At 42.3% G+C, this 60,948-nt stretch overlaps 3 protein-coding genes across 12 annotated transcripts in view; all 3 read right to left on the bottom strand.

The window, feature by feature from the left end:
* The window catches only part of LOC146258492 (uncharacterized), a 6,205-nt gene extending 1,614 nt beyond the window's left edge, over positions 1–4,591 (bottom strand). The window contains exons 1-11 of one of the 9 annotated variants that reach the window (XM_084671849.1): positions 4,291–4,591; positions 3,875–4,030; positions 3,453–3,656; positions 3,127–3,350; positions 2,798–2,932; positions 2,129–2,182; positions 1,654–1,851; positions 1,344–1,428; positions 1,002–1,249; positions 693–821; positions 44–184 (exon numbers count right to left, since the gene is read on the bottom strand). In XM_084671849.1, coding sequence (XP_084527975.1) covers positions 44–184; positions 693–821; positions 1,002–1,151 — 420 coding nt within the window. In that variant the 5' untranslated portion in view covers positions 1,152–1,249; positions 1,344–1,428; positions 1,654–1,851; ... (4 more) ...; positions 3,875–4,030; positions 4,291–4,591. Of the gene's footprint in view, positions 1–43; positions 185–692; positions 822–1,001; positions 1,250–1,343; positions 1,852–2,128; positions 2,765–2,797; positions 2,955–3,126; positions 3,351–3,452; positions 3,657–3,874; positions 4,031–4,290 lie in introns of those variants that run through there. The other 8 variants (XR_014729702.1, XM_084671846.1, XM_084671850.1 and 5 more) reach the window with 8 other exon arrangements.
* Positions 4,592–13,379: 8,788 nt separating this feature from the next.
* Positions 13,380–14,873, bottom strand: LOC146258493 (uncharacterized). The gene has a single exon (XM_084671793.1). It carries the CDS (start codon positions 14,871–14,873, stop codon positions 13,521–13,523), a length of 1,353 nt encoding a protein of 450 aa, XP_084527919.1. The 3' UTR covers positions 13,380–13,520.
* Positions 14,874–29,892: 15,019 nt separating this feature from the next.
* On the bottom strand, positions 29,893–60,618 carry fbxl22 (F-box and leucine-rich repeat protein 22). Of its 2 annotated transcripts, none has more exons than XM_084672640.1 (2): positions 60,284–60,618; positions 29,893–30,773 (listed from the first exon to the last, which is right to left on the bottom strand). In XM_084672640.1, the coding sequence occupies exons 1-2, from the start codon at positions 60,484–60,486 to the stop codon at positions 30,425–30,427; spliced, it is 552 nt and encodes a 183-aa protein (XP_084528766.1). In that variant the 5' UTR covers positions 60,487–60,618; the 3' UTR covers positions 29,893–30,424. The 2 variants fall into 2 exon arrangements, with proteins under 2 accessions (XP_084528766.1, XP_084528767.1); XM_084672641.1 differs by lacking the exon at positions 60,284–60,618 and adding an exon at positions 46,151–46,500.
* Between the last annotated feature and the right edge of the window lie 330 nt (positions 60,619–60,948).

Consider the following 60,948-nt stretch of genomic DNA (forward strand, 5'->3'; position numbering starts at 1 on the left):
AAAGTTACATCCTTCTTAACAATCATGCTTTCCTAGAACTTACTTGTGGTGTTATCTCCATGTCGATAGCCCTGGGAAAGAGAACTGGCACAGTGTCTGGCCTGGAACTCCAAAACTCCAAAACACCGGTGTCTTTTAGGCCTCTCCTCATTTGTTTTACCTGCTTGATCGTCCTTCCAAGAACCTTTAAAAAAAAAGCAAAGAAAATCAAGAACATTTAAAACATAATTTTCCCCATCAGTTATGTTTTTATTATTAATTCAATTATTATTTAATAATTTAAGACATAACTTTTGCAAGGGTGACCTGGCAATGTAGTTCCCACCTATATGAGTCATTGACCCGACCCCCTTTATCCCTCTCTCACCCCTGCCCCTTCTGCCCCCCCACACTCCCAATACACACAGGTTTTTAGTAATTAATTGGAATAATTACTAAAATCAGCTAAATTCTGTAAAAGCAAGATCGCATGACCATCATGAAATGAAAAAATGGCTTTGTCTACCTGTGGGAATAATTAACCATGACCACTAAGTAATAACCATCTTCTAACATTACAATACTGTTATCTTATATCTTATTCTGCCTTTCACATGATTTAAACTCTCAAATCAAAGGTGTACTCTGATATCCACAATACAGTATTGAAACATATGAGGCATTTGTATAATGACTAAGAAGAAAAAACGTACGGCATGGAGGAGGATTTTCTCTTTCAGCCAGACCCTGTTTTCCATTGTGACGCCAGGCAGGTCCCAAGGCAGTGCCACAGAGAGAACTTTAGTTTTAGCTTCCTCTGTAAGTTCCATGGTTCCTTCCAGCTGATCAAGGACAGACACAGCGCTAAGTTAAAACTAATAATAGATTATTTAGAATTTGGTCGAGCAACAACATTTAAATGCAAACAAAGTTTGATGAACACACACAAAGTTAGTTGCTTTAAAAGAAGATGAATTGTAACATGTTTTTTATACAATTATATACAGTATTTCACTACTAACCAATTCAATGACATCACGGAAATCCTGGTCCACGCAGTCAGATAGAGTTATTGTTGCCGTCTCTTGTTCTCCGCCAAACAGTACGTGCATGATAGCGGGGCTTAGACCAGTAAAATGTGGGCCACCATTTAAAAAACAGTGCCCAATCATACGGCCAGCTACAACAAATAAGTCACTTTCTAATAGTGTTTGAGATGTCGATGGAATTAGATGGTCTCTTTGTCCTTCAAAGAGCAAGGTCTTGATTTCTGAGAATAAGCAGAATTAATTGTTACTGGCTAGGTTGATTTATTTTTCAGTTACATAATCATACTCAGTCCATAAATCAATAATATGAAATACCTTTCTCTTCATCAAGAAGGAATCAATTTTGCAGTTGTTCCATGACAGTAGAGAGCACATACCTGGTGACCAATGGCAGAGTCACCTAGTAAAAAATATTGGAAATCAGGCTATGTTACACATGGATGCCTCAATGGAGAACCCTCGTTTTGAATTTTCTATCAAAATTCTATGTAGTATCTGGGACTGACATCTCAAAAACTGTACAACCACTGTACCACTAGGTGGAACTTCCCATTTCAAATTCACTCCCCCTCACCACCAAAATGTACTGGTTCAGTCTATTTTGACACATCATTTAGATTTTTACCAATCAATCTGCAGTGCAGTGGATTAGCCCACTCCACCCTTGGCCTTTTGTAAAAAAGCATGATGGCCCTGTTCCTTTCCACTATGGAATCCCTCAAGCTTAGTGTGAAGGCAAGGGGGTCTTTGTCCTTGTTGGAGTCAAGTGTCATGTGTGTGAACAATTCCGCTGCCTTTCCTGGGTTTGGTTCTGTGACCCAAGCTTAACAGAAACACAAAATGTTAAATACATCTCACTGCTACAGTAAATACGATATTATACTATATTATACTTATTTCTAAATAATATGGAAATCAATAAATCATTAAGTCACCTGCCACATCCCCAAAAGAATACTTTCTAGCTAAGCTGTCTAAATGAGGACAGACTATTCTGTGTAAACGTTATTTTCAGAAAGGTAAGTTGATACCAATGTTTATATTTATATAAACATAATTTATAATAGGTTCTTCTGAACTTTGTTTGTACATTTACTTACCATCAAGGATGTATACTGGCCCACTTGCTGCTGAAGTGCCAGATGAACTTGCTGCTGATATTGACAATATAAAATAATCAGTATTCATAATTATGTTCAAAGCATTATGTCACCAGGTGGGTGTGTGCATTTCATGCAAGTGTTTGTAATGAATGGAAACTGAGTACAAGTAAATGTACCCTCTTAAAGTAATACAACACCTGAAAATAGCCTAATTAATCATAAACCCTAAATTGCGCAAAATCTCTCATCCCTTAGAACCGATCTGTAATCTTGGTGAGTACAAACCCTCATCTGAACCTGTCTCCAGACTCTCCGCCATGAGCAAATTGATGCTGTAAATTGATGCTACAACTTGATGCTGTAAGGTGGTGTCACTTGTCGCACTTGCGCTAGGGGCAGCTGCACCATTCTCCCTGTCATTCTCTACCTCCCTTTCAACCTGTGATCGGCTTGAAAAGAGTTAAGTTGAGGAGATAGTTTGCCTTTTAGGTAGTATCAATTATTCAAACACAAACATTTCATAAAATACCTCTACATCGGTAACCAGGCTGATTGACAAATGGATAGTTATGATTACTGACTATTTTATAACTAACATACACCAACATTGAACCAAAGGGAAAAAGGAACACAATGTTAAAATACATTTTAAATGTAGAGCATTACCTTGAACAGGCATCACTGTGGGTTCTGATTTGTGCAAAAGGAAGTTGTTCTCCACAGTGAATGCAAGATGTCAGGGGTCCAGTTTGAGCAACTGAATTATCCACTTCCCAATTGGTGAGACAACAACATAAATAACTAAAACAACACATAAAAGACACTGTGGAAGGGTGAGCGATTTGACAGAAACATTTACATCTTTGGATTTCTAGATGACAGTAGATTAGAGTACCAATCCACATATTGACTTGACAGATCAGTTACTGCACTCAAATATTCAAGACAAATAACAGCAAAAATGTAGAACTTTGTCTTACAATCTCCATACTCACATTTCTTTGCAGTGGGCGAATGTAAAGAGTGGCATGATTTATCATGACTGAAGGGTCTCTTAGGTATTTGACACAGTAGCCCTGATTAGGGCAATGGATGGAAGCAAGATGACGGCTTTGTGTGGTTCCAGAAGTTTTCATCAATTCGAACCCGCCTGCTTCTCTCAATTTTGGATAGCTTGTCAAAATGAACTCCACAAAGTCTTCTGAGTTTTCTTGGTTACCTGTGAGATAATAAATACAAAAACAAAATAGCACCATGATTTTTGTTATTATAAAACAGCTGACAGGAACTTTATCTGCACTACATTTGCCAGGTGACATACCTGGAAAGTTCAGGCGCCTCTCACCCAACCCCACCCTCTGGAGGTGCTCTTTGCCAACTCTGCTTGGGATGATAGCTGTGTCTTTCCGCCCAAGACAGCAAAATGTGTGGGTGTAAGTGACAAGTTGGTTGGTCTGAGAGTGTCTTGGTTGGCGCCTTGACCTTGTTTGGTTGTTGTATGGGGAAAATAGCCTTGAAACTTCCGCTAGAAAAATAAATTCATTATATAGTGAATTAATACATTCTCAAACTACATTCAACCAATAGATCGCCCAAGCTTATGTCATGTTGTTTTACTGTAATAGTTAAGCTCAGGTAAATTAGGATCACAAAACAAAGTGATGTGTGTCTCGAGAAACAACTTTTTACTGTACACTTGTTGGTTATGATTACTTATATACACATATATGTATATTAGCTCACCATCAACAGGGTGTTGTAGGCCTCCGCGACCCCTTGGTGTAACAGACGATATGACAGAAGTGGCAGATGATATTGCAGAAGTGGCAGATGATATTGCAGAAGTGGCAGATGATGTGCCAGAAGTGACAGATGACAATGCTGTTCCAGGAGGACTTGCTGTTGATAATGACAAATGAATAGCAGCATGCACCAATACAAATACACAACAAAAACTATGACTAAACTGTATCGTTCAACTTAAAAATGTTACAGCACGTCTTCCTTTGCCATGTGCGACAGACACGTTGGTGCCAGCTAGCTAAATAGATCTGAATATGCTGGGTGCGCGATAGGCTACCCTTCAAATTATCGTCAAAACATACAAAGCAACAATTAGTTATACAATAGTAAACATTCGGATCATGTGCTAAACTTACACCGCTCCATCTCGTCGAGCCGATCAGCCGCCTCTCTTAGTAGCTCGGATACCCGTCTGGACATGTTGTGAAGCAATCGAAGAAATAGTTGAATTTCAAGAGGCAGTGTGGAAGCTGAACTGCATCAACAAAGCTATAAGAGCTTAAATTGCCTACAATGCGGGAGAAGCTGAAAGTTGAACTGTTAAACAGAAGAAGAAGTAGGCTATAGTTGTAACAAGAATATTATAGTTTTAACAGCTGAAATTATAGTTGAGATAGTAATATCAGAAGCAGATGTAGCCTATCATTGAGTGCGTTTACTCGTCTTTCTTAGTGGGATTCAATGTTTTGATTGAATGACACATACAGCAGTAGTAGGGCTGATACAGGAAGACACGGCGACACTTTGTTGCAGAAGGATGATGGTGCACGTTTTGTCCGTGGACCATACAAGGATTAATAAAAAGAATCATGTAGACGTGTTTGAGTAATCACATTACTAATTACACATGTAAACGTAGTAATTGTATTATTGGCATAATCTGACAATTGCTATCGGGTTTCTCATCTATGGAACGCCGAGTTAGTCAAAATTAAATCAATAAATAAATAGGTAAATAAATATGGCTATGGAATAAATTCTGAAATTAAAAAAAATGGCAATAAATATATAAATATAGCATTATATAATTACATAGCTGAATCCATTTACCAACATAAATAAATAAATACATTTATTTATTTCAAAATGACGTTTTTGTAAAGACAACATTTATTTATTTCATAGGACTTTTACACGCCACATTTATTTCCACGCCACATTTATTTCCACACTACATTTATTTCTGTGCTGTATTTATTTCAAATCTCACATGCAAACGAGAGGGGCGTGGTTATCGTCAGACCAACGCAGCAGATAGCTATGCTACCTGTATGGGGGTGACAGTGGAATCGCACTGCCGAACGGCATGGCTTGTCAGGATATATTATTTTGGCACAGATAGTAGATTTTGTAGAGGTACTTGGGCGGATAAGTGTTCTACAGAACATAGATATTGAAGTCTTAAATAGTTTGAGACTTATCGAGCACTGTTCGTGTGCAAGATGTACAGGTAGTGGGGGGTGATAAGTGCCAGGTAATGTTAGCTAACACAGCTAGCAACAAAGAAGACAATCACTGCCACCACCGCTACATCGCTCTGCTATTATGTGGATAACTATAGGTCGATAAGGCACCTGATTATAACGATCTAGCCTCACCATTATGCCATGCATTACCATTTAGTGAGACGAGACGTGAAGTGAAGCCAGACCATTCCAGACATTACCCATACCTTTGGATTTACAGTAGGCTACTGCTTCAAATTGAAATCAAGTTTCTTAACGCTTTGTTATTATTGGCAATTTAAAGTTGCAACTAACCAAGACGTGTCAAGACCAAGACCCATTCAACACGGTACACAATAACCAAACCCAGATATTAAGTACAGGTTTATGGAATTATTCAATATTAAATCAAACCACTACCACTGGACTCGTTTTAATGACCATTCAGTGACAAAACGGGTTTGGCTGTTCATATGTGCCAATACAGCACAACACTACTAGCTCTACAGTAGCTAGCTCTAGCTGAAATGGCCACACTGATGTCGTCCTTTTATTATTTTGTCAGCTAGCTAGCCGGATAGCCAGCCACTTGGCCTACAGTTGCCGACTTCGAGACCGGTGATAGCCAACATACCACCTAGGAAGACATAGTGTTGGCAGTGATTGTTTGCTTTGCAGGCGAGTTCCACGTCACACGAGCGAAAGCCATGTTTATAAAGGTAACTTCAGCGCAACCTCATAGCTATCAAAAATCAAGTCCCCACACGTAGGCTACTAAGTCACTGCCTTCACTCCCATACAAAGGCAGAGACGACACAGATATTATGGGCAAAGCTTGTCTACATTGTATGCTTTTCGGCAGTGCGATGCCACTGTCACCCCCATACAGGTAGCATAGCTATCTGCTGCGTTGGTCTGACGATAACCACGCCCCTCTCGTTTGCATGTGAGATGTGAAATAAATACAGCACTGAAATAAATGTGGAGTGGAAATAAATGTGGTGCGTAAAAGTCTCAAAAAATAAATAAATGTGGCATTAGGAAATAAAAGTCCCATGAATTAAATACATGTTGTCTTTACAAAAACGTCATTTTTAAATAAATAAATGTATTTATTTATTGATGTCGGTAAATGGATTCAGCTATATAATTATATAATGTTATATTTATATATTTATTAACATCTTTTTTTTATTTCAGAGTTTATTTCATAGCCGTATTTATTTATGTATGTATTTATCTACTCATTTACCTATTTATTGATTGATTTAATTTTGACTAACTCGGCGTTCCATACTCATCATGGTCAAGTGAACGCACTCAGTGGCGTAGTTGAACAAAACAGTAGCATTAGCATAGTAGTTAGCAAAAGAGATATTAGCAGCATCTTCAGAATTAGTAGTTGTAGTGTGGCATAAGATATAGCAGTATCAATAGTGGTAGTAGTTGTGTTGTGGTGCTCTTAGTCTTTTAATGAGACGAGTTGACTGAATCGCTTGTCTTGTGTCTCCACTAATCAGCTAATACCAATCACCTGTGTAAGAGACAGGCGCTTGTTTGTGTGGTTGCCACGGTGATGGTGCAGCTATGGCTGCTAATGCGGAGGGCAGAGAATACCAGAAATTTAGCAAGAATCCACACCTCAAACAAGTTAACGTAGACGCAAAACTATACGTCCAATCCAAATAATAAAGATATTTTCCGAGACCCAAGACTCTGCCGAAACCAGAGATGTCCTTTTTATATCTGTGCGTTCAGAAATACGACTATAACGGCAGTTTATAAATCTTGTTATTTTTTGTTTTCTGTGACGAATTTGTCACCACATTTGCATTGGACTCTATGGGGCGAGAGTTGGACTTTGTCTCGCTTTCGTGGGGCTCTGAACAAATGTGTAAGTCTTTTAGATTCCACATACAACTGTCTACAACCAGCACAAAATTAGCTATCTATTGATCCAAAAACGAAGCATGAAGAGCAAAAATTGTGGCAATGGTGGCAATCTTGAAATATGTTTTCAACGACATCCGAAGCTTCCCTCAGCTCTAAGCGATTCAGTCTGCACTGTGGGCTTTCTCGTAAACACCGATGTCAATCTCAGAAACGGTTTGAAAAAGTCAAGAAACATAATCAGTGATATAAAAAAAAGTTGAATAGATATCAAAAAGCTGAATTGTATAAAAATAGTTTAGGGTTTTGTCAACGTTTTAAAGTTTAAATGGTGGCTCTAGCTGAAAGATTGAGGAAGAAGAAGGATTTGGAAGTTGAAGAAGTTTGAAGAAGTTTGAAAGGATTTGAAAGAAAACTCCATTGGAAACCCATGTTAAAAATATTATGAATATTGATTTATATTAATTCAACCATAAGAGGTACAAAGCTGAAAAGTCATAGCCCCCATGGCCTGAAACTGCTGAATTGTTTGATAGTTGAATGGTTTAAATAGCTGAAGATTTGAAAGCGCTGAAAGGTGCCACGGAAGAAATAGAAGATAAATAATAACTAGAACATGCATTTCCTGCTGAAAATGCGTTGGAATGCTGAAATCTGAATATATTTTTTTTAAATGGCTGAAAATACAGAAATGAGAAAATACCCTCAAGCTGAAATTAATTTAACAAATGTATGACTTACACAAAAGAGGGAGTGTGGAAGCTGAACTGCATCATCTAACGAAGCTCAGTGCTTAAAAACTATGCGGGAGAATACGTTTGAACGTTGTGAAGCAATCGAAGAAATATTTCAATTTCAAGAAGCAGTGTGGAAGCTGAACTGCATCAACAAAGCTATAAGAGCTTAAATTACCTACAATGCGGGAGAAGCTGAAAGTTGAACTGTTAAACAGAAGAAGAAGTTTGCTATCGTTGTAACAAGAATATTATAGTTTTAACAGTTGAAATTATAGTTGGGATAGTAATATCAGTAGCAGATGTAGCCTATCATTGAGTGCGTTTACTCGGCTTTCTTAGTAGGATTCAATGTTTTGATTTAAAGGAAACATACAGCAGTAGGGCTGATACAGGAAGACACGGCGACACTTTGTTGCAGAAGAATGAGGGTGCAAGTTTTGTCTGTGGAGCACAACGATTCATAAAAAGAATCATGTAGGCGTAGACGTGTTTGAGTAATCGCATAACTAATTACACATGTAAACGGAGTAATCGTATTATTGGTATAAACTGACAATTGCTATCGGGTTTCTCATGGTCAAGTGAACGCAGTCCGTGGTGTAGTAGAACAAAACAGTAGCATTATCATAGTAGTTAGCAAAATAGATATTAGCAGCATGTTCAGAATTAGTAGTTGTAGTGTGGCATAAGATATAGCAGTATCAGTAGTGGTAGTGATGGGCTGCTCGGTACTACAGTGTCGATACTGTCCCGACACATTCAACACTCACTGCATCGGAACAACGTTTCGAGACGGGTTTTAAAAACACTTCCGGTCACGTGGCAAAATGTTTCGAAACGTTTTGTGACGTGATCTTGAACGAAACCTGTGCCAAACTTGCCAAAAGACTGATGTGTCGGGGTATAAAATGAGGCGGCAAAGCCAAAGGTTTTGAATGAGTGAGACCTTGGTTGAGAGATTTGTGAGAGTTTGAGAGAGTTTGAGAGAGATAGAGTTTGAGACAGTTTGAGAAATATAGAGAGAGTTTGAGACAGTTTGAGAGAGTTTGAGACAGTTTGAGACAGTTTGAGAGAGATTGAAAGAGTTTGAGACAGTTTGAAAGAGATTGAGAGAGTTTGAAACAGTTTGAAACAGTTTGAGAGAGTTTGAGACAGTTTGAGAGAGATTGAGACAGTTAGAGAACGTTAGAGAAAGTGAGTTACTTGTGTGCCATTAGCGAAATCCTGTTTGTTCATTTGTCTGTTTGTGTGCTGTTGTGTGTTTTTTTAAATTTTTTAAAATATATGTATAGATATTATCCGTATGAGCTTCAGTGTAGTTATTCATAGTTTAGTGCTGCCTTAGTTAGTTAATTGTGTGTTTCCATAGTTTGTTTATATTCAGTATTAGTTGATAGATAGTTTGATAGATAGTTCAGATAAATAATGTAGATAGTTTGTAGTATAGAGCCAACAAGAGACAAAGGTCCCATGTGTGGGAGCACTTTGATCTGGTCTCCCCTAACAAGATGCAGTGTTTGCAATGCCCTATGAATTCATGACACACATCCACCCGAAATCCATACTCGACTAACAATATATATTTTTGGCCTTCATTTTGGTTTGGAAACAATGCAAAAGATGTATAAATATATATATGAAAATGTATATTTTTAGTTTACCGTCTCAAACTGTTCAAAAAACATGCTTTGGGCCATTTATATTTTTGAATGAGAAAGATCTCTCTGATATTCGATTCCACACTGTCTGCATTGCAGAACGGCAATAATTCCACTCAACCACACAGCTCATTACACAATCAATGTGGAATTAGCTATAAAACTGTTCGTTATGCCATACTCGTAAATGCCAGCAGATGTCGCTGTTGGGTAAAGGTTTCGAGCGTTTCAAAAGCCCCGACTCAAATGTTTCAATTGTCTCGGTGTTTCGAAAAGCCTCGATTTGCCCATTACTAAGTAGTGGTAGTAGTTGTGTTGTGGTGCTCTTAGTCTTTTAATGAGACGAGTTGACTGAATCGCTTGTCTTGTGTCTCCACTAATCAGCTAATACCAATCACCTGTGTAAGAGACTGGCGCTTGTTTGTGTGGTTGCCACGGTGATGGTGCAGCTATGGCTGCTAATGCGCTGAGGGCAGAGACTACCAGAAATTTAGCAAGAATCCACACCTCAAACAAGTTAACATAGATGCAAAACTATACGTCCAATCCAAATAATAAAGATATTTTCCGAGACCCACGACTCTGCCGAAACCAGATATGTCCTTTATATGTCTGTGCGTTCAGAAATACGACTATAACGGCAGTTTATAAATCTTGTTATTTTTTGTTTTCTGTGACGAATTTGTCACCACATTTGCATTGGACTCTATGGGGCGAGAGTTGGACGTTGTCTCGCTTTCGTGGGGCTCTGAACAAATGTGTAAGTCTTTTGGATTCCACAGACAATTGTCTACAACTAGCACAAAATTAGCTACCTATTGATCCAAAAACGAAGCATGAAGAGCGAAAATTGTGGCAATGCTGGCAAACTAGAAATATGTTTTCAACGACATCCGAAGCTCTCCTCCGCTCTAAGCGATTGAGTCTGCACTCTGGGCTTTCTCGTAAACACCCATGTAAATCTCAGAAACGGTTTGAAAAAGTCATGAAACATAATCAGTGATATCAAAAAAAGTTGAATAGATATCAAAAAGCTGAATTATATAAAAATAGTTTAGGGTTTTGTCAACGTTTTAAAGTTTAAATGGTGGCTCTAACTGAAAGATTGAGGAAGAAGAAGGATTTGGAAGTTGAAGAAGTTTGAAGAAGTTTGAAAGGATTTGAAAGAAAACTCCATTGGAAACCCATGTTAAAAATATGATGAATATTGATTTATATTAATTCAACTATAAGAGGTACAAAGCTGAAAAGTCATAGCCCCCATGGCCTGAAACTGCTGAATATTTTGATGGTTTAAATAGCTGAAGATTTGAAGGCGCTGAAAGGTGCCACGGAAGAAATAGAAGATAAATAATAATAATAATAATAAGTTGAATAAAGATTCAAAGAACAATACTTGGAATGCTGAAGCAGCATTCCAACAATAAAGATTCAAAGAACAATACTTGGAATGCTGAAGCAGCATTCCAACAACTAGAAAAGGCATTTCCTGCTGAAAATGCGTTGGAATGCTGAAATCTGAAATTCTTTTTTTAAATGGCTGAAAATACAGAAATGAGAAAATACCTGCAAGCTGAAATTAATTTTGAAAATGTGTGACTCACTCTAAAGAGGCAGTGTGGTAGCTGAACTGCATCATCTCACAAAGCTAAGTGCTTAAATACAATGCGGGAGAATACATTTGAACGTTGTGAAGCAATCGAAGAAAAAGTTGAATTTCAAGAGGCACAATACATATCACAAATGTAAGGAATGAGACAGCTATATAAGCAGAGTGGTTGTGTAAGCTACCACTCTGTATCAGCAGTCATTTAATACTTCCATACACTTAATCATTCTACCGCCCTTATACTGTTTGCAGAACATTACAAAGTGTGGTGTAGACCATTACATCACAGTAAAACATATTTATTGTATGAAAATTACACAGTTCTCAAATAGTATAGTTAGCATAGTAGTTAGCAAAAGAGATATTAGCAGCATCTTCAGAATTAGTAGTTGTAGTGTGGCATAAGATATATCAGTATCAATAGTGGTAGTAGTTGTGTTGTGGTGCTCTTAGTCTTTTAATGACACAAGTTGACTGAATCGCTTGTCTTGTGTAGGGTTGCCACCTCCAATGTGGTCAAATAAGGGACACCTTGGCAGTGGCCAGTGTCGGGGGGAAATATTTTAGCGTGGTCTGGGGGTTGTCCCCCAGGAGATTTTGGGTGTTAAATACTTCATTTCCTGCATTCTGGTGATTGATTTCTTAACCAAATTGTGCTTTTTATGCAACTTAAATTCCTCTGCCACTCTAAACATAAAATTAATGCAGAGCTGCATCTATTATATTAAAGATGCTAAATAGATATTAAATATTCGCTAACAAATGTCAACATAAAATGCCGATGCAGTTTTAAATGAAAGTCATAAATATAAGTTATTGCAACAAACGTGCTCACGAACTTACCTTTAACTCCATCCTTAAAATAATTAGTGATTTGGTAGTTTTGACCCTCTGAATTTACCGTTGGACAGCTTGGGCATGAGACGGGAGGGCTTGAGACAGGAGCCTGCAGGCTGCAGCCATACCCATCTCCCCGAGTAAGTAAGGGGAAGTGCTTTGCCTAAGGACACAACGTCAATTTGCACGGCCTGGAATCGAACCAATGACCTTCTGAATAATAGCCCAACGCCCTAATCACTCAGCCATCTAAACTGGCATCTGTGCAGTTTGAAGAGTTTTCTTTCACAATCCTATACTGAATCCTATACTGGAAGTCTACTGTTGAACAAAATATGAAATATGAATATGAGTAAAGTATTTTGTAGATTTTTGTGGAGCTTTAAGGATTAAAACATCAGATCACGTGTCGAACCGTGCCACCAAAATCCTATTACGCTCTTAAGAAACTAGTTCTATATAAAACATAGACGCATTGACTGGAATTTCAGCGACAAACTTTTTTTTGGTAGGTTAGCATGACTCGTTCTTTTTTATGAGCTAAAGATTGTGTACATGCCAGACTGCGGAGCGGGAATCATTTTCTAAAAAACTTTTTGTGGTTCACCTTGTGGCCTAGTAAATGCCAAGTCATTATAATCATCATCGACCGTGCTACACGTGGTTTACCGTATTCAAATGTGTTCGTTTAGTTAAATGTTTGCGTGCCTCCAATCAGTAAGTTAAATGTTATGTAGGTTACGTTTTCTTAGTAGCTATATGTCACATTGAGTTAAAAAAATACTGTGTTGCATACTGTTGGAATTAATGGTTAGCTAGTTATCTGAATCATCAGACGGGGTTTGTAACTGCACTAGACGTTTACATTCGAGTTAAATATGGGTTTATATACGAATGCCAAGTTGTAATAGTGCAAGTATGTTTCGTTTTTTGTACAGAAACACAAGAATTTTGTACATTACATATCAGTAGGCTATGTAAGTATTGTAGTGTGCGGGGGAAACAGACAGAACTCAGGACAAAAGAGGCAAGGGATCACATTGTCAGTTTGATAACTCAAGAGCCCAGATATATTTCCTTGTGCGGACAGGACAGCTGCCCTGGGGTTGAGATGTCCGCCAAAACAAATAACCAGGTTGGTGAGACCCGTTCAGAACCAAACCCAACTGTCTGCCTACTCGTCAGGTTCAAAGGCCTGCATAGTTTAACCCTCCCCTCCCTTTCCTATCCCTTGGTCCCGCCCCTTTCAATCTTTCCACCTATTCCCAAACGAGGCTAGACATCTCCCCCAATTAACCAATAACACTCGAACTTCTGTAAATCATTCCCGTTCTACCCCCAACGTTTCTGTATCATTATGTTGGTGTAAATACTAGTTCTAACCATAATCTACCCTATCCCCCACCCTCTCTACCTTTTCTTCCATGCGTACTTCTTGTTGCTCCTTGCTGCCTGAAGCAATGCCTTGTCCTTTAAAACCACTGTGTGGAATTTGTTGCAGGACAGGTCGAAGTTCACTGAGACGAGTAGCTCACACTTCATGAGATCCACCGAGCACCGGTTCCGTGCGTCACTCCACTTGCTGTTCATCTTGGAAAATATTCTCTCCACAAACCCTGTGGAGGCTGGTATGCTCAGAACATATGAGACTATTTTGAGCATATTTGGGAGATCAGCTGCCTGAAATACAGCCATCCACTTGCCTACCAAACATTTATTGTTCCATTGATCCCCCTCAAGGAATTTCTCCACAACGATGTTCAGTGTGGTGCACTCATCGTAGAGGTCGTCCATGTTCACTCTGGCCAAGAGTCTAAGCTTCTCACAGATCTTCTCAAGGTCATTGAAGGTGAGCTTGCCATGGAGAGAGAGGGGTAGAAGATAGTGAAGCCAATTGCTGTCAGAGAAGTCAAACCATTTCTCGATGTAGCTGAGGGCAGTGTTGATGAATGCAGTGAACTCCTCCCTTGCCTTGCCTGCATCAACTGGAGAGAGACGTTGCATCTTTGTTTTAGTGAGGTAACCGTAGAACTGGTCATCCCGCCTCTGCCTTAGTTTGGCATTGAATGAATGCATGATTGGATACAGCTCTACACATGTAGTAGCACTGGTCTCAAGCTTCTTGACAACCTCTTCAAAGAGAGAGAGAATGTTGTTGCAGAAGAGGAGATATACCTCCACAACATCGCCATCATTCTCCTGTACTCCGGACTCAGTGGTGAGCTTCAACAAAGTCCTGATTTGTTTGGGGCACTCATCTCCAAGGCTTATGAAGAAGGACTTCAATGCCGACCAGCTTTGCAGGAGTCGTGAGATGGCAGGGTTGAGGGACAGCCATCTGGTAGTGACATGCCGCAGGACTTCTCTGAACTCAAGGTCACAGAACTCACAAAACTCCTTTAAAGTCTCCCTTCTTTTTGCAGATATGGAGAAGAAGCTGTAAACTTTAAGAACCACATTTTCTACATCTACACTTAGGTTGTCAAGAGCATGCTTGAGGGTATTGTGGACAATGTGTGCATGGCAGTTACCCTGGAGTAAGTGGTTATTTTGTTGTTTCAACATTGTATAGACAGAGTTGTGGACCCCAAAGTTCACATTTGCGTTGTCTGCACTGAAAGCAGAAACTTGCTCTATTTCCAACGAGTCCAGCAGACACCCCACGCTCCCCACTGCTGATTCATCTGGATTTTCTACAAAGTCGATCATCTTATTCACCACACCATATTCTGGTGTGAAGAATTGGACTGCCACTAGGAACATCTTTCTGTTGCCTTAGTTGGAGGCATCTGTCTGGATGGAGAAAGGTAGAGGTGTTTCATCCTTCTTCAACATCCTGACTATGTCTTCCACTGCCTTTGGTGCCAGCACATCCTTTACCAATGACTCTGCCTTGGTTCTCCCACAGAAGATTTTTTTGGCAACCTTTGAGTCTGGCAAAATCTTTGAGGTGAGCTTTTGTGCACAATCACTACTATTGTAGCTCAGGTTGTGCTTTACAGTGTGGTAAACCTGAGTCAGCTCTGCAGCTGTTACCTGGAAGGAAGGAAGTATGAAAGAAACAATTAAATATAAAATATATATTTTTTAATAATTGTTTGTACTTATATATGATCTAGTGCTGTCAAACGATTAAAATATTTAATCGCGATTAATCGCATTAATGTCATAGTTAACTCGCGATTAATCACAATTAATCGCACATTTTTATCTATTCTAAATGTCCCTGATTTCTTTTTGTCCCAATCTTTTTTCAAATTTTAATGCTCTTATCAACATAGAAAAGTGGTTCGGATTGCTTTGTGCAAATATTTTTTTTTATTGAAAACAACATTGCAATCGCCTGGCTTTGACGAGGGGGCAGAGAATTCGCATCAGCTGTGTGCTTGGCCATCAAGTGGTATTTCAGACTGGACGTGCTGCGTTGATAGCTCAGTTTACAACGACAAAACATACAGATCACTGGTCTTGTCAATAGAACCATTTGGCAACTTTTTAAAAGCAAACTTTCCATTCAGAATCTTATTGGCATCCATTTCGGTATCTCGCGCTCGTCATCCACTCAAAACGTAACGTTAGCCTACTACCAGAGAATGTCTAATATCCGTAAACGGGCTCTGCTACTACTCTTTAGCCAGCTCGCAAGCCAAACGAGTGTTTGGCGTGCCTGTTGTTTTGTTTCCGGTCTAGCTAGATCCGGTGTGGTGTTGTAGTTTTTCTAACGTCGGTAGTTGTTGCAACAGCATGTGAAAAAAACTACAAAGTTTGCTAGGCCAAAAAGAGCGTTAATCGCGCGATAAAATAATTGACGCCGTTAATTTGGGTTTGCGTTAACGCCGTTAATAACGCGTTAAACTGACAGCACTAATATGATCAAATTAAGGCACAGACTGGAAATTAGGCCATCCTATACCTTAAAATCCTCAAAGTTGACAGCATTAAAAAGTGAATGTACAAAAAATGTATGCTCATAATATTCAGAGATGTATGGCTATTGCTGTAACAATATAGGCTTTATTCTAAGACTTAAATATACAGCCAGTTTTAATAAATAGCTAATAATGGCCGGGTTTCCCAGATTTGTTAAGAAGCTCTTAACGCTAAGAGCTTCTTAAGAACGTTCTACGAGCGCTCTAGAACGCTCTTAGAACGTTCTTAAGAAGCTCTTAGCGTTAAGAGCTTCTTAACGAATCAGGGAAACCCGGACAATAACTGTTTGTGACTCCTCTCCATCGTCTGCTATCCTCTGCTTTCCTTGTTCTCTTGTTGCAGAATTGTGGGTAGAGGTGAGGAGGACGGTGTTACTCTAAGAGAGTGCTGGTCACAGACATCTGACAGACCCTTCTCCACACAACATGTTTTTAGTTGTTATGTTGCTGTACTTTCTTCAGTTGTGATTTAATAAATTATTTTTGTTAAGTGTTGACTCACCTCCTTCAAATATTAACAACTTTAGGTCCAGCTAGGTGCCCTCTGCTAGCTAGGCCAGTATACTAAAGTAATCTTGTTATTTGTATGCTAGCTTTACAAATTAAATAGAATTTAACTAATGTTATTACATGATGACTAACTAATGTATCTAATAACAGTACACACATTTGCCCACAACTTACCATATCCATCTCTGGGGAAGTCTGAGGTATCATAAATTGAGCGATTCCACTCTGCATCCTCCGTCCTTGCGCTGCCCTAACGTGATAGTCCCCTTCTGAGTGCTGTTTCAGGTCTGACAGGCCACCATGGGCGACAGAAAATATCCTGTGGCAAACTTTACAGTTTGCTTTGAATTATTTTCCCATGACGGGGCTCACCCACTCATTCTCCGTCTGCCATTCGCTTCTATATTTTGAAAGCCTCTTTTGTTTGACAGGCGGACATGGGCCGAAGGTAGGGTTATTACCTGACATTTTTAAAAGCCCCGCGTCCGAGTCTACGTAACCATGGTAACAATGACGTTGCGTGACTGACTGCCTGTCATTCTGATTCAAGAGTTTCACGAGACAGACGTATCAGAATGACAGGCAGTCACTGTCACTTAACGTCATTGTAAACATGTCTCGTGAAACTCATAGTTTTATTATTTCTCATGTAGGAGCATGTGAAAACGTAACGTAAGCCTTAGAGTAAGTTTAGCACGAAAATACGGGACATATTGTATTGTTCAATACGGGACGGTCCCGTATTATACGGGACGGGTGGCAACCCTAGTTGTGTCTCCACTAATCAGCTAATACCAATCACCTGTGTAAGAGACAAGCGCTTGTTTGTGTGGTTGCCACGGTGATGGTGCAGCTATGGCTGCTAATGCGCTGAGGGCAGAGAATACCAGAAATTTAGCAAGAATCCACACCTCAAACAAGTTAACTTAGACGCAAAACTATACGTCCAATCCAAAAAATAAAGATATTTTCCGAGACCCAAGACTCTGCCGAAACCAGAGATGTCCTTTTTATATCTGTGCGTTCAGAAATACGACTATAACGGCAGTTTATAAATCTTGTTATTTTTTGTTTTCTGTGACAAATTTGTCACCACATTTGCATTGGACTCTATGGGGCGAGAGTTGGACTTTGTCTCGCTTTCGTGGGGCTCTGAACAAATGTGTAAGTCTTTTAGATTCCACATACAACTGTCTACAACCAGCACAAAATTAGCTATCTATTGATCCAAAAACGAAGCATGAAGAGCAAAAATTGTGGCAATGGTGGCAAACTAGAAATATGTTTTCAATGACACCCGAAGCTTCCCTCCACTCTAAGCGATTCAGTCTGCACTGTGGGCTTTCTCGTAAACACCCATGTAAATCTCAGAAACTGTTTCTGAAGCAGCATTCCAACAATAAAGAGAAACAGAAAAACAATAGTGAGAATGCTTACCAGCCAATAAAATATACAATAAAGTAAAATATAAGTTGCCAATTTACAATATAAAATACAATATAAAATATTACAGGAATTGAATGTAGTGCGAAATGTAAATAGTTTTTAAGACATTCAGTCAGTGTGAGCTCTTGGCCTTGTTGAGGAGGCCAGCAGCGGAAGGGAAGAAACTGTTTGTGTGGTGTGAGGTTTTGGTCCTGATGGACCGCAGCCTTCTGCCGGAGGGGAGTGACTGAAACAGGGAATGTCCAGGGTGGGAGGAGTCAGCCACAATCTTCCTCGCCCGTCTCAGGGTCCTTGAGGTGTGCAGGTCCTCGAGGGAAGGCAGATTGCAGCCAATCACCTTCTCTGCAGTGCGGATGATACGCTGCAGCCTGCTCTTGTCCTTGGCAGTGGCAGCAGCGTACCAGGTGGTGATGGAGGAGGTGAGGATGGACTCAATGATGGCTGTGTAGAAGTGCACCATCATTGTCTTTGGCAAGTTGAATTTCTTCAGCTGCCGCAGGAAGTACATCCTCTGTTGTGCTTTCTTGGTGAGGGAGCTAATGTTCAGTTCCCACTTGAGGTCCTGGGAGAGGATAGTGCCCAGGAAGCGGAAGGACTCCACAGTGTTGACTGGGGAGTCACACAGGGTGATGGGGGTGAGTGGGGCTGTGTTCTTCCTGAAGTCCACAACCATCTCCACTGTCTTGAGAGCATTGACCTCTAGGTTGTTCTGGCTGCACCAGGTCACCAGGTTGTCTGCTTCCCACCTATAATCAGACTCGTCTCCGCCAGAGATGAGCCCAATGAGGATGGTGTCGTCCGCAAACTTCAGGAGTTTCAAGGACGGATGACTGGAGGTGCAGCTGTTGGTGTACAGGGAGAAGAGTAGAGGAGAAAGGACGCAGCCCTGGAGAGATCCAGTGCTGATGGACTGGGAATCAGAAACTTGTGTTCTCAGCTTAACGCACTGCTTCCTGTCAGACAGAAGGTATACCTTAAAAGTATACCTTGGAATACTCTAAAGTAACCTGTGTAGTGCACTTTCAGTTCATGAAGTATACTTCCTAAAAAGCCTCAAAGTATACTTTGCAATACTTTGAAGTGCACTTTCAATTAATATAAGTACCCCAAGAAGTAAATTTAATAAATGTAATTTCACTATGACTTACTAATAAATTTAAATGTTTAGGGGACCCTCAGACGCCTCAGATCAGATCTTGCGTCACATGGCGAGAATGGGGGCCCTCACAAAGTCACACTGCAGATTCTGAAGGAAGCTAATTACTGTGTAGGCATCAATGTATTATGAATCCAGCTTTTGTTATGAAACGTAACAGTCATTTAACTCATGGTTACAATGGTAAACCAGCACAACAATGACAATTACCACGCAACAAAACACTACATTCTAAGCAGACTCATTTAAAAAGTACAAGTTACATATGTATTTCGAACAAACGGCAAACTTGTCAGCAATTTTTTACACTATTTACCGCCTTGCATCATGGCAATTGACTAGCTAATGAGCCACACTATCTTCATTATTTCACGTTGTTATTTCGTTCTTCAGTCAGTTTGACAGTATAACCTTCAAATTCTCAAGTAGCATTTTCTTTTTTTTCCATTAATAGTCCAGTTGATAATTATTAGTATAAGAGTATAGGGCTTCTGAATGTTTTGGCAGTAATTAAGGTTATAGCTTCAGTAACAAAAAAAGATTCAATGTGCAATGCATAATAGATTTTCATAGACATGAATATTTAGAATGAGATGGATCTAAAAAATGTAACCTGTAATGTACTTTAAAATTATTTGGCTGTATAATAATGGAAAACGTACATCTTACTCCAGAAGAAATGTATACCATTTTCTGTTTCAAAGCACACTTAAAAGTACATCAAAAGTGAACTATTTTCTAAGTATACTCCTTAAAAGTATATCAAAAGTGAACCATTTTAAAAGCATACTGAAAAGTATATTAAAAGTGAACTATTTTCTAAGTATACTTCTTAAAAGTATATTAAAAGTGACCTATTTTCTGAGCATACTTCTTAAAAGTATATCAAAAGTGAACTAAAAGTGTACTATCCATATTTTAGTATACTTATAGTCTCGTCTCGTCATCTTCCGCTTGTCCGGGGATCGGGTCGCGGGGGCAACGACCTAAGCAGGGAGGCCCAGGCTTCCCTCTCCCCGGCCACTTCCACCACCTCTTCCTGGGGGACCCCGAGGCGTTCCCAGGCCAGCCGAGTGACATAGTCCCTCCAGCGTGTCCTGGGTCTTCCCCGGGGCCTCTTCCCAGTGGGACGTGCCCGGAACACCTCACCAGGGAGGCGTCCAGGAGGCATCCTAATCAGATGCCCGAGCCACCTCAGCTGGCTCCTCTCGACGCGGAGGAGCAGCGGTTCTACTCTGAGCCCCTCCCGGATGACCGAGCTTCTCACCCTATCTCTAAGGGAGAGCCCGGACACCCTGCGGAGAAAGCTCATTTCGGCCGCTTGTATTCGCGATCTCGTTCTTTCGGTCACTACCCATAGTTCGTGACCATAGGTGAGGGTAGGAACGTAGATCGACTGGTAAATAGAGAGCTTCGCCTTTCGACTCAGCTCCTTCTTCACCACGACGGACCGATGCAGAGCCCGCATCACTGAAGGACGCCGCACCGATCCGCCTGTCGACCTCGCGCTCCATTCTTCCCTCACTCGTGAACAAGACCCCGAGATACTTGAACTCCTCCACTTGGTTCAGGATCTCCTCCCCGACCCGGAAATGGCACTCCACCCTTTTCCGGTCGATAACCATGGCCTCAGATTTGGAGGTGCTGATTCGCATCCCAGCCGCTTCACATTCGGTTGCGAACCGCTCCAGTGAGAGCTGAAGGTCACGGCCCGATGAAGCCAACAGGACCACATAATCTGCAAAAAGCAGCGACCCGATCCTGAGGTCACCAAACCGGACCCCCTCAACACCCTGGCTGCGCCTAGAAATCCTGTCCATATAGGTAATGAACAGAATCGGTGACATAGGGCAGCCCTGGCGGAGTCCAACCCTCACCGGAAACAAGTTCGACTTACTACTGGCAATGCGGACCAAACTCTGGCACCGGTCGTACAGGGACCGGACAGCCCCGATCAGGGAATCCGGTACCCCGTACTCTCGGAGCACCCCCCACATGAGCCCCCGAGGGACACGGTCGAACGCCTTTTCCAAATCCACAAAACATGTGTAGACTGGTTGGGCGAACTCCCACGTACCCTCCAGGACTCCGCGGAGGGTATAGAGCTGGTCCACTGTTCCACGGCCAGGACGAAAACCACATTGCTCCTCCTGAATCCGAGGTTCGACAATCCGGCGGACCCTCCTCTCCAGGACCCCTGAATAGACTTTCCCAGGGAGGCTGAGGAGTGTGATCCCCCTAAAGTTGGAGCACACCCTCCGGTCCCCCTTTTTAAAGAGGGGAACCACCACCCCGGTCTGCCAGTCCAGAGGCACTGTCCCCGATGTCCACGCGATGTTGCAGAGTCGTGTCAACCAAGACAGCCCTACAACATCCAGAGCCTTAAGGAACTCCGGGCGGACCTCGTCCACCCCAGGGGCCCTGCCACCGCGGAGCTTTTCAACCACCTCGGCGACCTCGGCCCCAGAGATAGAAGGGCCCCCCCCGATGTCCCCAGACTCTGCCTCCACGTCGGAAAGCGTGTTGGTGGAATTAAGGAGGTCTTCAAAGTATTCCTTCCACCGATCCAGGACGTCCCCCGTCGAAGTCAGCAGCGCACCGTCCCCACCGTATACAGTGTTGACAGAGCACTGCTTCCCCCTCCTGAGTCGCCGGATGGTGGTCCAGAACCTTTTTGAAGCTGCTCGGAAGTCATTCTCCATGGCCTCGCCGAACTCCTCCCATGCCCGGGTTTTTGCCTCCGCGACCGCCAAAGCCGCGTTCCGCTTGGCCTGCCGGTACACATCAGCTGCCTCAGGAGTCCTACCAGCCAATAAAGCCCGATAGGCCTCCTTCTTCAGCTTGACGGCATCCCTCACCTCCGGAGTCCACCACCGGGTCCGAGGGTTACTGCCGCGACATGCACCGACCGCCTTGCGGCCGCAGCTCCGGTCAGCCGCTTCAACAATGGAGGCCCGGAACATGGCCCATTCGGACTCAATGTCCCCGGCCCCCCCCGAGACATGATCGAAGCTCTCCCGGAGGTGGGAGTTGAAGCTCCTTCTGACAGAGGGTTCCGCCAGCCGTTCCCAGCAGACCCTCACATTACGTTTGGGCCTGCCAGGCCTGACCGGCGTCCTCCCCCACCATCGGAGCCAACTCACCACCAGGTGGTGATCAGTTGACAGCTCCGCCCCTCTCCTCACCCGAGTGTCCAAGACATGCGGCCTCAAGTCCGACGACACGACTACGAAGTCGATCATCGAACTGAGACCTTGGGTGTCCTGGTGCCAGGTGCACATATGGACACCCTTATGCTTGAACATGGTGTTCGTTATGGACAAGCCATGTTTAGCACAGAAGTCCAACAACAGAACACCGCTCGGGTTCAGATCGGGGGGGCCGTTCCTCCCAATCATGCCCCTCCAGGTCTCACTGTCATTGCCCACATGAGCATTGAAGTCCCCCAGGAGGACGAGGGAATCCCCGGGAGGAGCGCTTTCCAGCACCCCCTCCAGAGACTCCAAAAAGGGTGGGTACTCTGAGCTGCCGTTTGGTGCATAAGCACAAACGACAGTGAGGACCCGTCCCCCCACCCGAAGGCGGAGGGAGGCTACCCTCTCATCCACCGGGGTGAACCCCAATGTATAGGCGCCGAACCGAGGGGAAACAAGTATTCCCACCCCAGCTCGACCTGCGTCGAGGCGAGGCCGACTATATCTAGCCGGAAACTCTCTACCTCGCGCACCAGCTCAGGCTCCTTTCCCGCCAGCGAGGTGACGTTCCACGTCCCTAAAGCTAGCTTCTGCAGCCGAGGATCGGACCGCCAAGGCCCCCGCCTTCGGCCGCCGCCCGTCTCACACTGCACCCGACCCCCATGACCCCTCCTGCAGATGGTGAGCCCACTGGAAGAGGGTCCCACGTTGTCTCTTAGGGCTGTGCCCGACCGGGCCCCATGGGAAAAGGCCCGGCCACCAGGCGCTCGCCATCGAGCCCCACCCCCGGGCCTGGCTGCCCGCTTCCGGGCAGGGGCAACTGAGAACCATTGTTGTATTTCTATGAATTACTAATAAATTAAAATGTTTAGGTGCCCCTCAGACACCTCAGATCTTGCATCACATGGCGAGAACGGGGCCCTCACAAGGTTACACTGCAGATTCTGAAAGAAGCTACTAACTGCACAGGCATCTATGCTTTACGAATCCAGCTCTTCTCATTAAACGTAACAGTAATTTAACTCATGGTTACAATGGTAAACCAGCACAACAATGACAATTACCACGCAACAAAACACTACATTCTAAGCAGACATTTAAAAAACGAAATTCATGAAGTTACATTTGTATTTCGAACAAACGGCAAACTTATCAGCAAATGTTAACACTTTATCGCTTTGAGTTGAGTGAACACAAAATCATTACGCGTTACATATTAAGCAACCATGCTATAGTACAGTTACTGGAAGAAATCAAAGATTACATTGAATCTCTGACTCAGCGTTCACATTCCATTCCAGCAGTTGTTAAAATCCTCGCTACATTATATGGCATCAACATCATTTCAAACAGTCATCGCTGTTTTGACTTTGGTGGCTGATTCATGATAGAAAGAGAGAAGGAGGCCCATTCAATTGCGCGTTTAAATGCTCGTAATGTACGGTATAGTGGGCGGAGAAAGGTGCTGTTTACCCGATGACCTGCAGGTTTTGTAAATACGACGTAAAATGAAATATCACAGCGTGCGCTATCTGCGGGTTGGCCATGGCGCTGATAACGCTACGTTTGCGAATGTATGTACATGAGGCCCTCATTGTGTAGCTTACCAAAGCACTAAAACGCGTGAAATGTTTTCAAACTTGTCTATAACTGTTCAGACACTCAGACACAACAATCAGAAAACCTTCATCATAGAAAATGTACTTTGGAAGGCAAAAAACATTTTTTTTACTTAAATATGCTTACCTCTCATTCAATGAGGCTCTCTTCTTTACGGGATGATTAAAATGACTGACTCTTCAAAAATGTGTGGTCAATTGACCAATTTCTTCTATGGTTCCCTAAAAACAGGGGGTTGCACAACTTCCCCGCTGGCACAAATCACCCCAGTCTCCCTTATTCTTACATTTTTCTCTCCAAAACATTTTTGGAATCGAAACCAAGATTAGAATATAGCTGCAAGCAGCGATCCGGGTTCCTCCACAAAATATTATAAAAATTTACATTGTAGAAGGTCAAGAGTTGGACAACAAGAGAGAAAAACTACTTCATGTTGAGCCAACTACAATAGGCTGAATGGGGATTTGAACTCATGAGTATAAGGTTACAAGGCAGACTCTCTATCCTCTCTGCTATACACCAACTGTTGTTAAAGCATGAATAGAAATGGCAGACAATTAGCTTTGGTCAGCTTTGGGACAAAGGTTAAGAAGCGGTTGACATTTCAAAGTGGAATTGCATGAAATTGCGCATGGTATTTCATAATGATGTCATCCTGTTTAACTAAACAGATATTCAAATTTAAGACAGGCTAAACGACTGCGGCTGGATTCAAACTTGCAACCTTATACTTTGCAGGTCACTGTCCCAGTCCATTGAGCTATTCTCAGTGTTTAATATTGACATGTTCAGTTACTGTATAAAAAAAAGTATGCCGTTTCTTCTGTGGTAAGCGTTGTCAGATTCAGCCAAAGTTTAAACTACTCAAATTCAATCATATTTTGACATGCCAACGTGAAATTGTTGATGGTACTTCAGAGTGATGTAATCTTGAACCCAATAAGGTTTGAAAACCATCAGTCAAAAGGATATTTGATTTATTGACAAAAAGATATTGAGGCAATGTGGACATTTACATAAATACACCCCTTTCAGACATTTTGTATTACATTTCTCATTTCATTTCCCCCTATATAAAAATACACCTGCCCGCACACTATCCCCCAATCCATGCTGTTTAACCTCCCTCCCAGCACAAGTCAAGCCAAAGCAGAAATGCTGTAGCGGACACATGAATTTAGACGTCGACCAAATATTGCCTTCCACAGTCAAAACACATTGCTCACAACACTGTTTCCAGAATTTCTCGAAGATGGCTTAGACCGCTTTCCAGAACCACAGTCATCTTACAATGAAGAATAGCCTCATTGGTAAAAGGTCTACGGCACAGCCCATGATGATCTCCTTGTCAACATAAATGTATGAGGCCGACTCTCACTTCCCATTAAACCACACAACATGCACTCTCAGGGTGACCAACACGATTATTTTAACTAACAAACAACAATATGACAAACATCTAACTGAAAGAACAACTGAAATCCCTTGCATAGCTGTTGTAACCAAACTATTTTCCACAAGTCTTGGCGTTTTTTGTCATGCCGCACTGCATGCTGGGTACCCAAGAGCGCAAACGCTGATGATCTAGCTGTGCTCCGACTGCGTGATATGACGAGATGCTACTGACGCGCTAGGGTCTCGGCGTCTCCTAAAATGTAACGCGTCTTTCTGCCTTGAAGCTGCGTGCGCATCATCATCAAGACCCCATGTATATGTCAAGATCAAGCTAACAATTTCGCCAAATCTGACTGCACCTTTGTATACCATATGTAGCCTACTGTGTTATGGTTGTTTGAGTTAAATAACTTGCTTAATGAATTAAATGGCTGTTAAATGTCAAATCCAACTATACATTTATAAAAGAGAGAGTTCCAATCAAATCTGAATTATTTTTAAACCTAGAGGTTTAAAAGACAACCTTTGCCTAAACTGACATGCACCAACTCAGAGAACTTTCAACATCCATTAACACATTTAGTCTCTATTTTTTACTCTACTCTTCAGGCATAACTATGTTTAACTTAATGTCTGCGCCTCTCTGTCACCAACTGTCTCTGGAGTGGGGGGTGGGGGCTTCACAGGGTGTCTACAGGTGTAAATAAGTTAAATTTAAGACTTTTTAAGACCTTTTAATACCCTTTCCAATTGAAATTAAAGACCAAATTTATGATGGAAATACAGATAAAAACTGGAAATATACAGTAATGTTCCCAAACACTAATGTCTGATCAATATGAACAGTATGGTAAAATGACAACAATCGGTTGAGTTTAAGAACATTGACTAAATGTGTGTAATGCGAAAGGATAACACAAAAATGGTATTGCTGTCCTAAGTTATATTTTTTATTACACAATGGTGGAGCAGAAACTAGCAATTCCATGAATCCCATGGAAACAAAGGCAAATGTGTGAGATGTACTGATGTGGAGCACAAATCATCTAAGAAGCAGTACTTCTATTGAGTGTTTTTTATTCAGATGACTAATCATTGGATTCAGGTCAAAAGTCTATAACTTGAACTGGTTTCATTACTTAAGACACTAAAAGTCAGCAGGTTGGCATGCTGGGGCATGGAAAGGATTAAAAATGTAGACTTTCAAAGTAAAAAATGCTAGTTCATCCTTTTTCATCAATATCCTCAAAAAAGCAGTCTGCAGAGCTACTGTGTCTGTGGGGTGACTGTCTCTGGAGGGGCAAGCAGGGCCTGCAGGCAGGGGCAAGCAGGGCCTGCAGGCAGGGGCAAGCAGGGCCTGCAGGCAGGGGCAAGCAGGGCCTGCAGGCAGGGGCAAGCAGGGCCTGCAGGCAGGGGCAAGCAGGGCCTGCAGGCAGGGGCAAGCAGGGCCTGCAGGCAGGGGCAAGCAGGGCCTGCAGGCCAGCTGGATGAAGCTGTCCTGGGGTCAGGCCTGAATAGAAGCTGTCCTGATTCTGTCCAGCTAGAGGGGGGTAGTCCAGCAAAGGATCAGTTTTTCTCTCAGCATCCTCTGTTGAACTCTGTTGAGCAGGCCTCTGCATGACCCTCCAGACCTGTAAAAGTGAAGAAAGGATCCATGTCAGTTGTGAAAAATGAAGCTTTTTACATCTACACTTGCCATAAACTACAGTTTTGACTGTGAAATGCAATGGCATTACTTGAGCTTGAATCCAAATGTGTTGAACTGATGGAGACACGGCCATGCAAAGTCACTCAAAACATTTGGCTCGATTCCAGGCTCTGGCAAGAGTATTTAGCTCTAAACTGGTCAATATACACATCTGACCAAAGACCAGCTCGACCTTTGCCTGTAAACAGTGATTCTGACTGTCAGAGACCTTTAAATAGGCTGACCGAGTGAAACTAGCCTGGCTAACGTAGGTCGCTTCCTCAGGAAAATGACAAATGAAATGCTTGTTTTGAAGGATCCTATATACTGGCTATCTTCAGTAGACTCTTGTCTACAAAAAGCAGCCCTCCCTGACGTTTTAGGACTAGAATTTAGTGAATTACGATATTGTTTACACACTGCCAGTGAGTGAGTGAGCCGAGTCTGTCATTGAGGCTAAGTCAAAACAATGTACCCTCGGGACGCAGTCTCACTCCACTTGCAAGTTTTCCACAAATCACAAAAATAATCGGAGCATCTGGCTACAAGCACAATTCCTACATCTCCTAAAGGCTTCCCTCCTCGAGGTTTGGTAACAAACACATTTTTGGTGTCGACCGAACTGTAAAATGGTGAACTTGTGAACATGACGTGACCAACACATGGCTGCCGCCTAAGCCTATGCGGTCTCCCTGGCGCATAGGCTTATTATATTACAAAGACTTTCTCGACCCAAATCTAAATTCTGAGCCGACAGGTCTGTGGGGAATTGCTTGTTCTCCCAAAAGCTGCCCTCCTCTACCGTTTTGATGAATTCGCCTAGATGCTACATGATTCAGTAATTACACAGAGGGAAAAAGCTAGCTACTTTTCGAGTTCGGTTTTCCGTCACTTCAAACTCACGATCTTAAGGTCTCAAAGTGCTCAAACCTCCACAATAATTCAAGAGTATTGTACTTTCACGAACCCAATCATTGATTCTAGCTTAAAATGTGTAAAAATAGGACTTACCGAACGTGGCTGCCTCCAACACGGCTTTCAGGTGATTCTAGTTGAAAACAACAATGGCCGCCAAAAAATAATTTATATTCGTAACGGCGAGCTGCGATTGGAAGCGAAATGAGGGTGAGGGTGGGGCTTCCAGAAAGGATGTGTGTGCATCTCGCCAAGCTTGCGCGTGTCAAGTAGGTTGACCACCTGTCCCTCTTTGCGTTATATAGCACAGCATTTTCAATATACGACGTGCGGAACAAGGGGTGTAAATGTTGTGCGACACAACGCAAAGCGGGACAGGTGGTCACCCTAGTGTCAAGGGGCAGGATGAGTCTGGGAGAATTTGGAGCGCACTGTGGAGCAATTCAATTGAATTCAATCATATATTGACATACCAAGGTGAAATTGTTTATGGTACTAGAGATTGATGCCGTCTTGAACCCTATTAGATTTGAAAAACAGTCAAAATTATATTTGATTTATTAACAAACATATTGAGGCAATTTGGACATTTACATAAATACTAGTGCTGTCAGTTTAACGCGTTAACGGCGTTAACGCAAACCCAAATTAACAGCGTCAATTATTTTATCGCGCGATTAACGCTCTTTTTGGCTTAGCAAACTTTTTAGTTTTTTTCACATGCTGTTGCAACAACTACCGACGTTAGAAAAACTACAACCACACACCGGATCTAGCTAGACCGGAAACAAAACAACAGGCACGCCAAACACTCGTTTGGCTTGCGAGCTGGCTAAAGAGTAGTAGCAGAGCCCGTTTACGGATATTAGACATTCTCTGGTAGTAGGCTAACGTTACGTTTTGAGTGGATGACGAGCGCGAGATGCCGAAATGGATGCCAATAAGATTCTGAATGGAAAGTTTGCTTTTAAAAAGTTGCCAAATGGTTCTATTGACAAGACCAGTGATCTGTGTGTTTTGTCGTTGTAAACTGAGCTATCATCGCAGCACGTCCAGTCTGAAATACCACTTGATGGCCAAGCACACAGCTGATGCGAATTCTCTGCCCCCTCGTCAAAGCCAGGCAATTGCAATGTTGTTTTCAATAAAAAAAATATTTGCACAAAGCAATCCGAACCACTTTTCTATGTTGATAAGAGCATAAAAATTTGAAAAAAGATTGGGACAAAAAGAAATCAGGGACATTTAGAATAGATAAAAATGTGCGATTAATTGTGATTAATCGCGAGTTAACTATGACATTAATGCGATTAATCGCGATTAAATATTTTAACCGTTTGACAGCACTAATAAATACACTTCTTTCAGCCATTTTGTATTGCATTTCTTATTCAATGCACATCACCTCACTCCCCGCGTTAACCCTTACCTCTTGACCCTTTATAAAAACATGTATTCTACACATCTGGAACAAATTTCAAGTCGATTGGATCTATGGTTCATGAGGAGAAGGGTTTTGAAGGTTGTACCAAATTTGGACAGTACAGCAAAATCTATCATGGCGGACCTTATGGGTTTTTGAGGCTTTTTTGTTCCCCATGAGAAATAAGGCATGTATACCCATTTTCAGGCATTTTGGAATAATGTGGCGCTGGGGAAATCACGTAGACTTTGGGCGTGTTTCATAGCGCCACCTATGGGCGCACATGGGCCACTAGCCGTGTGGGAGTAGTGAGGGACCTGTTGTATCATTGGGCCAAATTGTAAAAAATCGGGACCAGGACTTTTTGAGCTGTTGGGCCATTTAGCGGAGAAATATAATAATAATAGGACTACTAACAAAAACAATAGGTTTCCTCCTACCGGAGAAACCCAAATAAGAACCGGATTTGAAAACCATTAAATAATAATAAAATAATTTATTGTCAGGTTTTCTCTCTCCCAATTTGCAGATTGATAATACTTAAAATCCAGAACTGAGTCACTCCATTTATGAAGAGACGGACAAAACACTTTTGTTCCGGCAGCATTATTGATCAGAGAAAATAAATGGTTGTCAGATTTAAACCATATATGTAGCCTGTTGATGTATAGATATACTTTGTCTGTCTATAATTACATATTTTTTGTTAATGTAAGATAGAATCTTTTCTCAAAACAATAGCAAAACTATATTGAAAACATTTTTATACAATTCTGCATCGTCACTTATTCCACAAAATAGAAGTCTATAGTCTCCAGAATGCTCTACAATGGAATTCCATACTTTGTCATTATATAACACACAAGAAGGTTTCACTGAACGATTCAAAGGGAACAATATATCATTATAGCTTGCCATTGAAAACATATTCAGTATAAAACAATTTAAATACATGTAAAAAAATGTTTATGTAAATAATAAGAACAAAAACAAGTACTTTCTATAAAAACACCATCAAATTTAATCATCAAAGGGCACATCAGGAGAATTGCAGGACTTTCTGCAGAGCCCTTCTGAGCTGTAGCTGCTCGTCAGGCTTGCTGTCCGGGATCATGCCTGCACTCCTCTCAGCGCTGAATTTTATGGACGGCCTCCTCTCCCTGATAACCTGCAGGCCTGCCTGAGTCACATTGCGACAGAAGTCCACCTTCACGTCCACCAGGCTGGCCCCATGAGCTACCACAGCCTGCAGCACACAGTCGGTAACCCGGACGCAGTTCTCTAGATTGAGGCTTTTCAGCCTCCTGCAGCTGTGCAGCAAAGCCACCACATCATGGTCTGTGATGTGTCCACAGCCAGACAAGGTCAGGGAAAGAAGGTTTGGACACCTGGAAAAGCAGACAGACATCAGTCAGGTTCAACAGGGATCAAACTGGTGAAAGGATTGTAACATGTTGTTGGCACAGTATACTGTATTAGTGTTGGCTGTCAAGCCATAGTTATAATACCTAAAATCATATGAGCTGTCCTCAAAATTGTTGAGTCATTATAAGATTAGGCTTCTTTCTAACATCTTTGAGGAGAGGACAGGATAGGTACAAAGGAACCAAACAAACAATCTCCTCCCTTTGATCGTGTTCCACTGAACATAAACTGTACGTATGAGTGAAGGAACTTAATCTCAATATTTTTGTCAAATAATAGTACAAGGACAGGTTTTTAAAATTTAAAACCACTTTTAATGTAATTATTTCATACTGCAGAGAGAAAATACCACTACATTGCAGTTTGATAAACTTCTGTCTAGCCTGGTTAGTATTTTATGTTCATGGTGTTTCCCAGTGTGACGGGGGTGCTGTAACCTGCTGGTTAACCAGCAGCACAGTGCAGGAAGTTAATTAAAAAAGTTGATAACAGCAGCTAAGGGTCATTCACGGATGCAGATTACATAAAGACTTACATAATCTTCCCACTTAATCACGTGAGGCCAACACATTCCAGTTGCCTTTGAGCGTTATGGGTACTGTCCCAATAAACTCTAGATGGAGTGGCACAGTGTAAACACGTGCTTCAATTTATGTTGTTGCATGAGGCCAGTAGAGGCCTTTCATGGGGGTTCCAGATGGACATTGATAATAAGGGGGTGTAAGAGCTTTACAACAATTGTAAGCTCTGAACAACAGGTCTGTTGATGTTTGACACAGAGGAGGAAAGGGTTTGTCATGTCAATGTAAATGAGAAGTTGTTAGGAATATGGCAGGGGATTAAGATTTGTTACATCCTAATGTAACCTTCTACTGAAGCACCTCCTCATCCTTTGAACAGATTTTATTTTACATAACAGTCCCTTATGCTTTGGTCTCTTTTGCTCACTGTATTTCTGTCTCACTCTCTCTTGTTTTCAAATACACACAAACAGACTGATTAATGAAGGTATCCAGTCTTTGAATAATTTAATACCTTTTTCTTGGTTTTGAGCCCACTCCATAGGAGGCATGAAAATCCATCATGCATGGCTCCATATCTTGGAAGTGCAACATGAAATACCGATACTAATGTAAGACCAGTTAAGGAAACAAAACATGTTACATCGTCAAATGTGCTTCCAAATTTTTCTTATCATCATGATTTGATTGGTGTTAATATATTATTACAAAAATTACATGAAAATAAACCGTAAAACCAAAAACATAGATATTCCTTCTTAGAATTGATCTTAGGTTGGTTCAGGCAGGAAGACTCAGATGCAAATATTTTCCAGACAACAAAGAGCCATTTGTAAGCTCCACCTGCCTATGTAAATGTTCCCTTTTTCTCCTCCATAGTTTTCTCTCACCCCTCCTCTGTTGCTTTTTTTTGGGGGGGGGATTGTTTAACCCTTTTATACTATTCTTTTGGTGGCTGAGGGGGGTAAAATTGAGCATACACACACAGTTGGTAGCTCTAATCCTGCCTGCCATCATGAAGGCTTGGCTCTGAACTTTAAAAATACAAGAAATCTTCATGGGGTTTAACAGAGCTATCCTGCAAAATAACTGGCTGCCCCCTCCCTGCTCCTGTCCCAAAGAGCCAGGAAATGTGGTCACCAGTCTACTTCAGGTTATTGGTCATTACTGCCTGCCTCAGAGAAACTGTCCAGAGACTTCATTCCTTCTCTAGTTGGGTGTGCTTGTGTTACACCACTCCAAGACACTTAGGTGTAGAAAAGTTGAGCTCTTAATTACCTCCAGCAAGCAAAATACAACAACATTCAGAGCACTCTGTTCTTTTCAACTGCCACACACAGGAAAGCATTTTTTGAACATTTGACCTGTGCTGTGCACTTTCTTTTGAATCTCGTCCGTGCCAGCGCTACCTTTTGGCAGAGATGTACATCCAATGCGAACAACCCAACTAAACATATGTATTCTAACAATTCTACAAATGTTTTTAGACAGTTCAGCCAACACTTATTCAAGTGCCTTTCACAAGACTCTCATATACAGTGCTGCTTGAAAGTATGTGAACCCCTTGAGCAGTTTAGAGTTTTCTGTTGTTTTACCATAGTTTTCCTATTTGATCATCACCAGTTTTCCCGTATATGAAATGTCAGGTTTATGTTTATCAATTGCATGTAGTCAGGGACGGACTGGGGGGGGGGGAAGTGGCTCAGAAGTTATACTGTCAGACCGGCCCACTCAGTAAACGGCACACGGCCCACTCAAAACACGGCGGGTTGTCCACACAATGCATCGCATGTATCGACCAGTCATTGGCCTACTTGGAAAAATACCCATACACTTAGCATTATTTTGGATGATTTCAAAGAAATTACATCATATATGTTTAATTTCTTACGTTAAACTTCCGAAGTCCGTAAGAAGAGATTTCAAAATACATGTCAGAAAATTTGGGCATCATGAGTGTGAATACAGATCGCGAGGAGCAGTATAATGCTCAGTCAGTGATTCTAGACTACAAAAGGGCTTAAAGCAATTTATACGTATTCAAGCTGTGACATGTGCCGGTATTTTGGACCATCCCAACCCCGTCGGGCCACCGGGGATTCTCCCGGTATCCCCGATGACCAGTCCGCCCCTCATCCTTTCTTGTTTAGAGGGAATTGTGTGAGTAGCCCAAAAACTACATGAAATATGCAGTTAGTATATGTGCAAAAGTAAGTGAACCCCCAGCTGCATTGGTAAAATCAAGAAGGTAACAGATTCAGATGAAAATGTAGCTGCAAGCAGCGATGCGGGTTCCTCCGCAAAATGGCAAAATATTATAAACATGTACACTGTAGAAGATCGAGACTTGGACAACAAGAGAGCAAAACGACTTCATGTTTGGCCAACAACAATAGGCTGAACGGGGATTTGAACTCATGAGCATAAGGTTACTAGTCAGTGTCTCTCGCCTCTCTGCTACACACCAACCGCTGAGATTTTATGATTAGAAGGCATTGAATGTATGGCACTGACGTATCGATGCTTGTGTTGTAAAACTAATACGCACAGTTTCAAAAATGTGGTTTGGAGCTTGTGTCAAATGACGATGTCACGTGATTGATGACGTTCAATGCTTCAGACGTCACAAACTAGTTCAAAGTTGTGGCGCACTTCTAAACCTGATTCACAATACACATCACAAATGTAAGGAATGAGACAGCTATATAAGCAGAGTGGTTGTGTAGACTACCGGTCCACTCTGTATCAGCAGTCATTTAATACATCCATACACTTAAGCATTCTACCGCCCATATACTGTTTGCAAAACATTACAAAGTGTGGTGTAGACCAGTACATCACAGTAAAACATTTATTGTATGAAAATTACACAGTTCTCAAATACACATGTATGGTTTTAATGAATGAACACAAAAATTAGACCAGCACGTAGCCTTACAAAAATGAACAACATTGAATAATTAAATATAGCTGCAAGCAGCAATGTGGTGGCCAAGCAGTCAAATGACCCATAAAACACTTTCACTCGGAAATCCTCAGAACAGGGTTCCGAGTGCATGCAGCAAGTTTGGTGTGAATCCAACAAAGATTTGCTGAGATACGACCCAACTTCCTGTTGGCTGGCTTAATGGCACATTTTGACTGCCTGTACCGGACAAATGGTTCTGAAAATCTAAAAATCATGTGAAACTCTATGTGAGGCTTGGTCTGAAGATACTCTCTGCCAAATTTGGTGAAGATTGGACAACATGTGTAGGAGGAGTAAAGAAAAAACGTTTTTCAATGAATTCAAAATGGCGGCCGGATCAATTCGGCTATTATCACAAATTTAATGTATCACATACGGGATGTCCCAACATATCATGAGACAAAGGAATCACTTAATAAAAGCAAACAAATCAACAGTTATTGGCCAAAACACATTTTTGCTTCCTGCGGCCACGCCCAGTGATCACATGACACCAAATTAATTGGACAGCCTCAAAAGAGGGTTCCGAGTCAACATATTAAGTTTGGTGTTGATTTCTCAAAGATAAGCTGAGATATGACCCAACTTCCTGTTTGGTTGCTTTGTTGCCGATTTTGATTGGCTGTACCGGACAAACGGTTTTGAAAATCGAATATCCTTTGATAACTTCTGTGAGGGTTGGTCTGATGATAATGTGTGCCAATTCCGGGGAAGATTTGAAAAAAATAGAAGTAGTTGAAGCGAAAAAACGTGTTTCCTTATAATTCAAAATGGTGGAAAATCTATATAACCGGAAATTGACGTCATAGGGTGTGTTGAACTCGTCTTGATCCAGGGAATCCAATGGTACCTCATTTTTGAAAATCGGTCATACGGTTCAAAAGTTACGTGTGTAAACACAAGTCCAACTTTGACCAGTTGGTGGCGCTAGAGTGCTCCAATGAGAGACATGAAACTTGGTGAATATAAAGAGGGGACTGTGCTTAATGAGTGTGCCAAATTTCACAACTTTTTACCATACGGTTCTAGGGGCTGCCATAGACTCCAATGACAGAAGAAGTGTAATAATAAATATAGCTGCAAGCAGCAATGGAGGGGCCAAGCAGTCCAGAGCAGGACATGGCCTCCATAGCACTTGCGCAACAATTAAGTCACAACAACCTGTTGCACTCATGCAACACACCAAGTTTGGTTGAAATATCTGTTTGCGTTCCAAAGTACTGAGTGTTTAAAGTGTTTTTTTCTGGTATAACACCACAGGCCTCCTCTGCTCCTCTTGGGAACGATGGAACCCAAGTTCGGTGACAATCGCTAAAATGGTTGCTGAGTTACGCTCTAACTTGTCTTTTGTGGCTTCGCCGCCGCCTTTGATCGGCTCTACCGAACAAACGGTTTCGAAAATGGAAAATCCATCAGACACCTTTGTGAAGCTTGGTCTGAAGATCATCTGTGCCAAATTTAGTAAACATTGGACAAAATTTGGGGCGTGTAAAAAGTTTTTACACTTTTCCATGAAATCCAAAATGGCGGCCGCGTCAATTCGGTTGTTATGAAATATTATCGATGGTCAAGCTTGATATCTCACAAGACATCAACAGACAAAGAAATTACTTTATTAAGGTAAACACTTCAACAGTTATTAGCCAAAACACGTTTATGATTCCGGCCACGCCCCCTTTTAGTCACATGACACCATTTTTGGAGGACATCCTTAGAATAAAGTTCTGAGTAGGCCTACCAACTTTGGTGTCACTGCCTCAAAGAACTGCTGAGATATGGCTTCACTTCCTGTTTGGCGGCTTTTCTGCAGAATTTGATTGGCTGTACTGGACAAACGGTTAGGTAAATCAAATATCCTTCGACAAATTTTGTGAGGCTTGGTCTGAAGATCATCTGTGGCAATTTTGAAGAAGATTCGACAAGAATTGTAGGAGAAATAGGCTTTCAAAGGTTTTTCATAAAACCGGAAATAGCGGAAAATCTGTATACCGGAAATTGACGCCATGGTGTGCATTGAACTCGGCGTGATCCAGGGAATCCAGTGGTACCTCATTTTTGAAAATGGGTCATATGGTTCAAGAGTTGCGTGTGTAAACACAACTCAAACTTTGCGCTAGAGTGCCAAAGCATGGGACATGAAACTTTGTGAATTGGACCAGGGGACTGTCCCCAATGAGTGTGCCAAATTTCAAAACTTTCAACCAAGCGCTTATGGGGCTTCGCTGCTTGGCCCCTAATAATAGTAATAATAAAACTAACAATAACAATAGGTGCCTCGCAGCTTCGCTGCTTGGCCCCTAATAAGAAAAGGTAGAATCACTTATGTGGCTTCGCCGCTTCGCGGCTTGGCCACCAATAACAATGGGTGCCTCGCAGCTTCGCTGCTTGGCCCCTAATAAGAAAAGGTAGAATCACTTATGTGGCTTCGCCGCTTCGCGGCTTGGCCACCAATAATAAGAAAAGGTAGAATCACATATGTGGCTTCGCGGCTTGGCCACCAACAAGGCGAAGTACCGCCAAAAACTACTGGTACATCGCATTCAGTTGGTTTAAACTGCTACTATAATTTTAGCTGACCACTAGATGTCACTGTGCTCTCCATTTTCAATGCGCCAATAGCTTGGCTATTTGGTTAGGCACAATCCGGAAGAAACCACCAAAGCTTCACAAGGCATCGTTCGCCCATCCCTAATGATTAGTATGATTAGCAGAGTTTTTGGTCAGTTTTGGGACAAAGTTAAGAAACGGTTGACATTTCAAGTTGAATTTGTATGAACTTGCGCATGGTATCTCAGAAGGATGTCTGCCAGTTTAACTAAACAAGTAATCAAAATTATGACTGGCCAAAAGACTGTGTACGGATTCGAACCTGTCACCTTGTACTTTGTAGGACATTATTTCAACCCATTGAGCTACACGCAAGGATGAAAATGCAGTCAGTTTTAGTATTCAAAGAGAAAGCTGTTTCTCCTGTAGCACGGATTGTTTGATTCAGCCCAAGTTTAAACAGCTGTAATTCAATGATCTTTTGACATATCAAGGTGAAATTGCGCATGGTACTTCAGAATGATGTCACCCTGTTTAACTAAACAAACATTCTAATTTAAGACAGACTCAATCAGTGTGGTTTGATTCGAACTTACGACCTTATACTTTCCAGGTCACCGTTGCAGCTCATTGAGCTACTCTCAGTGATGAATGTTATCATGTTCAGTTACTGTACAAAAAAGAAAGCTGTTTCTCCTGTGGTAAGCATTGTTAGATTCAGACAATGTTTAAACAGCTCTAATTCAATCATATGTTGACATACCAAGGTGAAATTGTTTATGGTACTTCAGAGAGATGTCACCCTGTTTAACTAAACAAATATTCCAATTTAAGACAGACTCAAACAGTGTGGCTGGATTCGAATTTACAACCTTATACTATGCAGGTCACCGTTACAGCTCGTTGAGCTATTCTCAGTGATGAATATTGTCATGTTCAGTTACTGTACAAAAAAGAGAACTGTTTTTCCTGTGGTAAGCGTTGTTAGATTCAGCCAATGTTTAAACAGCTCCAATTCAATCATATGTTGACATACCAAGGTGAAATTGTTTATGGTACATCAGAGAGATGTCTGATGATCAGTTTACTTCATTGGATGTAATTCGGCTGTAAATCTGACACTATCATACGTAGACTCCAAGTAGCTAGCTACTGTTGTAAACCTGGCTTGTTTTTCACTGGTTTAAACAGTTTCGCTTAACAAATGATCTGAGTGTTGTTATGGGCTCAAATAAACACTCATTGCTATGTTTTACAACTGGAGGATTGACCGGAACACTCGAAACCGTTCCGTTCCAGATTTTTTTTTTTGCCTCTGACTGGTTTTAACCGACAACCTTCTGTTTATCAGCACAACATCTCAGCCAATTGAGCCATTGCCAGATCTCGAATCTTGCCATGTTCAGTCATCAAATGGATAATAAAATAAGATGTTTCTCCAATGGAAAGCATTGTCAGATTTGGTCCAATTTCAAACAGCTGAAATTCTGTCATATTTTTACATATCAAGGTGAAACTTTGCAGGGTACTTCAGAGTGATGTCGTCTTGGACCCTATTAGGTTTGAAAAACAATCAGTCAAAATTATATTTGATTTATTAACACAAAGATATTGAAGAAATGTGTACATTTACATAAATACATTTCTTTCAGCCATTTTGTATTGCATTTCTTATTCCATGTCACCCTATGTAAAGACATGTATTCTACACATCTGAACAAATTTCAAGTTGATTGGATCTATGGTTCATGAGGAGAAGGGTTTTGAAGGTTGTACCAAATGTGGACAGTACAAGAAAATTCATAAGTCTGACAACATGGGTCCTTGAGGCTTTTTTGTTCCCCATAAGGCATGTATACCAATTTTCAAGCATTTTGGAGTAATGGGGCGCTGGGGAAATCACGTAGATTTTGGGCGTGTTTTAGACTTTGGCCGTCTGGGAGTAATGACCTGTTCATTACTCATTGGGCCAAATTGGAAAAAAATCGGGTCCAGGACTTTTTGTGCTATTGGGCCATTTAGCGGAGAAATATAATAATAAGAAATATATCTGCAAGCAGCGATGCGGGTTCCTCTGCAAAATGGCAAAATATTATAAAAATGTACATTGTAGAAGGTCAAGAGTTGGACAACAAGAGAGCAAAACTACTTCATGTTGGGCCAATTACAATAGTCTGAATGGGGATTTGAACTCATGAGCATAAGGCTACAAGGCAGACTCTCTATCCTCTCTGCTACACACCAACTGTTGAGACCGAATGAGTAGAAAGGGTGGAGAATTAGCTTTGGTCAGCTTTGGGACAAAGGTTAAGAAGTTGTTGACATTTCAAAGTGGAATTGCATGAAATTGCGCATGGTATTTCATAATGATGTGATCCTGTTTAACAAAACAGATATTCAAATTTAAGACAGGCTAAAATACTGCAGCTGGATTCAAACCTGCAACCTTATACTTTGCAGGTCACCGTCCCAGTCCATTTAGCTATTCTCAGTGTTGAATTTTGTAATGTTCAGTTACTGTATAAAAAAGTAAGCTGTTTCTTCTGTGGTAAGAGTTGTTAGATTCAGACAAAGTGTAAACTACTCAAATTCAATCATATTTTGACATGCCAACGTGAAATCGTTGATGGTACTTCAGAGTGATGTCATCATGAACCCAATAAGGTTTGAAAACCATCAGTCAAAATGATATTTAATTTATTGACCAGAGATATTGAGGCAATGTGGACATTTACACATTCAATCAAATACACCCCTTTCAGACATTTTGTATTACATTTCTCATTCCATTTAACCGTATATAAAAATACATCTGCCCGCACACTATCCCAATCCATGCAGTTTACCTCCCTCCCAGCGCAAGTCACGCCAAAGCAGAAATTCTGTAGCGAACGCATTAGGTTTAGATGACGACCAAAAATTGCCTCTCACAGTTAATACACTTTCCTCTCAACATGTTTCCAGAATTTCTCAAAAACGGCTTGAAGTCCGCTTTCCAGAAACACAGTCTGACTAACTTACGATCAAGAATAGCCTCATTGGCAAAAGGTGTGTGGCACAGTTTATTATCAGCTCTTTGCGGCTATTGATGTACAATGGCCGACTCTCAGTTCTGATTAAACCACACAACATGCACTCTCAGAGTGACCAACAAGATTGTTTTTACTAACAAACAACAATATTAAAAAACATCTATCTGAACGAACGCAACAACTGAAAACCCTTGCATAGCTGTTGTAACCAAACTATTTTCCACAAGTTTTGGCGTATTTTGACATGCCACACTGCATGCTGGGTACCCAAGAGCGCTGACGCTGATGATCTAGCTGTGCTCCGACTGCGTGATATGACGAGATGCTAGTGACGCGCTAAGGTCTCGGAGTCACCTGAAATGGAACGCGTCTTTCTGCCTTGAAGCTGCGTGCGCATCATCATCAAGACCCCATGGATATGGCAAGATAATATCCAAGCCAACAATTTCTCCAAATCTGACTGCAGCTTTGTATACCATATGTACTGTGTTATGGTTGTTTGAGTTAAACAACTTGCTTAATGAACTAAATGGCTGTTAAATGTCAAATCCAACTATAAATCTTGAACCGTATTAGGTTTAAAATACAATCAGTCAAAATTGTATTTGATTTATTAACAAAAAAAATATTGAGACAATTTGGACATTTACATAAATACACTTCTTTCAGCCATTTTGTATTGCATTTCTTATTCAATTTGACCCTTTATAAAAACATGTATTCTACACATCTGCAACAAATTTCAAGTCGATTGGATCTATGGTTCATGAGGAGAAGGGTTTTGAAGGTTGTACCAAATTTGGACAGTACAGCAAAATCTATCACGGTTGACCTTATGAGTTCTTGAAGCTTTTTTGGTCCCCATGAGAAATAAGGCAGGTATACAAATTTTCAGGCATTTTGGAGTAATGGGGCGCTGGGGATATCACGTAGACTTTGGGCGTGTTTTATAGCGCCACCTATGGGCGCACATGGGCCACTAGCCGTGTGGGAGTAGTGAGGGACCTGTTGTATCATTGGGCCAAATTGTAAAAAATCGGGTCCAGGACTTTTTGAGCTGTTGGGCCATTTAGTGGAGAAATATAATAATAATAGGAATACTAACAAAAACAATAGGTTTCCTCCTACCGGAGGAACCCTAATTAACCTTACTCAATGTGCACACTGTTAGATCCAGTGGAGAACAATTCCACTGCTCATCTTACTGGTATGATGTTGCACCTATGCACCTGTGCGCCGGTTGCTTTTCGGTTGGACATAACTTGCGTTCCTGTTGCTTTCCTAATTGTTGCTTTCCTAATTGTGTCACTGCTGTTGCGTGCCCTTATAAGGAGCTGTCAGGGCGTGTATGTATGCAAATTCAGGAGCACGAGGTTCCTTTCTTAAGCTTTCAACTTAAGAAAATTCTTCCCGGGGAGCACAGCTCATAAAACTTCTGCTGCGTAGGAACACATTTTCAAGCGTTCATGAATTTGGCGGATGTGTTTTTCTTACATTGTTTTTTCGAAACCTGTAAGAAACATTTAAGAGGAAACTTAATAAAAAGTTTGAGAATGAGGCCCAATGTATGTATAGTATAGAAGATATAGACTAACTTATTAAAGCATTATAGTCTACAGAGAGGAAGAAGATTACCACAACGATTGTGTATTTCCGGTCAAACATACGGAAGTTGTGTGAAAGGTCTATCGAGAGGGAGCAGGAAGTAATAAACACTCGACGACGTCTTACAAAAAACCGTTGCGCCACCTATTCTTCTGGCGGTGAATTGTTTTTCAGCACCCACAACCTAACGACAACCATGAATGCAGTCTATCCGTCCGTATCCGTGCGCCCGCCCATCCGTAAACAGAGACGCAGAAGCATATTTCGGCCTTTAGTCGTATAAATTATGTCTTCAGTTCATTAAAGCCTGTTATTGTATTAGTCTACAGTTATTGCAAATTAAGTTAACTGGTGATTTTTGTTGTATGTATTCTTCCCCCCCCCCCTCCTTGAGTCACCACCTTACCGCGGTGGAGGGGTTTGCGTGTCCTAGTGATCCTGGAAGCTATGTTGTCGGGGGCCTTATGCCCCTGGTAGGGTCTCCCAAGGCAAACAGGTTCCAGGTGAAAGACCAGACAAAGTGTGGCTCAAAAAACCAACCATGAAGAAACACAACAATGGTTCTCAGTTGCCCCTGCCCGGAAGCGGGTCACCGGGGCCCCCCCCTGGAGCCAGGCCCGGGGGTGGGGCTCGATGGCGAGCGCCTGGTGGCCGGGCCTTTTCCCATGGGGCCCGGTCGGGCACAGCCCGAAGAGACAACGTGGGACCCTCTTCCAGTGGGCTCACCATCCGCAGGAGGGGTCATGGGGGTCGGGTGCAGTGTGAGACGGGCGGCGGCCGAAGGCGGGGGCCTTGGCGGTCCGATCCTCGGCTGCAGAAGCTAGCTTTAGGGACGTGGAACGTCACCTCGCTGGCGGGAAAGGAGCCTGAGCTGGTGCGCGAGGTAGAGAGTTTCCGGCTAGATATAGTCGGCCTCGCCTCGACGCACAGCACGGGCTCCGGAACCAGTCTCCTTGAGAGGGGCTGGACTCTTTTCCACTCTGGAGTTGCCCTTGGTGAGAGGCATCGAGCTGGGGTGGGAATACTTGTTTCCCCTCGGTTCGGCGCCTGTACATTGGGGTTCACCCCGGTGGATGAGAGGGTAGCCTCCCTCCGCCTTCGGGTGGGGGGACGGGTCCTCACTGTCGTTTGTGCTTATGCACCAAACGGCAGCTCAGAGTACCCACCCTTTTTGGAGTCTCTGGAGGGGGTGCTGGAAAGCGCTCCTCCCGGGGATTCCCTCGTCCTCCTGGGGGGACTTCAATGCTCATGTGGGCAATGACAGTGAGACCTGGAGGGGCATGATTGGGAGGAACGGCCCCCCCGATCTGAACCCGAGCGGTGTTCTGTTGTTGGACTTCTGTGCTAAACACGGCTTGTCCATAACGAACACCATGTTCAAGCATAAGGGTGTCCATATGTGCACCTCGCACCAGGACACCCGAGGTCTCAGTTCGATGATCGACTTCGTAGTCGTGTCGTCGGACTTGAGGCCGCATGTCTTGGACACTCGGGTGAGGAGAGGGGCGGAGCTGTCAACTGATCACCACCTGGTGGTGAGTTGGCTCCGATGGTGGGGGAGGACGCCGGTCAGGCCTGGCAGGCCCAAACGTAATGTGAGGGTCTGCTGGGAACGGCTGGCGGAACCCTCTGTCAGAAGGAGCTTCAACTCCCACCTCCGGGAGAGCTTCGATCATGTCTCGGGGGGGGCCGGGGACATTGAGTCCGAATGGGCCATGTTCCGGGCCTCTATTGTTGAAGCGGCTGACCGGAGCTGCGGCCGCAAGTCGGTCGGTGCATGTCGCGGCGGTAACCCTCGGACCCGGTGGTGGACTCCGGAGGTGAGGGATGCCGTCAAGCTGAAGAATGATGCCTATCGGGCTTTATTGGCTGGTAGGACTCCTGAGGCAGCTGAAGTGTACCGGCAGGCCAAGCGGAACGCGGCTTTGGCGGTCGCGGAGGCAAAAACCCGGGCATGGGAGGAGTTCGGCGAGGCCATGGAGAATGACTTCCGAGCAGCTTCAAAAAGGTTCTGGACCACCATCCGGCGACTCAGGAGGGGGAAGCAGTGCTCTGTCAACACTGTATACGGTGGGGACGGTGCGCTGCTGACTTCGACGGGGGACGTCCTGGATCGGTGGAAGGAATACTTTGAAGACCTCCTTAATTCCACCAACACGCTTTCCGATGTGGAGGCAGAGTCTGGGGACATCGGGGGGGGCCCTTCTATCTCTGGGGCCCGAGGTCGCCGAGGTGGTTGAAAAGCTCCGCGGTGGCAGGGCCCCTGGGGTGGACGAGGTCTGCCCGGAGTTCCTTAAGGCTCTGGATGTTGTAGGGCTGTCTTGGTTGACACGACTCTGCAACATCGCGTGGACATCGGGGACAGTGCCTCTGGACTGGCAGACCGGGGTGGTTGTTCCCCTCTTTAAAAAGGGGGACCGGAGGGTGTGCTCCAACTTTAGGGGGATCACACTCCTCAGCCTCCCTGGGAAAGTCTATTCAGGGGTCCTGGAGAGGAGGGTCCGCCGGATTGTCGAACCTCGGATTCAGGAGGAGCAATGTGGTTTTCGTCCTGGCCGTGGAACAGTGGACCAGCTCTATACCCTCTGCGGAGTCCTGGAGGGTACGTGGGAGTTCGCCCAACCAGTCTACATATGTTTTGTGGATTTGGAAAAGGCGTTCGACCGTGTCCCTTGGGGGCTCATGTGGGGGGTGCTCCGAGAGTACGGGGTACCGGATTCCCTGATCGGGGCTGTCCGGTCCCTGTACGACCGGTGCCAGAGTTTGGTCCGCATTCCCGGTAGTAAGTCGGACTTGTTTCCGGTGAGGGTTGGACTCCGCCAGGGCTGCCCTATGTCACCGATTCTGTTCATTACCTATATGGACAGGATTTCTAGGCGCAGCCAGGGTGTTGAGGGGGTCCGGTTTGGTGACCTCAGGATCGGGTCGCTGCTTTTTGCAGATGATGTGGTCCTGTTGGCTTCATCGGGCCGTGACCTTCAGCTCTCACTGGAGCGGTTCGCAACCGAATGTGAAGCGGCTGGGATGCGAATCAGCACCTCCAAATCTGAGGCCATGGTTATCGACCGGAAAAGGGTGGAGTGCCATCTCCGGGTCGGGGAGGAGATCCTGAACCAAGTGGAGGAGTTCAAGTATCTCGGGGTCTTGTTCACGAGTGAGGGAAGAATGGGCTCTGCATCGGTCCGTCGTGGTGAAGAAGGAGCTGAGTCGAAAGGCGAAGCTCTCTATTTACCAGTCGATCTACGTTCCTACCCTCACCTATGGTCACGAACTATGGGTAGTGACCGGAAGAACGAGATCGCGAATACAAGCGGCCGAAATGAGCTTTCTCCGCAGGGTGTCTGGGCTCTCCCTTAGAGATAGGGTGAGAAGCTCGGTCATCCGGGAGAGGCTCAGAGTAGAACCGCTGCTCCTCCGCGTCGAGAGGAGCCAGCTGAGGTGGCTCGGGCATCTGATTAGGATGCCTCCTGGACGCCTCCCTGGTGAGGTGTTCCGGGCACGTCCCACTGGGAAGAGGCCCCGGGGAAGACCCAGGACACGCTGGAGGGACTATGTCACTCGGCTGGCCTGGGAACGCCTCGGGGTCCCCCAGGAAGAGGTGGTGGAAGTGGCCGGGGAGAGGGAAGCCTGGGCCTCCCTGCTTAGGTCGTTGCCCCCGCGACCCGATCCCTGGACAAGCGGCAGATGACGACGACGACGTATTCTTCCCCTGCTAGCATAATTGCATGCCTGTTGATTCGATAGCGATTGCTGCCCTTGCTCACGTTTGTATTTTAGGTGCATTATTATGCTGAAGTTGTTTTAATTAATAGTGGGTATATTGTTATTATTTGCTACAGAATGCTTAGCCTATCAAGATCAAATGAAACCGACAGTGTACATGCTTTCGAGTACCTCGATAGGCTCGGCTACTGACTATTTACAATAAGTTGTTACGTCAATTATTAATTGGCAGCATATTTCTGCCATTTAGAACATACTTTAGTAGCCTCACTGTATTGCTTCACGGAAAATAGGAAACAAACATATGCAATATTACATTTGTTATTAGACTATTACATTAACCTACTCCAAAATATAGGGTTAGAATTTTGTTTCGGCCGAGGGGGGAGGGGGGGTCGGACAGACCTGCCCCCACTGCAACAAAAAAAAAGTCCTAGGGGAAACACTGGGATACTAGTTAGTATGTTCTCATGTAAGCTTGGTATTAATAAGAGTAGATTGTGTCTGTGTCAGACTGTTGTAATGTCATCACTGCCTGATTGCCACTATCTATTTTTACATTCTTATGCCCTATAAAAGATGGTCCTCCAGCCTTCAGAGCGGAGAGAGACATGATTGAGACCTAAGCCTGGTGTTGTGTTGTCGTTTATTGTCGAAGGTCTGGTTTACTCTACCAATCTGCAGATTGATAATACTTATTAAAATCCAGAACTCAAGTGAACTTAGTCACTCCATTTATGAAGAGACGGAAAAAACACTTTCTTCATCAGTATCCAACACAAATATTCAAGAATGTGTTCACTTCTTGCACAATGCTCAATACTCTATATATCACCAGTCAGAGAACATTATCATAAAGGTAACATAGGATATCATGTGAAGTTAAAATGATCATGGTTAACAGTTAAACACTCCAAACAGTCCAAAAGTATTTAAATACTCACGTCAGGCAGACTTGCTCCAACAACGCACTAACCAGACTTTCATGTTTGCTACAGATGTCCTTCTGAAATGTGTTCTTCATCCAGTCCTCGATGTTGCACACTTTGACCCTGCTAGAGTGCCAACACACAGACAGGTAGTGCAGCGAGGGCCCCAGCACAAAATTTTCCCTCCTAAGCTGGCATGGGGAGCTAAAGTGGAGCACAGACCACAGGTGAGGATCTAGGAACACCTCTCGGAGCTGGCGGCACGTGAGGGATACACTCTTGCGACTATCCTTGTCCAAGAAGGTGAAGAGGTAGAGTAGGCACTCATGGTTAATCTGAATGAGGTGCATGGTGAGCTGATGGAGTGAAAGAGCCCTCTTCCTCCCCAGGACAGTGAACCAGCCTGCTGAGGCACAGCAAGAATGAGACAGCAGTCTGCATTGTGTGATACATGATGCCTCCTTAGAAGCAGTCTGGAATCCCTGCACATATAAGGCCATAGAATGAAGGTTATTTTCGGAAGATAACTGACAGCACTGTCTATTGTGTGAGCCACACACTCAATCTGTCTCCACTCCAACAGGAGGTTCCTTGCTGGACTGGGATAGATGTTTACAATTGTGTGTCAATTCTTAAACACACTCATACATGGGCTTAACACTCATTTATACAACACATGAGAACTTACTGAAAGTTTTTAGCTGAGGAAATATTTATCTCACATTATATTTATAAGCCAGCTTTGTCTTTTTCAAAATATACAAAACCGTCCCCTACAGCAGGACACACGGGACACCTACAGCATACGACACTAGGTCTCCATTTCATCACAATGGGAGAATTACACCCAAAGGTATACCTCCTCCCATCATAATGCTGAATACACCAATGCTTTTAAATAAGAAGCTGTTGGCAAAGTCACTACAGGGAGGGAGATTACAATCTGTACCCTGTCACTGACTGTGAGTCATGACACATTATATGATAGAATGCAGAAGCACACGGCAACGTGAGATTATCAGCAGCTGTGACCCAAACAACCAAAAAAAAGAGCACTAGTTGTGTCCTAATGAGGACAGAGAAGCGAGCCCACAGACAGCTGCCACCTGTGAGTGGGCTATGCAGAGCAGCTGTTCCTCCTTGACATACTGGAGGGCTTGTTACTGCCTGAGCAAGGAGGCTGACTTGGCTGGCCTGTGTCCTGAGGGTAGTCCCTGTTTGCTCTGCCCCTGAAATGTTGAGTTTGTGTGTGCTTCATAACATTGGCGTCAGCAGCATTTTGAGAGTGGGGGGACACATTTTGCCAGGGGGCCTGGGGGACTACATTAAAAGATGTAGATGCAATTTCCCGCATTCTTACCACAACTATTTACCATAGTTGTTATACATATACTGAGGGGCTGGACATTAAAATATTTTGAAAACTAAACGTCCCAATAAGCAATGGGACATCTTCAACTACCTGTCACCTTTCAGCGCTCACCTCAGCAACAGAGCTGTCTCTACTGCCCCTGCATGCTGCCCCTGCCTCTGACTCACTCTTAATCTCAACCACCAAGGCTATATCAGGAGACATGGAGATGCATTGAGCATTCTTACATACTGATAATTGAAATAAGCTTAATGTAGATTGTTCATATGAAGATTTCTGAGATGTAAATCATGTTATCGGCATATCAAATTCACAATTGGTATAGGTTTAGTAGCCTAATAATTATGTAGGCTACATAAAAAATGTGCATCTCCCTAAACCATGACTGGACAGTTTAGAAATGGTCAAATGTGTGTTCAAACCTGTAGTCTTTTCCACAGATCACATCCTTAGGATGTAAGCTTTCTGAAAATAGATGGTTTAGGTGGTTGAATCAGTTTCCCTAAATGGCACAGCCCAAAAAAGTATCAGCCATATACTCCATTTACCAATACCGAATTTATTATGCATGGGCAGCATACTAATATGGAGAGAGGGACGTGTCTCTTGTCTCATTAAATAACATCCTGAAGGTATTATAAGCTTTCAGAGGATATATGGTTTTAATGGTTGAATCAGTTTTGCCTTTATGTTACAGACTAACATGTAGCAATGAAATTCTGCGAAGTTGAGCAAACTTGTTTAATTTGGAAGACAATTCTGAATTTTTTTTTTTTTTTTTCTCAGGTGTTAGAAAAACTAGCATGTTAGCTAAGGTTAACTCCAGATTAGCAAAAAATTTTTTTAATTTTTTTTTGTAGAAACTTGGAAAAAACATCCTTGTCATCTATTTCTGCCTGAAACAGACGCCTAGGTCTGAACACGGCCAAAAGCACAACATATTTCAGACCCAGATTAAGAAATCAACATATGCTGTTCCACTTGTAATGGTTAAATAAAGTATGATATTGCCTAGTGCTAGATGTTGGTAAAAAGCTTGCTTATCTAGCTAGCTATAATCATTGTTTGCAGAAGGATCTTTGTGACTTAACTAATGCTATTATAGTCATAGAACGTCTCATAAGGGTGCTTTGGCCACTGAAGGGAGAACTTGGGCAACTCTGATTTACCTTCCTCTTCCTCTTTCAAGCCTTTGAAAATGTAATTGACGTCATACACATCGTACGACCACAGCTACTGCTTGACGGCAAGCTCTGGTTACTTCCACTTTTCTTTCGAGGCATCGACAACACAGCTGACAGGTTAGGCTCTCCCTGTCAATACACATGCTAGAAAGAGTTTTGGCTTGCTAATGTTGTTGCTAATGTTGCTAATGCTCCGACATTCTGGTGCTGCTTCGGATGCCATCAAGCGGGATCTCTGGTCGTAGTCAGTCCTTCACTAACCAATCAGCATTCGTTAGCAGAGTGCTAGCGTGTTATGGGCAACAACGACTTACCCTGTAAGAAATCGAAAGGAAATAAGTACTCATTCATTCAACTTTTGACCTGTAATCCATGTTGAACATGCTAAAACTACAATCAAATCTGAGATTAATCAACAACAGTCAGGGGAAAGAGACACATTTAGCCGTTTAGTTCCATAGACTCCCATTCATTTTGCACTCGACCGCAATCACTCCCAGTGGAACTCTGGTGGAACTGCAACAAAATTTGGTACTATAGAGGGTTTTCACGACGCGTCATCGGACCGGAAGTCGCCATCTTGGAGGCACTCCGCATCACAACAAAGCACTGGCACTGAAGTATATCCCGAACGTCGTCAAGGAAAATGTTGAATTATTGCCGTGTTTCAGGTTGTACCAATAGCACAGATCGAGAAAAACATTTGGTATAGTATCGACTTCCAAAAGTTATTAAAAACCAGGGAGAGGAATGCCTGAGATTATCTGAGTAAAGGAGGTGCTTGTGGTTGGCAAAGCTCAACCAAGATCTACGAAGGAAAAATCTGGACAACCGTACAACATCCGTATTTGTTCGGCACATTTCTTGTCAGGTATTGTGATATGTTTATTTCAGCGGCTCATAACAAATGTTCAATTGTAATGATAATATTTTTAATAGTAAAAAAACAATGACTGCTTTTATTGTTTTTCTGTGCTTATTTTACTGTAAAGCTGACATTGACATAATATAATTCATATAAAACTACTGCATGTGTATGGGTTCGGCGAGAAAGGTAGTTAACAATATAGGATATCCAACTGAAGGCAGAATCACCGGGTCGTCACGAATCCAAGTAGAGGGAGCTAGGTTAACTGGTAGGGATCTGCACTGCCAATAAATCCTAATTTCTCAAAATATCAACCCTTTTCTTGTGGTCCAAGTCCTTCCCTATATGCCTTTGGATCTTGGACGTGTTTTGATTACCATTTCGGTCGTTTAGACATGGCTACAGGTGTACCAAAGAGTATAGAATATACGTTCTTTGGTTGTACTCCGTTCAGTTGTTTACACCGAGTGCCTCCAATATGGCCGCTCATCCGGGTTACCGCCCAGAACGTGACGTTGGTGAAAACCCTCTATGGGGCTTAATAGGGAGTGGGCAAGCTCTCCTTAAACAAGCTCTGGTATGGGAGTTGAATCTGCTGCGTCATGCCGTTTGTCTAGAAAACGCGGAGTGGAATTCTATTGCTATGGGTATTCTCGCTACTGATGAAGTGGAACGGATTTGATTGTGAAGCAATGGAAAGATCGTCAGACTAGTAGACCAGTCATGCACTAATATTTTGATCGCAAATGTGGGGGGGTCCAAACGAGTGTGGGGGACGTGACCCCCCCAAGTTGCGGCAACGCCCATGCTTTCTAAAGGGAAAAGAGAAGGAAAAAAGGCCTGCTAAAACCCTTTTCTGTTTTTAGATTGAGCAAAGCCTCTATTAATTTACATTTCATTTACTTGTGATGTGACTGTTTCTGTTAAAAAGGACACACTCATACACATGCACACCACAGGTGCAATGTTGGGAATTCTGAAACCTCATCTAGGGTGAGTTCAGGTAATGTGGGACATCAGGTAAAGTGGGACAGTTATGCATTTTGATGATTTAATATGTGCAAAACCGACATCCAATCACCAGAGCAGGGGGGTATTCCAGGTAGCGGGTTTAACAAACTCTGAGATGAACCCTGAACTCTGAGTTGAGTTACTCTAACATGGGAAAATTCGGTTCCAGAAAACCTGATATGAATTTGTTAACTCAACTCCGAGTACGTCAACTCAGAGTAAAGCGCGGGCATGAGAACTATTGAAAGCCAACATCAATGGAGCTCCGATACTAGGATCCACCGGCAACCTGCGACAAAAAACGTTGCATACTCCACCAAACTTCAGATACAAGTTATCAGATGACGCCAGAGCTTGTTTAAGGATGATGATGATTAAGATCACGAAGAGACATTGACTGCTGCTGCAGAAATGGATGCAGAGAATTATTTATGGTAGCTACGGGTAGTTCTCTCCCCATGTACTTTTATTTACAGGCTTGTGCAGAATTGTCAGTTACACTGACGTTGTGAGAATAATTAATATTTAAAAAACGATTTGCACATTCTGATTCTGTTGAACAGAGCATGGATGCTGTATACAGTGAGATGTTCATTTAATGGCAGGGGAATTTTGCATGTGGAACTGTGAAATGTAGCTAAAGTAATCTCATTTATACCCAGTTACAAGTGAGTTGTACAAATTGCAGCTCATGAAGAAAGTGCCAAAAACTGACCAAGAGATGGTGTAGGCCTACTTAAGGTAGAAGAATAAAGGCTAATCTCGAAAAAGATTTACTGGAACACCAGTTACGAGAGGATGCATGGTCACAGGTGATGTTAATTGTAGGAACAATATACTACATTAATATTAATTGTTGAATTTGCTGAATTTCTATTTTGACCAAGAGATGTTGTACTTAGGGCAGAAGAATAAAGGCTGATCTTGTAAGGTTATCAACCTGCCCCCACCTCTCATATGGTAAAATATGGAGTTACTGGATGGAGTCTCAACTTGATGGCTCTCACATCTTTGTAACTTACTGTAGCATTGCTAGACATGTTGATAAGTAAGGGTCAAGATTCTGGTGTGATTGTAGTTGTTCTATTAAAGGATTTGTGAAGCATTGTTCTGTAGATTATTGATCTCCTGAGACCTTCTCCTCAGCTCTAGCTTGTCTTACTCCTTCTTCCTCACCTCATGCTTTCTATCTCTGGTTTACAATAATCATGGTAGAGTAGGCAGAAGAGCTAACTTCATTGATTGCATTCATTTGCAATATGATAAAATGATTATATTATTTAACCTTAATTTGACCATTCTTGCTCTGATTTAACCCAAAGAGTCAAATAATTGTAATTCCATTGGTATTGGCATTATTTGGTTAATGTTAATACACTGTTCAGTTTCCCATCTTCCTTCAAACCATAGGGGAATTAGTTTCGGTTGTTTGGCCAATATATTGACCCCCAACAATGTTGAAATAGATTTGCTTAAACAACAGTTACAGGACCGTAGTCTCCATCATGTAAATTGTCATATGAATCATATGAATCATGTAAATTGTAGGAACAATAGCCGATAGAAGGTTACTGTACTCATTGTTCGATTTCTATTTGTAAGCAATAAAGAACACCGAATACAATTATTTGTCTTTATTTCAGTGCCAAAAGGCATTTGGTCAATTCTGAGTGCAAGTCCAGAGTGTAACACTAGCGATGAAGACCCAAGGGCTGAGAATGTTGCTAAAATAAATTACAGAATGTGACAGGAAACGGTAACGTTAACTTAAGTATTCATCGGGGAATTAAAGTACATCAAACCGCAGTCTTAAAATCATCTCCCAGCGTATAACTAAGCAAATTCAATTTAGTTCGAGATCGCTCGACTGAACCATGAAATGATATGCCGTGTCTGCCAACGCTATCAGGCTCATAAAGTGGGAGGGGATTGGTAGAAACACCGAGTTTGGCATGGAAAACCTGCTAGCGAGCTGGGGTGCGTTTCCCGAAAGCATCGTAAGTCAAAGTTGATCGAAGAGTCCATCGTACGATGGATCTTAGTTGTACGGGCCGTTTCCCGAAACCACCGTAGCTAAAGAGCCACTTGAAAATCGTCGTAGATTAACGAGAGCTCCAGACCAGTCGTAGATTGCTAAATGCATCGTAGCACAGAGACTCAGTGGAGACACACGTAGGCCGACCATGAAAACGACATTAAACTCATGCTGAAAGTTACTTACGATGGTAAATAAGATTATTTTGGTTCTCTTTTTACAACAGTTATGATGGAAATGGGATATTAGTTAAGCCATACAAGTTTAAGTGCCGAAAACATATCTGAATCCGGTTTATTGTCAATTAAATTTAGGTTACACAAAATAATTTGATTTGTTGGGTTTGGCGTATGCTATGAAGGTATTTAAAAAAACTATATCAGTCTTATTCAAAATACTATAAAATTGAAATATGGCTGTTGTAATGTGGAATAGTAACTAAAAATGCATTAACGTAACGCTTTTACCAGTACAATTTCACAACAACAATTGAACATTGAAGATGTTTATTCGAATTATAGGGCTGGTAGCACGCCCAGCTCGGTGGATGAAGAGGCTGGTGGCAGAGCCGAGCCTGATGTTGGGAGATGGTGGCACCCAGGAAATGGAAAGACTCAACAGGGTTGACTGGGAAGTCACACAGGGTGAAGGGGCCATGAGGGAGTGAAAACTGCTACAAATACAAAAATCATAAAAGCCATTGAAGGTAGTATAAGTCCTGCACCGCAGACTTGTCCCCTCTGGTTGTGGGGGATTGGATGTGGTCTGGGATGTGGCAAAGTAATTCAGTTGTGACAGCCTGCACAGATCTTGAAACTGAGGCCTTGAGAGCCCATGTCCATCTCCAATAACCTCCAGAAAACTGCCAGTGGCATAGAACCTTAACACTTCCAGTAGTTGGGTTGCAGGGGTCAGTGCAAAGGACCTCCTTGTTAGCCTCTGCAGGTCTGCTTTTATGTGGATCAGGAGCATTATGATATCATGATGTCATCTGACATATCTTACACTCATAATGAGTATAATTGATCAACCATCAATTAAAGTAGAGTTGATTATTCATGTCAGAAACAATGATTCCATGTTGAAGACATGGGGTATTCATTACTTATGTGTTTGTCATTTGTCACAATGTCATTTTTGGGTCAATATGTGAGAATTATGAGATTGCAAACATGGTCTTGGAAAGCTGTTGGCCTATGCAAGATTGTAGATATAGTCTGCACTTGAAAATAAGACAGTAAATATGTTGGATTGAGATGTTTGTATTTGTACATTGAATTATTTAGGCTGCTAGCTGGGACATGCCATGTGTGATACCATTTACATGCATGGTTTTTAACCTTGTGATTCAATCAAGTAGTAAATATAGGACTCTTATATATATGTATATATATTTGCCTATGGAAAGTGTACTACCAAGAAGACTTAAAATCCAAGGCACAAGTAATTTGAGAAATAGTTGTTTTATGGGAGTGTGTTCTCCCTGCTCCTGCCCCTCACATGGATCTATAAGGTGAACATGTAAGTATTGGACAGGCAACACTGAATATATAATACAATACACAATTCAGCCTTTACTTAATTTAAATAAACATTGTATGCTTAGGCTATGTAGGGCCTTGTGAACTTCATTTCTTCAAAAAAGAGCTTCCTCAATTTGGAGACAAGCCCACTTAATTTCCAAGACCTCCTATTGGTATTTAGCATCCTGTGTCGCCGATTGCAGGGTCTTAACACTGGTGTAAAACTCAGATGCAGCATAGTTTGCACGTTCACATTATTGTCTTTGCCTTCATGTAGCATCATACAATGTACATTGATAAGTACTCAAATAAGGAGCCTACAATAAATGTAAAGTTTTCTATAGCGACAGAAAATATTTTTTGTGTACCGTAATTCGTTAAATATTTTGGTTAACGTTTTAATTTTAAAGTCTTTAAGTTCGTCAGAAGATTCACATTTCAGTACAATGGACAGCGTCTTGTTAAGTGCAACTTAAGAGACACGTACGATGGTTCTCCTTACGAGCATGTTTGGGAAACTCACGTAAGAAATAACGATGGATCGTTATTTTCATCGTAGAGAACCCTCGTAACAGCTACGATCCATTGTTATCAGGAAACGCACCCCTGGTTAGTTTCATGGAGTAAGTTACCATGGAAACTTACCAAAATTTATATTTACATTATATTTCTCAATGATAAGGCAGGCAAAGGAATTTAAATTAAGTTACAATGAGTACTATTGTAGCATATTGAAAGGGTTTAACCACTGATTACAACAAATTATAAAAATGTGTAAAATAATGCTTTGTTAGAAAAAACGTTTTATGTGACTGTCCCACATTACAGGTAAAGTGGGACATCTAGTAATGCTGCGTTTATGCTATAAAAGTAATTTAATTTGCCAGTTCTCAAATGTTTAATACCAATACATCCTACTGAACTTAAGTTCCCAACTAAATAACAACTTACAATGTCATCGAACCAGCGCTTTCAGACTTGTAAGCAAGACCGCTAACGCTAGTCCAACAAAATGCTAACGCAGCGGGACTAGCTAGCTAGCACATAGACTGCAGATCACTAAGGTTTACATCAGTTACACTTTATGCCTATTGTCAAACCCCACAACTAAATGAATCTTGCCACACCCTTGCACCTAGCATTGTTGTATATAAACTAATTATTATTATATTAGCAGACTAGGCTGACAGACAATGACTGTCCCACTTTACCAGACAAGCTGTCCCACATTACCTGAGAATGCTGCCTGAGTGAGAGAGGGGGTCATGTTTGAAAGTGTGTAGCTTCTAAAATATTGTGTATTCCCATTTCATTCCAACATGAAAATGTTCCTAAGCCCTAAAACGATTTACAGAAACATCACTGGGGCGAGTTAACAGTTATTTTGTACGTCTACTGGAGCCTCTACCAAAAAGTGTCCCACATTACTTGTTTTGCATCATGTATACAGACAGAAAAGAAACTCAGTGTGAAGAATAAGAACAGTTTTTAACAGTTTTTCAGTTCAAACACAATGCCAGCAAAGTGACTATGTCATAACATCTCTCTAATAATGATGAAATGTGTGTGTGTCTGCAAATTAGAATGGGTTTAGTTTTCCACGACCAGAGAAAGAACCGGGCACTCTGCAAAGTTCATTGTGCAATTGACGTTGTTTGGATAAACATTTCGACATCATGTATATAAAATTGCCGCCAGTTTGGTTGCTCTCTGTGTCCAAGCCCCTTCACTCTGAGTGGTCCTAAGCCTAGTATGGAAAATAGGGAAACGATAATCAAAGCCCGTTTACGGATATTAGACATTCTCTGGTAGTAGGCTAACGTTACGTTTTGAGTGGATGACGAGCGAGAGATGCCGAAATGGATGCCAATAAGATTCTGAATGGAAAGTTTGCTTTTAAAAAGTTGCCAAATGGTTCTATTGACAAGACCAGTGATCTGTGTGTTTTGTCGTTGTAAACTGAGCTATCATCGCAGCACGTCCAGTCTGAAATACCACTTGATGGCCAAGCACACAGCTGATGCGAATTCTCTGCCCCCTCGTCAAAGCCAGGCGATTGCAATGTTGTTTTCAATAAAAAAAATATTTGCACAAAGCAATCCGAACCACTTTTCTATGTTGATAAGAGCATTACAATTTGAAAAAAGATTGGGACAAAAAGAAATCAGGGACATTTAGAATAGATAAAAATGTGCGATTAATTGTGATTAAAAAACTGCTGGAGGTAGGGCGTTCTCATATAGATCACCTCTTCTCTGGAACAAATTACCTGTCTCAATTAGAGAGGCTGATACTGTTTCGACATTTAAAACTAGATTAAAAACGTTCTTGTTTAGTCAATCCTATGATTGTTAAATGTGTGTACTTTCTATGTAAACCTGGGGTGTGCGTTTGCCTATGTGTGTATCACATGTAACTTTTAAATTGTAATTTTAGCTTATGTTCACACTGCCCATTTAAATGTTACAAATAAAGTAAACCTGTTATTGTATATTGTTACTGTAATAGTTCCGTTGCTGTATATTTTAATTGTTATAGTTTACTAGTTGGAGACAACGGGGGGCTGGTTGTTTTCATCCTTATTCGTATAAATATAACCTATTTTAGAGTTGTTTCCCCCGGAACAGATTTCATGTTCCAACCAAGGGGGGCTGTCGCTGTCTTGGTGTGTGGGGCTGCATCAAAAACCCTCTTAGCTTTGTTAAATTGCTGCACTAGTCCACACTTGACCGGTGGGGATCTCATTCTATTACGACTGAAACTGTTAGCTGCTCCTGGCATTCTCTAATCCCTGTTCTCCTCTCTGTCCCCCCCACACATCCCCTGTGGTGTGGGGGGTCTGAGCTGTCAGGACCTGCCTGGTCGTTGGTCTACCAACGCTGGACCAGGTCGTCAACCGGAAACCAGCCTCCATGACGGCCAACAGCGAGTTTCCAGGTCCCATCCAACGTCTATAAAGCCGAACAATGGATTTTTGGTGTTTCAAAACCCATTGACACTGTATGACTATGTTCAGCCTGTGTTCTGCTCCTCTCTCTTGCCAACCGTCTCTGGAGGAGGGGATCCCTCTCTGAATTGCTCCTCCCAAGGTTTCTTCCATTTTTTCTCCCGTTGGGAGTTTTTCCTTGTCTTCCTTGAGGGTTTAGGTTGGTTGAGGGGCAGTTCTATGGGCGTATGTGAAGCCCTCTGTGACATGCTTGCGTGTTAAAAGGGCTATACAAATACATTTGATTTGATTTGATTAATCGCGAGTTAACTATGACATTAATGCAATTAATCGCGATTAAATATTTTAATCGTTTGACAGCACTACATGTTACCTTTCTGAAAATCCTCTGTTGCTATGAGGAATTAAATGCTGCGCACCAGCTACTGAGCAGGTACACATTTCAACAGCAGGTGTAGTTCTGCCAATTTAGTGGAATTTAATCTGAACCCAGATAACTATGTTACACTTGGCAGTAAATAATACATTTCTAATGAAAACCACTATATTTTGTGCCAATTCCTTGCCATTTAGCTGCACATTGTCCAACTAATGGTAGGTTTAATGACTGGTTGTCTAATTAAATATCCGTATACATATTTACATTAAAAACTATACGACCTAGGTCATGTGTGATAGACAGACGAAAATGTCCAATGATACTAGACACAGAAATGGCTATATTTGATGGGCTTAGATGGTTTTGGGAGCAGTGTTCCCGCATTCTTCTACAGAGACACAAATCATTTTTGCAAGTTACAAATCATTATTACAGAGGTCGCTCTCCTGGCACTAATTTCACGCCATATGGGTCTTGCAGCTGTGTTTTTAGCAACTTGCAGTATTTCCAAGCCCTGATAGTGTAACTGAGACGACACAGTAGATACAACGTGCACATATGTGCTAAGTTGGATAGAACTAGCACTATATGGGATAGAGTGTTGCACAGTACTACTAGCTTAAGTACTATCTATCGTGCCATGGTGTTCTGGCAGCATCATACAATTAAGCAATTCAAGACTTGCATGTTCAGGAAGTAATGTCACATTAAATAATGTATTTAAACTCTAGCTTGTGTGGTGCGTCACTGTCTTCAATGCCACAGCATAAACTTTATGTCAAACAAAATGTTTTTCATTTCCGGCACATTCAGTGAAGTTTGGCTAGCAACATCAGCAAGGCTAGCTGGCTCGTAGCTTCTTCATGCAACTTCTCCATGCAGGGCTTTAGACTGAGACCAAGTGGTCAGCAATTTTACTGACAATGATCGCTTCCAACAAACTTCTTTTGAATTATGTAAATATCAAGCTTATTTACGTGTTTGTGGGCATATTTTCAGTTAGCAGATGGTACTGTTTGAATTAGTGATGTGTTGTTCGTGAACGATTTTATAAGGACTCGGGAGTAACGAGTCCTCAATGAGTGATTCGTTCATTTCCCGACTCGGTCTTTCTAGAGCAGGGGTGTCCAAAGTCCGGCCCGCGGTCAGATTTCATGTGGCCCGCAGCTTTGGTCTTCTAATGTGTTATCTATGGCCCGCCAGCACTGTTAAATAAATAATAAAACTTTCAAATGCAATTCCTCCTTCAACTGCTAGGATAGGGTATTGGACTTTTACTTTGGCATCGATCAAATGTTCGTCTTGCGAGAACAAGGCAACAGTGTGATCGTTAGTATAGCTTTACTGTTGCACACACACTTGTCCAACCGACTATCAAACACACGTTGCCGCGAACCGTTCTCCGATCATTTCTACCATGGCAAGTAAAAAGAGGAAAGTTGACAGTGAGGGCCGCCGCTTTCAGGAGAAATGGGAATTACAATATTTCTTCACTGACACTCGAGGCAATTGTGTTTGCCTAATTTGTCAAGAGACAGTTGCCTTGTTTAAGGAATTCAATGTAAAGAGACACTACCAGACAAAACATGCTAACGCATTTGACAAGCTAATGGCGAGTGACCGTGCTGAAAAAGTTAAACAACTCAAAGCTGCTCTGGCTTCACAACAGCGATTCTTCACGCGGGCCAATGATTCAAATTAAAACATTACCAAAGCAAGCTACGAAGTGGCCATGTTAATAGCTAAACATGACAAACCTTTTACAGAGGGTACGTTTATCAAAGACTGTGTCATGAAAATGGTGGAGAACATTTGCCCTGAGAAGAAGCAAGAATTTATGAACGTTTGCCTGGCTCGTAATACTGTGGCACGGAGAATTGAGGACATATCGTCAGATATTCATAGACAATTGGGGGACAGGGGAGTGACTTTTGATTATTTTTCATTAGCCTGAGATGAAAGCACAGATGCATCTGACACTGCACAGCTACTGTTTTTTTTAAGAGGAGTTGATGACGACATGAAGGTAACAGAGGAGCTGCTTGACCTCCAAAGCCTCAAAGGCCAAACAAGAGGAACGGATTTATTCACTGCTGTTAGTGCCGCTGTTGAGGATATGAAACTACCATGGAGTAAAGTTTGTGGGATTATTACCGATGGTGCGCCTGCCATGACTGGTGAACGAAGTGGATTGTCCACACTGATCTGCAATAAAGTCAGCAAAGAAGGAGGTAACGCTACAAAGCTCCACTGTATAATTCCCCAGCAGGCTCTCTGCGCAAAAATTCTCAAATTTGATCACGTTATGAAACCGGCGGTAAAGGCAATACATTCCATTCGATCTAAAGCTCTATACCACCGCCAGTTTCAGCAGTTCTTGCTTGACATCCAGGCTGAATACGGAGACGTAATATATCACAACAATGTGAGGTGGCTCAGTCGGGGGTCTGCATTGCAGCGATTTTTCTCTCTGAGGGGAAATCTGATTTTTTTTGGATGAAAAGGGGCAACCAATGCAAGAACTGTCAGATCCTGTATGGCTGGCAGATTTGGCTTTTTTGGTTGACATAACAAAGCATCTGAATGCACTGAATGTTAATCTTCAAGGACGAGACGCAGTGGTGAGCCAGCTTTATGCACACATCAAGGCCTTTGGAAGCAAGCTGCAACTTTTCCGAAGACACTTGTCACAATCAGAACCCTGCACTGCACATTTCCCAGCTCTGAAAGAGGTCATTGACAGTTTTCCACAGGACAACATCGGTGCGCAAATGGAGAGGTATACAACAGACGTCACATCTCTTTCTGTGGAACTAAACAAACACTTACGGGATCTTGCAGCTATAGAAAAGGAGATGTTGCTTTTCTCTTCTCCCCTCTCCGTGGACCCTGATGATGCTCCTCCACAGCTGCAGCTGGAGCTCATTGAGCTGCAGTGTGACGACGAGTGGCGCGGCAGACACCAGCAGCTTTCTCTTGTTGACTTTTACCAGCAGCTGGATAAAGGCAGGTTTCCAGAAATGCGAACACATGCGAAGAAAATGCTGAGCTTATTCGGCTCCACATATTTGTGAGAGCAGACATTCTCTGCCATGAATTTAAACAAGAGCCGATTGAGGTCAAAACTAAGTGACTCCCACTTACGTGACATTTTATGCATCTCAACCAGTGCCGTCAAACCCGACCTGGCCTGTTTACTGAAATCCAGATCTCAGTATCACCCTTCTCATTAGTGTCAGCAAGTTATCTGTTTCTTGGTCAATCTGAAATTATGTGTTTTTTAAGAGTAACATCTGTCACTAACAGTGAAAATCCTAAAGCACAGTTAATATATGCACTTGGACTTATGGCACTTATTTTATTAAACTCTTGAATAAGATTTGGCTATAACTTTTGATGTTATGTACCTATAAATGTGACACAATCTATTACTGTCTGAATAATCTTCTGAATTTTGCTCTGTCTTTTACATGTTTTAACAGACAACAGACAGC

The sequence above is a fragment of the Hypomesus nipponensis genome, chromosome 14 (assembly GCF_054491055.1).
Source record: "Hypomesus nipponensis isolate SF chromosome 14, ASM5449105v1, whole genome shotgun sequence".
Classification (NCBI taxonomy): domain Eukaryota; kingdom Metazoa; phylum Chordata; class Actinopteri; order Osmeriformes; family Osmeridae; genus Hypomesus; species Hypomesus nipponensis.

Excerpts from the sequence above, each read along its gene's own strand:
- LOC146258493 (XM_084671793.1), bottom strand. The coding sequence starts at position 14,873 with ATGTTCCTAGTGGCAGTCCAATTCTTCACACCAGAATATGGTGTGGTG.
- fbxl22 (XM_084672641.1), bottom strand. The coding sequence starts at position 46,485 with ATGCACCTCATTCAGATTAACCATGAGTGCCTACTCTACCTCTTCACC. Across the intron at positions 30,774-46,150 it reads TTGGAGCAAGTCTGCCTGAC|GTGTCCAAACCTTCTTTCCC; the intron begins GTGAGTATTTAA and ends CTGCTTTTCCAG.